Source organism: Homarus americanus, unplaced genomic scaffold, assembly GCF_018991925.1.
Source record: "Homarus americanus isolate GMGI-L3 unplaced genomic scaffold, GMGI_Hamer_2.0 scaffold50281, whole genome shotgun sequence".
NCBI lineage: Eukaryota > Metazoa > Arthropoda > Malacostraca > Decapoda > Nephropidae > Homarus > Homarus americanus.
This window is the reverse complement of record NW_024742338.1, coordinates 1,285,308-1,357,396: the sequence shown is the minus strand read 5'-3', so window position 1 is coordinate 1,357,396 and position 72,089 is coordinate 1,285,308. Positions and strand designations below refer to the sequence as shown.

At 38.7% G+C, this 72,089-nt stretch overlaps 2 protein-coding genes across 2 annotated transcripts; one reads left to right on the top strand and one right to left on the bottom strand.

The window, feature by feature from the left end:
* Window positions 1-12,990: 12,990 nt before the first annotated feature.
* On the top strand, window positions 12,991-18,257 carry LOC121876789 (cytochrome c oxidase assembly protein COX11, mitochondrial-like). The gene is made up of 4 exons (XM_042382183.1): window positions 12,991-13,507; window positions 15,586-15,741; window positions 16,248-16,415; window positions 17,560-18,257. The coding sequence occupies exons 1-4, from the start codon at window positions 13,112-13,114 to the stop codon at window positions 17,698-17,700; spliced, it is 861 nt and encodes a 286-aa protein (XP_042238117.1). The 5' UTR covers window positions 12,991-13,111; the 3' UTR covers window positions 17,701-18,257.
* Window positions 18,258-25,821: 7,564 nt separating this feature from the next.
* On the bottom strand, window positions 25,822-55,679 carry LOC121876788 (delta-1-pyrroline-5-carboxylate dehydrogenase, mitochondrial-like). Its single transcript, XM_042382182.1, has 12 exons — window positions 55,575-55,679; window positions 48,703-48,782; window positions 45,345-45,498; window positions 43,495-43,615; window positions 41,080-41,201; window positions 40,403-40,574; window positions 37,547-37,734; window positions 34,730-34,952; window positions 34,449-34,627; window positions 33,162-33,350; window positions 32,547-32,665; window positions 25,822-29,286 (listed from the first exon to the last, which is right to left on the bottom strand). Exons 1-12 carry the CDS (start codon window positions 55,616-55,618, stop codon window positions 29,174-29,176), a joined length of 1,704 nt encoding a protein of 567 aa, XP_042238116.1. The 5' UTR covers window positions 55,619-55,679; the 3' UTR covers window positions 25,822-29,173.
* Window positions 55,680-72,089: the final 16,410 nt, after the last annotated feature.

Sequence of the window (72,089 nt, the reverse complement as noted above, 5' to 3'; positions counted from 1 at the left end):
TGGGAGACCATATATTAATTGGCTGATTTGTGCGCTTCGGGAGGTGGGGGAGGGATGGAGTCATCTAATTTGCCGCTAAGGAATTTCAAGGCCTCAAGTCTGACTTCTAAATCTTACGTGGCTCTCATAGACCAAATAGGTAGAGGGAAGAGGAAGGGAATGAAAATATTGGAGACTTCAGACCATTTTAATGTGGGTTCATATATTCTCATCCTTGGAGTGAAACCAAACCCGAAATTCATGTCATAATGCTGGGTTGGGTTAGGTTAAGTTAGGCTAAGTGAGGTGAGGTGAGGTGAAGTTGGGTTATTTAGGGTTAGGTTAAGTTATTTAAGGCTGGGGTGGGTAGGTAAAGCTCGAGGTAAATTTGATATGGTTAGGGGTAGGTTAGGTTAGGTTTTGGATCAGTTTAAGTTAGGGATATGTTTGTGTATATTAATCCTGGGACAAATGTGTGTGTGATTTGATTTGATTTGATTTTGCCGCTTACAGCGGCTACTTTATTGTGCACCCCACACTCATCCTGTGAGGATTACAGAGTAGAGTTTGCAACTGGTCATAATAATTAACCCCCGTTGTCAGGATATTATGGCAGTGAATGTTACACAGTATTTCAATTGCATTGTTTGTTTAGTTCTATACATAAAGGGTAACTTATTCACAAATGCTTGAGAACAGGCGTGTGAGGCAGTATGTCTGGTCGCACACTTTGTTATTCACATTTGCGTGAGAAGTATTCAAGCACATTGTGTATTTGGTTCTGTACATGAGAACTGATATAGTTACTAAGTGCAAAAAAGTGGATACAATCTTAATATGTCGGCTATCTTGCCATTAGAGATGAAGTGTTGTGCCATTTCACACACAGTGTGCTTGGACAGTCGAGGACGTAGTGTTCAAGTGTGTGACTATATGTCTGGCCACACTTTACATTTAGTCTTGTTTACATCTGCTTGAGGAACATACTGCCAAAGGTACTTATATCCTAACCTTAATCTAGCGGTTACAACATCTTGTAATCTAGTGATCTTGTTACTTGCTCCATATACAGTACATGTTTCACTTGATACATCTCATCATGGTAAACTATGGATCGACTAGTGCCTGTTTGCACTAGTCTACGTGCGTCAAACTCATCAATAAGTTCTTTCCTAATTACAGTTTTAAGGGTTCATTTTGACAGACCCAAATTGTATTCAACGGTGTCTTTGTTAGACGCGAGTTTGGCGAGGGCATCAACTCTGTCATGTTTTATGAGGCCTATGTGAGAGGGGATCCGCAACAGTTTGACCCTGACACTCCGATCAACAAGGCACGCATATTTGTGTCTGGCTTCAGAGACAAGCGCGTGACAACTTGAGTCGAGGGTGCCAAGGGCCAGTAGTGAGGATAGAGAGTCAGTGATGAAGAGACTGTCAGTAACAGTGGTTTCAATGAATTTAATAGCTGTGAGTATGGCAACTAATTCAGTTTCTAGAGTGGATGCCCAGTTGTTAATTCTAACTCCTTTCTCAATTCGTTAATGTTCGAAATAAGGCAAACAGAGTATTGGGTTTTATATCTAGAAGTGTAAGTAGTAAGAGTGCGGAGGTCTTATTGCAACTATATCTTGCGCTAGTCAGGCCGCACCTCGATTATGCGGTTCAGTTCTGGTGCCCTTATTATAGAATGGATATCAATTCACTAGAGTCGGTGCAGCGAAGAATGACGAAAATGATTCCGGGACTTAGAAACCTTCAATATCAGGATAGGTTAAAGAAACTTAAATTGCATTCCCTAGAAAGACGAAGAGTGCGGGGAGATATGATAGAAGCATTTAAGTGGGTGAAAGGAATCGATAAAGGGGATATAGATAAAGTTCTTATAATATCCGAGCAGGATAGGACTCGGACCAACGGATTTAAGTTGGATAAGTTTAGGTTTAGGAGGGAGATAGGAAGGAACTGGTTCACAAATAGGGTGGTGGACGAGTGGAACAAGCTTAGCAACTTTGTAGTAAGTGCTGGAACTCTGGAAAGTTTCAAAGGGAGGCTAGATAGATTCATGGATGATAGAGAGTGGTAGTAACTCTCGACAGGAGCTGCCATGCACAGGCCAACCGGCCTATTGCAGACTCCTTATGTTCTTATATTACCGTCAGGTTGAGTCACAACAATAGCACTTCCAGCCCTCCCACTGGTGTGTGTGTGTGTGTGTGTGTGTGTGTGTGTGTGTGTTCTCATTGTACTGGTAACCTATACAGTAACGTACCACAAGTAACACAGTGGTGTACAGACAACATCATCACTAGTTACCCAGCTCTTCTCTATGTGTAGTAACAGTATAAAGACATATCCTATATTTTGTGTTCCAGAAGCAAATACCCACTAATAATTAACCAGTGCTAATCTGCAGTACACCCAGAAGCACTGTGGCTGGCACTCTATCACCACACCTCAGAATAAACAAGTACAGGTCACACAAACCCATACCTTGTTCCCCCTCTCTCCCTCTCCCCCTCTCCCTCTCCCTCCCCCTCCTCCCATTACCATTCATTTACTCGGCAACATTCTATTTCTGAAATTACTTTATCACTCTTTTTTATTCTGACCACCGCCATGTTGGAGGAACAAAGAGCCTGCCGAGAGTTGGGTGTTACACTCGAGATCATACAGTCATTCTCGTCGACTCCTCCCACGGCCTCTGTACCTGTGGCGAGGGAGAGTAAAAGAGGAAAGATATACAGAGAAACAAGAAACAAAAAAGACTAGAAAATAAAACCAGGACGCACACACACACACACACACACGCACGCACACACACGCACGCACACACACACACAAATGGGAAAACACTTACACCAATATGTAGCTACGTTACATGTGGATTTGACCACCAGGTAGTTATCGCTACACTTCTCGTTATTCGCCATCGTTATCGGGTCACCCACCAATTTTAGGCTCTTCATGTCCTGTTTATCCAACTCTTTCCTTGGTGGGTTGCACTGTAGACCCACAATCACGTTGTCTGGGAGCTCGGTGTTACAGAGTATGGCTGGGGGCGGGAAACAACAGGAGATAAGTGAAGTGTGATGGATGATTTAGGTGTACAGGGCATGGGGAGGGAGGCGGGGGGAGATGGTCGTAGTGGGTTTGTTTTAGTGGTTTAATAGGGGGATTGTGGGTCGTTTCAGTTGTTTAAGGGGGCGTTTTCAGTGGTTTAGAAGCGTCTTAATAAAGGTAAAACTTTCACCAACTCAACAAAAAATAATACGTTTTGTAAAATTGTCTGAGTGGGCGAGGCTTGTCGAAGTGGGTGGAGCTTGTCAGTGGGCGGGGCTTGGGGTGGGTGGAGCCCTACATTGTAACGTACCTTAAATTACAGTCGTGAACTTACTTGTTTTTGTGGTTGTTGAAGTTGTAGTTGTTGTAAGTGCAGTAGTTGTAGTTGTTGTAGTTGTTGTAAGTGCAGTAGGTGTAGGTGTAGGTGTTGTAGTAAGGGACGTAGTTACTGTGAGAACATTGGAATCTACGTAAAAGTTGAAGTTGGGTTCAGTGACACAGTTGGTGGCTGTGTTGGTCGTCCCACAAGCTCTCTGGGACGAACTCTGGGCCTCCAAACTGAACCCAACACATCCGGACTCTGAAACATTCCAACACATCAGTTAAGTAGTTATAGTAGAGTATTAGAGGTGTGCCAACATTTGCTCACAAGACAAATACTCAAAACATTAATGGAAAGGTCAGGTCAGGTCAGGTTAGGTCAGGTTAGATTAGGTATCTTAGTTTAGGTCAGGTTAGGTTTGGTAGCTTAGGTCAGATTAGATTAGGTCTGGTTAGGTTAGGTTTGTCTTGTGAGTATATGCCTTGTGAGCATTTGTCGTTTGAGCATATGTCATGGAACCAGCATTGGAGCTTTGGTTTTCAGCGTTGACTGAATTGTTTTAGTTTCAAGTGTGTCGGATTTCATAATATACAAGAACTTGAATAATACAAAGTCAATATGTAGCTCTACACTAATGTTAAAAACCTCCTGTAAAAATTGTCCTTACCTCCAAATAAACCGTGATTATAAACAGTCCCCATATATGAGTGAGGAGTGTTTCAGTGCCTAATAAACCAAGACTACGAAACACTTGAACACCGGAGCGAACCAATTTTTATTCCATAGTGTTTATTTAACCTTGACAAGCTAGATTACCTGTTTACGAAAATGATAACAGAACATTTATGAATCAGTTTATTTCACCGTAAGATTAACCACCCTAATATTAACCTAACCTTATCTAGGGGGTTAATCTTCATGTGATCCTCAAGAAAGTAAGAACTAAGGCATCAGGAACAGGAACTCAGGCATCAGGAACAGGAACTAAGGCATCATGAACAGGAACTAAGACATCAGGAACAGGAACTAAGGCATCATGAACAGGAACTCAGGCATCATGAACAGGAACTCAGGCATCATGAACAGGAACTCAGGCATCATGAACAGGAACTCAGGGAACAGGAACTAAGGCATCATGAACAGGAACTAAGGCATCATGAACAGGAACTAAGGCATCATGAACAGGAACTCAGGCATCATGAACAGGAACTAAGGCATCATGAACAGGAACTAAGGCAACAGGAACAGAACCTCAGAGATAAACAACCAGGACGGGTATAGGGTGTCACCTTGACTACAGATGGCGGCGCAGGAGACGAGGGAGGTGACGGTGGTGGTCCTGATGACATCCCCACAGCGCTTGTTGCTAAAGAGGCGTGTGTAGGAGGCGGGTGACGTCGCTGAGAGCACTGGGGGGAACACCTTCACCGCCAGCAGTAGCCATAACAGCAGCGCCGGCGGTACCCATGTCGTGGTGGGTCTTCTTAACCTGTACATGCTTCTATTCTGTGTCTTCAACGTCGTTCTAGGAGGAGGCGTGTCAGCAGCGTGCACCACACATATACAACGTAGCTGGGAAAGACAAGTATATTCTCTAGACGAATGTGAATGATACCAACAACACAAACACGTTATGTACAGCTGATGAGAACAACCATATAACGTTTAATACACTGAACATAGTAGGATACATTCACACACACACACACACACACACACACACACACACCCACTTCCTGTCCACTAATATCTGTTGACAATGTTTTGGGCCATAAAATTAATGGCGGCGGTGCTTCTGGGAATCAATAGGCTATTAACTGTAACGAGGAAGAAAATTAGATCGCGTCAGCTGCTTTGGGATTTCTCTTAGGTGTTGTACGACTGAAAAAACAAAAACAAAGAATACTTAAAACATCATGGCATCTTCAGTGTGTCATTTTATTTCATTTTAGAAGTTTGTAAATAATTTTTGATAACGGCAGAAAAAAAGCCGAAAGGTAATTTTTTATTTGTTTCATATTTGTTGCTGATTGACAGTTTGTACAGAAATAACCCGAACTCACAGTGGTAGATTACTTTGACCTCTACCAAAGGAAACAGAAGTCACTACTGAGCTTTACACCACAAATACTGCCCCGAGGTCTGGTGGCAGCAACCAATCATTTTTAAGATGTACATTAAATAATGATTAGAAATTCAGTAAAGTAATTTAAGTGACCGAGGATGGCATATGACTAGACGGAAAATTGCCAGGTGTTGCGACTCCACCTCACAGTACATGTTTAACCAGGGAGGTCTTTCAGTGGTCCTCTTGTCATCAGAGTACCAGGATTAGTAAGCTATGTCAGGTGCCGCCAATCTATACCTCTGGTCAGTCGGTGTCAGGTTATAGTTGAACGTTTAAATATTTAAGTTTTCACGTAGAAATTATATCCGGGCAAGCAAATTTAAAAAAAAAAAATTGTCCGGGTAAATAAGTTCGAAAGTCACTTGCCCAGGACAAGTCAGATATTCCACAGAATCTCAACAGCCTGCAGGAAAATTAATGTTGTCTGGTAGCTGGTGGAGGCGAACAGTCCAAGTTGTACTCCAGTTATGAGTTTTGCCATACGCTTAGTGGAGTAATTTACTTGTCCTCCACGTCATTGTCTTTTTACTCGCCAATTGGTAAAGGTATTGTTAGTTAAATGAGCTCACACTTGGCGCTGTTAAAACATTCTGTCAGATTATTCCAAAGAAGTTACTTTTGACAATTATATGAACTTTGTGACTTTTTATTATGTTGTGACCTCTCTTACCTCATCCGCTAGCTATTACCCCTGGTATAGTACCCTCCAGCAACAGTAACATATAAATCGTAATTAACAATCATTGTAACTTCAAGGGTTAGTTTCGACGCAAAATTCCCTGGCGCGATACACATTGAAGTCGGAACAAAAAAAAATATATTGCAAATTCCAAGTTTAAATAGTGGACACAGGCAGCTCGTTCAATAGCAAATCTCCATAGACATTCCAATTTGCTTCGATTTTTTAAGTCTCGAATTGAATTATTATTAATGCTTTTTCGTCGACTGTATTTGGGTTCCTTCAGGTGATTCATGTCTACTACAGTACAACGAAAGTGAAGCACGTGAGGAAATAGAAAACAACAGGAATTACCCTCAAACATTCCCTCCCTTATAATTTCCAGGAAGAACAAATACCCCATGACCAGCCCTTTGGAGTTTGATAAGGGGGGGAGAACTACTGACCTCGGGGTGACTTACGTGTGGTGGTGACGAGTGGCAGGGCGGGTGTGAGTGCTTCCTGGTGCTCTCCAACACCCTAGCTGGCCATCGACCGCCACTTGCTAGCAGTTCGGGCGGTCGTCTGTTCTTTGATGACCTTTCGTGAGAGACAGGTGTTTTACCACTGCACAGGACCATCAAAACTCCTAGCCCAATTGACTCACCCAGCTGATCCATTTTCAAATATTTGAAAAGTTCCGTAAATTCTATAATTTTCTAAGTATGACCGCCAACCACAACGTGTTTCGATGTAAACAAAAGGTTTCTTAACCATTTTGTCTTCGGGTTATGATAGTGTTTGTTAACCCCCAGGATGATTGTCTCGTGACTTCAAGACTTAAGTTTCATCTAATTAGAAGTGTTCGTCTGTTGTGCTACTTGACGGATAAAGGACACTTGTCTCAGCCATGGTCTATATAAGAACTTCTATAGACCATGGTCTCAACAAACACTGCCCGGCCTACACTAGTATCTTTGGTCTCAGGGTCCAGATTACCCCAGTTTCGTACTCTGAATACAGGTATTCCTCGTAACTAAAGGTGTGGGAAAGCTCCTGTTGGATTTATTAAGCTAAATTACAAAAAAATGCTTCATAAATGAGGTAAAAATTACACTGATAATCCACCTTATATTCATACGTCAACTTGGGACCAAATAACATTAAGGTAAATGATGTTTCCCAAAACAATCTCTACTTTTTTGTCTCAGGTTGTTAAGTGAACGTGTCTAGTTAAGTTAGTACTAATAAAATTCTGATGTTAACTTATTATCATTAGCTTAAGTGAACCCATTAACTGTATTCAACATGTGTCGAATGGCTCAACCGTTCTGTGATGTACTCGTCAAAACCCCGGGAAGATGCTTCGCCCGTATTATTAAACAACATCTTCCCTTGAAGAGGGTCGTCGTGTTTCAACCCGAGTTTTAAATAAAATGAGTCCTGAGGGACACCTTAGTACAGTACTTAACGGGGCGGTGTGGCGGTAAAATTAACTGGTTCCAATATTATAAATTAATTTTATTGAAATTAGTTAATTTTACCGCCACACCACCCCGTTAAGTACTGTACTAAGGTGTCCCTCAGGACTCATTTTATTTAAAACTCGGGTTGAAACACGACGACACCTCTTCAAGGGAAGATGTTTAATAATACGGGCGTTACTTCATTCTCTTACTGTACTGTACGTACTGTGTACTGTATATCCATATTGACCGGTATCAGTTATTTACTATCAATTACTCGTTCTGTGTAATTTTGGGTTATGTATTTATGTATAGACTTAACCGTGGTACATTATGACTTGATGAAGGCTGGGAGAAGCATTTTATTGATTAATCTGAGGTTATTAACTATACCCTGTAAATTCTCACCCATACCCACAGTTTTTGTGGGGCGAGATTGACGTTCACTTATATTGTAACCGGTGTGAAGGATTAAGGATTAGTCACAATTTTAAATATCTTCTTCCTTGATTTATGCCTCCATCGGTTGTTCACCAAGTAAACTAATCACAGTAACAGAACAAAAATGCATCACATGCCTGCAGTATATCTCGTATCTCAGAAAAAAATGAAAAATGCTGTAGTTGATGGTGGCAAAAACAAAATCATTGTTGCCTTGAACCAGAAAAGCTTTTATTGTGAGTAATGGCCGTGGGCTGGAGTGTTATATTGATGTATCACGAAGTGCTACTAATTGAATGAACAGTCATGAAAAAAATATATATACTGTATATACCGTATGCAGTATATTTTCACGTGGACGTCTTTGGAGTGTGAGGAACAACAGCCATTAATGGGAAGTATCCATCAGGGTGTGTTGACACAGCAGTCAACGGTGACGCTTATTATAGTTTATACACCCGCCACTTATGTAGTCACGATTCAAAGTTTCGACACCTGGCTGGGTGTCCGCCGAGGCCAGGGTTGAGGTAAGGCTGGGTGATCGGACGCAGACATTCCACCACCACAACACTGTAGTGGATTCCTCCCCTACAAGCACCGAACAACACTCCGAGACTCACAACACACGAGCGTGGAAGGAAATTCTTACGAATTTTGACATGGCATGCACTTGCATAACAAAATTTCATTCATAACATTGTTGGCACATATAACAATAACAAGTTAGGAGTGAGGCATGTATAGGCCTCACCTTGTCGATTGACCGCTCACTCCCTCTTGAAATTCGGCCGCTGGTCACCCTTTATATATGCCGATTCATGTGTAATACGATGACTCGCATCTAGTGGTTCCAAGTTAGTGTTTTGGGACCGGGCAGAGTTTTTCATGCTCCTATCTTAACATGATATTGTTATATATGGCAACAAAGTTATGAATGCATTTGTTATGCAAGTTAATGCCATGTCAAAGTTCGTAATAAGTTCCTTCCTGTGCTCGTGTACTATGGGTCTCGGAGTGTTGCGGTGGTGGAATCTGAACCTCACCATCGTAGTGCCTCGTTACCACATTGCTGAACTAGTCTGCGTCCGATCACCCAGCCTTACCTCAACCCTGGCCTCGGCGGACACCCAGCCAGGTGTCGAAACTTTGGATTGTGACTTTACATTACTGTATACTGGACACCAAACATGCATAGATTCTCCACAGTTATATAAATTTGTACAGTAATACCTTGGGTTACGTGACACTAAACATACGTAATTTGACTTTACGTATAAGTCCCATTGAAAATAATACAAATACTGTATTTAAGATGCGTGGAAATTTTACTTAGCGTTACGTCGACGGGCACCACCTACCGTCCCTTTAAATTAATGAGTCAACACTAAGAATTAAGATACTGTGCTATTTTTTATAGTACTGGTTAATGTTCAAATCACCATCTATAATCAATAAATACAGTAGTTTAGTTTATTTCAATGTATAGAGAATGATAATGTACTGTACTGTAGTTATTTAAGTCTTAAAGATTGCATTGCCTTACTTCGCCCTGGAGAAGTTTTACAAAAATGTTTTCTGGCTCTCCTCCTTTTGAGTCAAGCGATGTTTATTATAGATAAGTTATTGATGACTAACATGAGAGACTTTGAAATTAATTGTCCTAATTGCCGTATGTTTAGTACGATACACCAGGGGCGGATCCAGGAATACCAAAAGGGGGTTCCAAGAAGTTGTGGTTGGGGGGGGACATGGCGAGCACAGAGAGCCCACCCAGCTTCTTTTTTTTTTGAGGGGGGGGGTGTAAGCCCCCAGATTTTATTTATTTTTTTATCTGACAAATATCATGGACATTTTGAGGACATTTTGAAGTCGCTTATGATATAAGGAGATATTCTGAGGTCAATAGTAATTACTTTTTACTATACAAAAACTCCTGAGTACAATACTGCATTAAAGAAAAAATATTGGAATTTTCTGATGAAAAGGGGGGGGGGGTCCAGATCCCCAGGAACCTCCCCTGGATCGGCCACTGTACACGAGGTATGAGGATGATATATTTTGCTTAATTCCAGTAGTGTTATTTGAGATATTGTGAGCCAGGGATGGTTTTGTACCTAGACTTGGAGAATATTTGGATTGTGAAAATACTAACAAAACCAATTTTCAACTCAAATATGAACTTCAGTGTGTATTGGTAATAATGATTGTTATTATTTATACCTTTTTATTTCCTCTTGTGAAAAATTTAGGCTTAGAGCAAACACAGGTAAGAAATACGAATAATAATAATTTTATTTGAAATTCTACATGTTCGGTTTAGTTTAGTTTTGTATTTCAGGAAAACTAAGGCTTGGGTTCGGCTGGTAAGTTCACTTTGACACTATTGCCACTTCTAAACGTGTTAAAATAACTCTAGTATTGAATTCAAATAAAACTATCAACTTCCTGTGTTATAGTAGAGGTGAAACCTTTTATTTGCTATGTCATATGATTTGCCCGCCTTTGTGAAGAAAATTGGCCCTATTTTCACCCATTATTTTTGGTCATAAATATATCAAATGTATCAACACACAGAGTATAGTTTGTGCAACCTCGCGCACCAAGAGAGATTAGAAGGTCTTCAACTGCCTAGTTTATATAACAAAACGATCAAGAGTGATTGATCGCTTCACTACGGGGACACCGCTTAATATTTTATTTAGCTGAAGTCAGGCTATTCATTTAGCACAGAGGGGCTCCCATACAAAAGTGGTTAAAAAAAAAGGCTTTTAAGCACCTTGGAATAACTCGTCAGAAAAAGTTGTGACAAAACCGAGTGTATGCTCATTTAAGATCAGGCCTGACCAACATTGACGCATGTTCTGAGAACCCGTACGAGACATGCCCTGTGCTTGCTAACTGTGTGGAAATGACCGGCCAATTCAGTAACTTCTGCCCTTTCATTTTCTCCAGATTTATTTTCCGCCAGAACGCTTAAATCGGGAGTTGAATCACAAATACACTTACTGCATTTTGAAGTGAAAATATAAATAGAATACAATAATGAATATGGCAGTGACCATTTTGGAAAAAATGCAAATTAGTGCAGTATAGTCTACAAAACCGGTGATTTTTTTTCTAGATTTATGCCATTCAGCGGTCATTTCTAATACTCGAGATGAACACTATATAAATTATCTTTTTCGTTTTTAGTTTTCCATAATTACCTGGACTTCTACTTGTAACGTAATCGAACTACCTGTAAGTGTCTATAAATTGAATGTATTTGGACTACATTTAATATAATTGAACATGAGAGCCAAACGTAACCGGACTGGGAAGGAGCAACTGGGTCTTGAGTAGTATTTTGGTGGGAGATGAGGTCATGTTTGTAATAAATTTCACGAAAAACAGAGATTCGATAATTGGTGACCCAGCAATACAGTAACTACACACAGTCTAGGGTCTACGGGACAATGTGTTTTGTCATACATACAGTCCATATATAACAGTGTATAAGATAATGTATCTGTAGAAATCATATTTATGACTTCACTAAGATATTCTCTCTTTTTTTTTCGTTTTATTACATAGAACACTTGCATAGTGGAAATAATTTTTTTTTGTGTGTAATGAGTGTTCAAGAAATTAAATTACTTGAATTTCCAACATAATGTTTATTGCTATCGATACTTACAAATAATTACAATTTGCAAATGATGTTTATTATTTTTGTTACCTTTATCTCAGACATTGTATCATATATGTTTATATTATAACCTTTACTGACACTGAAGCAATAAATCCAAATTAATCGTGCCGGTTTTTCAAATATTTTAGAAGTATTGTGGTTTTTTTTATATAATTCCTTCTATAATTTAAGTAAAATTATGTATACTAGGTATTTTGTTTTTATGGATTTTCTTAATTTATGTTGATTTTTGTACAAATATAGTATAAGTGTTTTAAGAAAATCTGGATCTTGTGTTGCTGGACGGTACAGGAACCAGAGTTGCCAACTTAGCGACTTTGTAGCTAGATCTAGAGCTTTTAGTTTTTTTCTAGCGACATTTTAGAGCGATTTGCGACTTGTCTCAAACCTAGAGATATCCACAGAAATCTAGCGACTTTCTGGATACTTTTGGACTGTCCATGAAAACTCAGTTTTCCTAATTTCGAGCCATAATATATAGCAACGGGGTTACAGGGACAATAAATAATAAGAAAAGTTTAATACATTTGAACGGGTCGTGGTACAGAAGGAGGGACACGTCTATTTCCTGATCACTTGATGTCAGCCCGTGTCGTTGCCGTGTCGTCATTTATTTGTCTATTACCTTCGCCTTAGTAGCACCTGGGTAACTTACCTCTTTGTCAGATATGCAATATGAATTTCATTAATACGCTAAATTTTAAAGAATATTAGCAAAACATCTTATAAAATTAATTCTATCAAGCCTGCGTGGTTCCAAACTTGTCATCCGCGTCCACCATGGGTGACCCATAGACTCCATACAGTTGCCCCGACACTGTTCACCCGCTTTGCCAAAAACCATCAAGGAAAGTTTCCGCTTGTTTGCATGCTGTTTATTAATTTGAACCCTTCATAGTCCCAATAGAAAATGGGTAAGCCACAGTATTCGCAGCGATTTAGGAAGGAATGGCTCAGAGATGACAGATACAAAAATTGGCTTCTGGAGGTGCCAGGAGATAATAAAAAATGATTTTGTAAATTTTGCAAGTGTACTTTGTCTGCTAAGTTGTGCGACATTGAAAAACACAAAATACAATAAAAAACACAAGAAAGCAGAAGAGCCGTTTAGTGCAGAAAGACAGACAATTTTACCATTCAAGAAACTTGGGAATAATAGCTAGCGACTTTCCATGGAAGATTTAGCGACATTTAGCTACTTTTAGGTACCAGCCTAGCGACATTTGAAAATCCGAGTTGGCAACACTGACAGGAACACCTCCAAGTGTAAATAAAAGAGTAACACCGTGATGTAATACAGTGGCTGTGTTCTATAGTTGTGTTTTAGTAGCCACTTGCTATATTATCAGCACAAACTGTTCATCATGTATAGGTCATTAAGAACTGTCACTGTAGTGTGTTGTGATACAGGAGCCAGGACGCCTAGAGAGTACTGGCGTCTCTTACAAACTCCATTACTTTGTGTGTCAAACAGAAGATACGCCTACAGTACGTTCTTCCCCAAACAGAATGTGTCGACATTTAATCTCGTGAACAAATTTTTATCAGGCAAACCTGTAAATATAGTGCCATTGATGCGTCACTTGAGCATTGGTGTCCAACGACAGCAGAAATCTGAGGAGAAAGAGCCTAGTGGTGGTACAAAAGCCAGCTTCATCAGTCGAGGAACAAGATCAACACTTTACTATATAGCTGCTGTATGGGTACTTGCTTTTGGGCTAAGCTATGCAGCAGTGCCCCTTTACAGAATATTTTGTCAGGTATTATATCTTGGTTATAGTTCTTTTGCACATTGGTACTGTAATTTTAGTAAAGGTGGAGGAAACGGTTCTCACCTAAAAGAACTTATGGAATTGCACCATAATTTTAGAGATGTTATTTGCATGGTACTAAATAAATAGGAAAATCGATACAGCAATGTACAGAATGTAACAGAACCTGACCTAACCAACCTAACCTTACCCAAACAGAGTATTAGGTTTTATATCTAGAAGTGGAAGTAATAAGAGTGCGGAGGTCATGTTGCAACTATATCTTGCGCTAGTCAGGCCGCACCTCGATTATGCTGTTCAGTTCTGGTGCCCTTATTATAGAATGGACATCAATTCACTGGAGTCGGTGCAGCGAAGAATGACAAAAATGATTCCGGGACTTAGAAACCTTCCATATCAAGATAGATTAAAGAAACTAAACTTGCATTCCCTAGAAAGACGAAGAGTGCGGGGAGATATGATAGAAGTATTTAAATGGGTGAAAGGAATCAATAGAGGAGATATAAAGTTCTTGTAATATCCGAGCAGGATAGGACTCGTAGCAATGGATTTAAGTTGGATAAGTTTAGGTTTAGGAGGGAGATAGGATGGGACTGGTTCACAAATAGGGTGGTGGACGAGTGGAACAAGCTTAGCAACTTAGTAGTAAGTGCTAGGATGCTGGAAAGTTTTAAGAGGAGGCTAGATAGATTCATGGACGATAGAGAGTGGTTGTAACTCTCGACAGGAGCTGCCATGTACAGGCCAACCGACTTATTGCAGACTCCTTGTGTTCCTATGTTGCTAACACCCTCTGGACCCCCAAGCAGAGGTAGAAAATAGCCTTAATCGTGAGATCCAGTGTTACACTGAAACAATTTCAGTAATGTCGGTTGAATGTCACTTCCCTGCCGCATTTTTGACAATTGCACGTCCTTCCTAGCGGTCTTTAACATGGTCTTGATCCTCAGGAAACATAGACGGCTTGTGATAACTTAGGTGTTTTCCTGTAGATGATGCCATAAGTGTGTGCATAAGGCAATGTATCTCCGACTGTCCTTGTAGATTATGCTTGTGACTTGTAATGGTTTGCTTTTTTATAGATTTTGATAAAATATTTCATTTTAGTTAGCTATAGGGAAGGCAGCCACCATTAGTGGAAGTTCATGTTCATTACATTCTATTTTTGTGCATATGGGGAATGCAGGAACCCTTAGCCATTGATTAGATTAACTCCTAGACTTCGGTTCATGTCATATGCCATGTGCTTACAGGGTTTTGGTTCATGGCATATGACGTTCAGTAATTTCGTGGTACTGTTTGAATCAGCACACAGACTTGGCTAGATTATGTTGCCAAGTAGGCAGTTATCTTTCACTCGCTCCCTTCTCGGTAGCTTTTCAGTTTTGATGGAGGGATCTCTCCCTTCGACTTTGTGCCTCACCACATGTTTCTGCTCCTAACCCCCAAGTGCAAGTATAGTAGGGGTGTTCTTAACCATTCAGCAGATTAATGATCAATTACTGAAAGCAATAAATACATAAGTTCATGTAATAACATAATACTGCCCACAAATCAGTGTTTTTTTTACTTCGTACTGCCAACCTTACCCCACTGCTTTACACACACACTCATGGCTTCACACACATTCTAGACTCTTCTTAGTCCTGGTTATGCCAACCTGTAGAAAGGATATATTTTGTTATATCATGCATGACTAGTGTGTAAGGTTAGATTTGTTTAAATTTTCCCTTATGTACAAGCATGGGGGTGGGGGACACATGCCTACTGTAGCCTGATGCCAGGGGGGTTAAGGAATAAATAGCTTTGTTTTATACATATACTATACCTGCTTCACATTGGAACAGGCATCCATGTGTCCAACCACACTAAGGCAATGTAATACCAATTAAATATTCAGTTCTTTTATTGTTAGGCAACCTTGGTTATTAGATAGGGTAGTTTTCTGTAGCTTGAACCTTTTAAAACCTTGTTTGTAGTTAATAACTACATGTTTGTCATTTACACAAACATGTGCAAACACACACACACACACATGCTCATGGGTACTCTTGAACAATCAACAGGCCTACAGCTATGGAGGAACTCCCCAAGAAGGACATGATGCTGAAAAAGTTGAGTCGATGCAAACGGTTGAGAGTCGAAAAATCAGAGTCCGTTTTAATGCAGACACAGCAGCTTCCATGACCTGGAACTTCAAGCCTCAGCAGAGTGAAATTAAGGTAAGTTAAGATAATCCAGTGTTATTTTTTTATAGGTCATCAGACATGATAAAAAAATTATAATTAATTGGAGTAAATTTTACTCCAATTAATAAATTGATGCTCGTGTAGCATGGCAAATGGCCATAAAACTTTGATGATGATAGCCATCTTACTCCAGTACAATAGTGTGATGGGAGAGTGTTGATTCATACATTTTCCATTTTTAAACACTTCATGCTTAGTTTCTAAAAATGCATTACCTGTTCGTATATTATGTTTTTACATCTGAAGATTTGTATGTTGGAATACAAAAGTTGGGTATCTTGGCACCTTGTTGTGGGAGGAGACACAACTGGTAAGGCAGCTAGCACACGAATGTTAGCTAATTAGTGTGTGTGTTGCTCTTAATTGTGGTCATCCTGCACTATAGTGGTAAAGGTTGTGCAAAAGTAAGAAAAATAATATGTATTCAAACAACTAACTTCCTCAATATATAGAGTCTTCTGTTATTTTTATTCAAACAGGTTCATCCAGGTGAGACTGCTTTAGCATTCTACACTGCCAAGAATCCTACAAACCGTCCTGTGATTGGTGTGTCAACCTATAATGTTGTTCCATTTGATGCTGGTCAGTACTTCAACAAAATCCAATGCTTTTGCTTTGAGGAACAGCTTCTAAATCCCCATGAGGAGGTTAGTAGTGAAACACAATTATCACTGTAAATACTTTCACATTTTCAATAATTATTTTTATTCTTCTGCCATGCTATCAAAGATAAACAATAGGATGTACATTCCACCACGATTATCACTACCTCAGCCCCAAGGTGTTGTAACTCTACATTTTGAAAGAAAAATTGTGTACAGTACTACCAAAAAAGGACTACAGTATCTTACATGATCTGATTGATAATTTTTTTGAAAAACCACATCGCGATGTTAAGAGAATACTATATTGTACTGAAATACTGTATTGTACTGAAATACTGTACTTCATGTACCATAATTTAATGTCAGCTTACTAAAGAGAACGTTTTAAATTTATCTTTTACAAACATACTAATGAAGGAGTTATTACACTTGCCCTGAGTCTGTATTATTTCACATCAAATTTGATCATGTCTACTTCCTGCTACACTTGTCTGTGGTGTCTTATCTTACCTTCATAGCATTGTTTCGTTTGGTGAAAACACAAATTAAATACTTGGCTTATTCTGTATAGAAACTAGACATTAAGATCTCCAGCTGGCTGATGTTTCACCTGTGAAATGAATCTTGATAAAATCACACAGGAAAATGGAAACAACGGAGTACCTTAGCTTTCGTCTTTATTCAAGACATCTTCAGAGGCAACTGGATTACATGGACAAATAAAACAGTTATTCAGTATTAAGTAGTACAGTACAGTTTTCTTAATCTTCAATAATTCATTGGTAATTCTGAGTATTTCTTAATGACTGTCATCCTCCATATACTACTGTACTACACATTGTGAACCCTCTGAAAAATTAGCAGAGCTACCCTTGACATCTACTACATCTACTAGAAATACAGTACATGTACTGTACTCATCAAAGAATTATATATATGTTATTTTCACTCCTCTTCCACTTTTGTATGGGATGGCTTAAGGGTACAGCACTCTTAAAGAAAGGGGGAGATGATAGGGGAGTGCAGTGTGAGGCAAGTGTAGAAAGCAACAAGAAAGGGATAAGACAACAGGTAGAAATATGTTTGCATATCCACAACTTATAAATACAGTACGTATACAAATTGAAGCCTCAGCCTTAAGAAAGTGAACTTCAGTTCTAGTAATCCTTCTGTGTTCATTTTCCAGGTACACATGCCTGTCTTCTTCTACATAGACCCAGAATTTGCTGATGACCCAAAAATGCAGAATGTGGACATCTTGACGTTGTCTTACACATTCTTTGAGGCACGAGAGGGGCTCCAACTTCCAATGCCTAAATTTGCATAGTAGAATGTAAGTGAATTTAAAGAACTGTAGTAGAGTAACATGGGTATGGTTGTAGAACAGGGCTTTCATTATAAACTGGTTACTGGTCAAAATCTCGTATTCAACCAGACCACTTCTAATTGTTTCTGCATCAGAATTTAAATTTATCTACTGATTGAAAAATTAAACCCACCATAGGTCATCTCATCACACACTACAGTAAATTCATGTTATCACTCAATCTCTGTAATTTTTTTACAATTTTCTTAAGTTATATAGCAGGTGGGCCAGGGGCTCCATGATCCCCCTGCCTCTAAATGTACTCTTTGGACCTTCTAACTAAACATCTAGTGAAAAACCTGATATTATGTGATGAAGATGTAGTTGACGAGTCATAATTTTGATTACAGTATTTATATACTGCACTCTATTGTACTCTGATTAATTTTTCTGGTTCAAAATTAGACTTAAAAGGTCAGTGCAGGTTAGATTGTGGAAGAAATGTTTGTATTCAATGAAACTGTAAATATGTACGTATATATAATTGTTAATTAAATTAAAAGAATTATATATCCAAACCCCCTTTTTTTTAATAATCAAATTGTATTTTTCTTATGTAAGTTTAAATGCAATTCTCAATTATCCAGAGTTTCTTATAGGGAATGGGGATACAGTCTGGTGGCTTTGGGATCATTAACAGACCAACCATCCAACGGTTGGTTAGCTGATAAGTGGTGACATGATAAATTAGGCGGGCAGTTCCAGAAATTTTCCATGGGGTGGCATACATACACAAAGGGTACCTGGCATACAGGCGAGAAATTGCTTTTGGTATACTATATGTGTATCAACACTGTTGTAAAATACATACAGTACTGTACTACTACTGCCCAGACAGATTTAATTCCAACAAGAAAAATATATAAATAAGAAGTGAAATATCATATACTAAACGTATCATTCTGTTAAGTTACACATACAGTCAACCATAGACAATAATAACAGTTTATAGATTCACTGGTTAAGTCAAGCGAATACTCAAGACAGTTGTAAGGTTGGAGAGATGTCAAAGATTGGCAAGTACCGAAGAAGGTAGGGTGTAGTGGGGGTTATTCCTCCCGTGGATTTTTTGTTTTTTGTTTTATGTGGTGCATTTTGAGTAAGGTCCTGTGAATTTTTGTATTTATTTAATTTCTTAATTTTTTAGTAATACAGTAATTTATTTGTTTGCACAAACCTTTGAGAATTCACACTCAATATGATAAAGGAGTTGGACAGAGTAGAGGGTTGACAGTGGGGTGTAGAGAGCAGGTATTATGTGGGCAGGGCAGTAGGGGAGATGTGGGAAGTGAAGGAGTGGTGGGCAGGGTAGTGAAGGATGATAAACAGTCCTTCTTTATTACTCTTATTGAAGGAGTATAGGGTTGTTCTCCATCTATATGTCTGTCTATCCATTTAGCAATCTATCATTCACCAGTTTTATGCTGCCTTTCATTGTACTTCCACTCATTATCATCAGACTTGGCAAAAATTTTGAAAATATTTTGATGACACATTAATTGGTTTATGAATCGAATCACAAAGGCCCAGTTGATGACCATTATGTTTTCCTCTCATTACTCTTTACACAGAAGCACCATTGAGGAATTTTTCCTATGACTTGACAGAAGAGTAGAAAAGAGTAAAATGATCCTTTTCATATTAAATGGTTTTTGGATAGGATAAAAATTGAGTGTACTGTACTATGTAGATGGTGGGGAATATATATTTTATGGTAATATAGTATACAGTGTAAGTAGCTTTTGTGTAAGTTTTCTTAATTCTCACTCACTCTGACGTTGTGTGTTTATCTCCTGAGGTAGGTGTTATGGTTTAGTGCTACAGATATCTAACAGTGACTGGCAGTACAGTTTTTGTTTAGTTTGTGTACTCGTGATCTCAATTCAGATAGCTGATTGTTATGCCAGTTGATACAAATGTTTTATGTACAGTACTGTACTTGTTTTTTTTTTATACCTTTTGTTAATGTAATATTATTTCCTCTACTGCACATTCATTTAAAATTCAATCTACATCATGTTTACTTTTTAAGAGTAAGTTTTGAAGCAGTTACCCTCTCAGCCTTTCATTAATTTTTCCTGTTTTATTTATTTTATACTTTTGCATACAGATAAAGCTCTATTTACGATTTCGCAATCTACGATAATTTCTATTAACGATGCTGTTATATTAAGACCACTTCCCTATTTGCGATGTAAACAAAGTCGCATTAACGATATTCATCGTCCCACCAACTCGGCATATGGAACACATCACTTACTTCATTTGTCAGCTGAGGCATCATCTACCTGAATGACACCTTGTGGCCATCAGGTGAACTACAGTCCAGCCTTTGTTTCTCCTTGGTTACATGTGTGTAAGAATGGAGCTCAATGTTTAGCGGTCATCATCGGTGTTGTTATTTAGCATCGACTTTTTTCTTTTTACCTTACAGTGAGGAGACATCACTAAACTTCACATTGTACTTTGTTTTGGTGACAAGTGATTTTTGCTAGGTTTTTTGTGACTGAAAAGTGTTTTGCCTCTGTTGTTGTGAACACGAGGTGAGCAGAGGTAGTCCGTATCATTATTTTTTTTATTGTTTTTCCTTAAAGTTAAAAAGTTTCACAGTGTACTGTACTATACAGGTACAGTACAGTATGTGTACTCAGTTATAGTGACTGTGAGGTGATTTTGCTCTGTGAAGTGCTTCCCCTGCTTTAGTGACTGAAGTGTTTTTGCAGTGCCTGTGAAGTGCTTTTCTCTGCTTTAGTGATGCCAGGAACCTATCCTATTGAACCCCATGTTGTAATGATCCTGGTTACGATATTTTGACCTGTGACAGGGTTTTCAGAAACCCAACCCCATCGCAAATAGAGGTTTACTTGTACTTACCATTTTTGTCACTTGTAAACTTACTAGTTGTTCAAGTGACTGATCCCCTTCAAACTTTAACCATCACCAGTCTCTTGAATTTACTGTACCTTGGTGTGCACCAATGCTGGTCTAGCCTAGACTTGATAGAATTCACAATTAGGTGCTGTCACAATTTACACAAGTAGCATGTTTCTTAAATTCACTACTTGTCTCCAAAGAAGTTAGGCCTGATAGCTTCCTTAGCTGTTATTGTATCTCTCCTCACCTTTCAGTACAGTATCATATTTGTGGCATTTACCTTCATTCAGTTTGTTTAATATACCACCACCGAAAAGGATATATTGATACTAATGATATATTGTGTTGTTGGTTCATTTTATTCACAACATATGTACAGTAGTTCTCTGCCTTAACAGAAATGCTACAGGAATACAATGATTTTATCTGTGGCCTACACACACACACAATGCCATTTACATGTTAACATATTACTCACATTGGCACTGATCATAAGTCAACATCAATCTCTGCATGAAGGTTTGATTATATGAAATTTTAGTGCTGTACGTATTGTGTCATCTACTGGATTAATTTTTTCATCCAAATGATCATGGCCATATTACATACACATAAGAGCACCAATTATTCGACTCCCTCCTCATTGTACACAAATGCTGAATAAGCATTTAACAAATTAGCTCTCCTGCAAATACTGTACAGTACAGTATTTGCACTCTTTTTCACCCCCCCCCCAACGAACTCCCATTGTTGTTGCCTTAGAATAAGCATAAAGTTGCAGCTTACCTTTATAATTGTATTTTGTTAGGAAGTTATACCCAGAATGGAGAGATTTTTCCCAGAATTTATCAGAAATGCCAAAAAAAAAAAAAAGAGAATAAAAGAAGCTATTGTTCTGGGGATTGAAGATTCCAAGTACAGTACAATAATGGAGAGATTACTATATATACAGACACATTACAAATCCTGGAGTTAATTCAAGCCCAGCCAAAGCCTTTTAGATTCGTTTTACCACAGCCACTTTCTCAACTCGTGGAAATTTACCGACATACCATACTGTATAACTTATCCGTAACGAGGTACAGGTCGTTCCTTCTCAGGATTTTAGTAAAAAAACTGTCCATCGGCTAAATGAAGAAAATCTGATCTGTAATGCACAACTCACAACCTTCTGCTCCTAACTCCCAAACGTCCTTTCGGTGACTTGAGCAGAGCATCAGTTAAGTTTGTCATGGGAAATTTCATTTAGTATCTATTTTTTTCCTCCTCCCTCTCTACTCTCAACTTTCCTCTCTGTCTACCCCCACCTTTCTTCTCCTCTCTGTCTACCCCCAACTTTCCTGTCCTCTCTGTCTTCCCTCCTCTAACAGCAAGGGGGAATATACACCAGCACTACTTAGCTCTCCTTGATGCCAGCCCATACTGTTGACCATCATTAACATAGCTTGTGACTGGCTTCCTCGTATATGTCTGGTCTTCAACATTGTCCTTTTTACCTATTCTACTGTCAGGAAGGTGGTCAGGGTTCATATGATACACAATCACGTCTCGTTTGGATTACTCAGACTTATTCTACATCCTCTTCTTTTTCATGTGTTTGGTGGGTTTTCAGGAAAGTATATTTTAGAAATCCTTCCCCCACACACTTAGAAGCTTGTTCCAATATGAGGCTTTCCATGTAAATGCAGTTGACAAATTTTCATGTGTGAATTATGCGTACACTTCTCAGTACAGTATATTATTTATTTATACCCAACAGAGTGAAAATTTAGTTATAAAGTAGTATTGTATGAGCTTTGTTAGCAATGTACTGTACGTCACTGGTACAACAGTCTCGTATATCTCGTACCACTAAGAAAAGCCTAAGGATATATGTTTAATACAGATTTCCATTGTACAGTACATGTACTGTATATACTTTTCTACTTTAACTTAGGGTCTTAAGCCAGGATTTTGAGACAGATACTTTTTAGTGTTTAACTTCTGTGATTTTTATACTACTAGTATTTTGTTCTTTTATTACTTAGTCAGATAGCTTATCTTTATAACTGAATAAAAAAAAAAAAAAGAAGAAATTTGTAGTTTTACCCATCGGCCGGTCTATGGGCGAGATTTGGACCAGACCACCAGCCAACGAAAGGGTTAAAAGTAAAAAGCATAATACAGTACTGTGCTGTAGTTCTATTGACATTATTTTGGTTACCGGGAATTAAGGGGCGACTCATACGTATTTTGGTCATCAGTGTCACTGGGTTGTTTACCAGTGAAGACAGTGTCAACCAGTGCCTAAATAATGTTAGTAAAATCTATATTTTTCAGTTTTAGAGCTTAATATCTATGATGGAAGACTTGATGTGTGTACAGTGTACTGTATACTGTTTTTACCCGTATTATTCTAAAAAATCTCTCTTGTTTTAAACTCAGCTTGAACTGAACTGTATTATGAAACATTATAAATACTGTATCATATTCAACAGAAAATATTGACAATATGTTGTCTAGTATAAAGGAAGAGAATTTGAAACAAAAAATGTTGATAACAGAAATGTGTCACACTTAGAAGGTTTCTTGGTTCAGTGCTTCTAAAGATGGAACTTGAAACTAATTATTAAAAACTTTTTCATCTTATTGTGAAAAGTATACAGTATAATTATTGTTCTTATTTCTTTTAAGAGGAGCAGAACTTAAGTAGGGTATCAGTAAATTGAATTCTAACATACAGGGTATTTAAGAGTTATGAAGTACAGAAAAAGTATATTTACAATATTTCTTATTGTTCACTTTGGATTGGGTCTTGAATATGCCAAAGAAATCTACTAATGCTATAAGAGACTAAACTTTGACTGAGAACATTGTACTGTACTCTCAAAACTTTAGTGTTTCTGTGTGAAATAGCCCCTAAATGACTGCCTAGTGTCGGTGCTAGTGGAGTGAAATGTAAAAGGCAGAAGTCAGTGATGACCCTGACAAAGAAAGTTTTATTATTAGACAAGTTAAAAGATGGGACGAGTGCTGCCGCGACTGGTCAGTTGTTTGGGGAAGGTGTACCTACAGTAGTGCACTAAGGTAGTATAAGTTGCTATTTGCAATTTTGCCAATTCGCTCCATTTCTTGGAACCTATCCCTCGTGAATGGCAAGAGGGATTCCTTATTTAAGTCATCCAGGAAAATAGTTTACCATTGCATTTTCTTTTCTTATATAAATCATGTTTCACGTCTCTAAATTCTGATTACACAATCACGTCATGTAAAAAGTCTTTTATGAGAGTAAATTCTATTAACAGATTGTACAGATGAAATGTAGCAGTTGTGTTGGGTAGAGGAAGATAGTCCACATCATGGGAGGGGGAGATGGAGCAATACATTAAGAAGAGAATAGAGGATGGGGTAGGGGGAATAGAGAGGGCAAAATAAAATTACAGTACCTATAGTATAGTGAGAGACAGGGTTGGGTCAGTTAATTAATTTTTTGCCAATTAATCTATTAGTTAATTAACTTCAATTTAACTAGTTAAATTATTTAAAAGGGGCTAACTTGAAATATTGTATCTCCAAATTAATTAACTTCAATTAATTTTCTTTGCTTTCAGTTCTCATATTGATAAACAATAATTTTAACTTGGAGTGAGAGAAGGAGTTTGAAGGTGTGTCTGTATCTAGTTAAGTGGTTGGAGCTATTTTTAGATTTAATCTGTTAATTGCCATGTCTGGGAGGTCAGCCTTCACCACTTTAACTCTAGCAGGCACCCAAGGAAATTGAAGTATAGCTGTCACCCATGCATTAGTCAATCAGAACTCGGCTTAAGCATGGCAGACGCTGTACCCCAGGTCACTAGAGTTGGTGGTTAACTATGAGAATAGTTGTACATTTGTCAAAAAGCAGCCAGTTATGGTGCATTATTATTGTTTCATCTTATAGTATTAAAATATAAGAGCATATTTCCTTTATCAGAGGAGTTGATAAAATAACACACGGGGTATTAGCATGTCTTTGCTGTGAAGTTGTGAGGCACAACAATATTTACTCTCTTTCCTCTATGGTTCAGCCAGCCTTAGAATTACAAGAGAATTACATAAATTTTATCAGACATTAATACATACACACAAGCAGCTAAACATATATAACTACTGTATAGGTATATCAGTGCCCTTATTATTTATATCAAATAGTAATTCATTGGATTACTTACAAGAAAGGAATAGTTACTTGATTAACTTAATCAATTAACTTTTGGAATTAACAAATTAATTTTTAAAAATTAGATTAACTTTGTTGAAAATTTCCAAATTAACCGAGAGGCCAACCTAGAGGTACTTGTGTCATGGGTGTTCTCCCCTCAGTGAGCGTGAGGTGCTTTGGGTAAGATAAATTCACCAGATAACAATATTGAGATGGGAATAGATGATCCAGTGAGTAATTAGGAGTGGCAGTCTATGTCTGCCTAAATTTGGACCACAGCCTCCACCAAAAACTTCAACTATATAGGAGGGAAAACTTACAATCCTTGATTACTTATATTAATTAGGTCTTTCTGGATGAATGGATTTGGTCTTGCATATCCAAATCTTCATCTCTTTCAGCTTGATTTGGATACATGGACTCTTTTTTCCCTTCTCCCCTGAATGCTGCAGTTTGTTTATTGAATTGAACCTTTCCAGGATTTGTCATTTTCTTTTTTATTTGGTTTAACCTAAGCTTATTCAGGATCCTCTTTTAGCTGTATATTAGACTGTAGGAAGGATTTGATTTCATGTCCATATCCTCACTTGTATATTGTTTCACTGCAAGGTGAGGTCATTCAGTAAATCTTCTTGCTTATTTAGCTTTTTTTATTGAAGAATGTTGGTAAATCTTTTAGAGAAGAGGTTTAATATCAGACTATTTCATGGAGGTTCTTTAATATTTTGTGGTATTGGCTTGATAGTGTTTTTATTTAGGAGTTTTAATTTAAATTTCAGCCTTAGGAAGAACGTCTTTGGTGTCATTCTTCTTGAATGCTTCAGCAATTTTTTTTTTTATCCCGCCCCCCTCCCCTCCCCTCTGAGATGGGGAACATTTTGGTCATGTTCTCACATTATCACAGGGATGGCCTCAGAGTTTTACAGCTGTTTATTCTATTTTTACAATCTGTTGTTGAAGTTTTGGGACAATAATTAGACTGAACAATGGCATAAAGGAAATAAAAAAGGAAGAAACACAGTCCTTAATTCATTTAACTCGGTTTTTATAGAAAATACAGTTTGTGTTATTATGACATTATATACGAAAGAAATTAATCAATTTTCGACAATGTTGATTATCTTTAGGTAGACAGCAAGGCCCTGGCCACCATTAACAAGAAATATAGACATTGGTGAGGAGGACACACATTATAGACAGTAACAAGGCCATCCATCCCCACAAATACCCAAAGGTTAAAGCAGCCTGGACACATTGGCCATTTATAGTGATTTAGTGCACAATCTCATTCTAATCGCTATGGATCCTTAAAAACAAGTTGTTAGTTAAGGTTGCTTTAATTAGTTAATCTTATTCTTGGTAACAATTATTCCTTTTAAACTTGACAAGATTGCCTGTTGACTCCCCATGATGACCCTCAAACCACCTTTCATGGCTATTGTGGTATCTCTTTGTTTTGGCCATTATGAGCTTTTTGTGAATTTTCAGGCTAATTATCAAGGCAATGGAATAATTTTGGACAAACTCTTCTAAAGTAATTTATCCCCCATGACTTTCCAGTTATAAATATACATTAAATAGTTATGGAACTGAAAATGATAGGGTATCTTGTCACTAAAACATTATCAGTCAACAACATCTAATCTTTATTGATATCTTTTTCACACGGTGGGAAATTAAATATTCTAAATTAATATCCAATGTATGGCTATACATTAGTTATACAGCCGCTATATATCACATATCATCATCCATGCTTGTTACACCATAAATGTGTAGAGAAAATAAAATCTTATGAACATTTAGGTAACTGCACTCAACAATTTCCAAAGATTTTGGTTTAAATAAGGAAATATTTATTTAAAATAAGAAATCTCACTAATTTATCTAAAGGAAATTTTTTTTTATTTACATAATCAAACTGTAAACTAGAACTGAGCAGACTTGCAGCAAAAGCACACTGGATATTTTCCCCCAGACAATGTTTAAAATATAAAGATTTAACAGGAATGATGATTGCTAAAGAAGTACACTTGTACAGGATATACCAGAACTCCATGAAGTTTATACTTTTCAAGTCTTTTAATATACTATTAAACTTTCATGATTCTCATACACTACTAATATAGATATAACTATCTGATAATCCTCTCTACATAACCCTGGACACGATTTATATGTGAGGCAATGAGTTACTAAAAATAACAGGCATCCATAACTAAAGACAAATAAGTAGCCACAATTTCATAACTGTTTTGTGGATTCTATAGATTCCTCAACATTATATACAGTAAAGGGTCTACGAGTTTATCGAGGGTAAATTTTGATCCAGCATAAATCTGAATTTTTGCACATCTTTTTTGTTTCACTTGGGTGGGGTCCAGCATGAAAAAGTGCAAGACTGACAACAAAATTCCTTTCTAAAAAATGTAACTATTCTTTAAATGTGCTTTTCAGGTGTGGAATACAGGAGTCCACCTTGTATTCTAAATAAATCACAAAATAAAATAAGACTTCAACATTAGTCTACCATCAAACTGAGAAATAAATTCATTATCTTAACAAGCTCACTTGATCATCATAAAGCGACAACAAATATATATATTGATTAAAGTTTCCCATATCATTGGAAATTGTGTTTGTGTGCTATCACATTAAGGCATAATGACATGGAAGATCGGAGAATGGTCTTTCAAGTTGTGTCAGACAGCTCAGGTGATCACACACTACTTTAAATTAATAGTTTCATTCAGTAAAGAACAGTAATTTTGCTCTGGGTGAAGGAGAAATATCTACATTTACACTTAACTCTACCCTTCCCTCTGTAAAGTTGTTGGAAGGTCATGATCCTTTATCCCATCTGTGTGTACAGCTCATGGAAATGTTTACTCTACCTACAGAAGCATGAGGTGTCCACAACCAGTCAAAAATAATATTTGTAAATTTAAGGAGCATAAACCTGGAATTGTAAAACCAAGAATCCTCAACAGTGAACAATCATGACCTGTATTTTCCATTAAGTAATATTTTCCAATTAAAAAAATTCGGCAAAGAAACTAAAGTGAATATAAATTTTAAAAAGTCCCAACAAACACTTACACCATTTAACAACCACAATTTCATGGGTTGTATAAAAGCTAAACGAATGGAAGGTTTTCTCACGTGAAACTTTTCATTTTTTTATTTTTTTTATTATTAATTAGTGGCATCATCTAGTAGTAATTACTCTTACAACACAAACCATAAAAAGGATCCTCCGCTATTATGGTTCCTGCATTCTAAGCAGTCCGTGTATAAATGCTTGTATTAATCTGCATATTTACAAGCATGACAGCAATTCATAATAATATAAATAAATCAGGAAAATTTTCACAAAGATGTGCCTACTATATACTGTACATCCATAATAACTGACTCAACATAATTCAATAGAGGAAAGAAAGTGACTAGTCTTATGTGACTTGTTTGGGGTTGTTGCTACTTCTGTGTTCCTTACTACTACTGTAATGCTCTATGTGGCTACCCTGTATTTTCTTTTGTGTACCGTACCTGGGCAGAAAGTACCAGTGGCGCAATATGGAAAATTTTACTTAATTTTATTTATTTTTTACTAAACTCATTGATACCCTGACTACTACTTCAATTACACCAAATTTATTATCCAGTATATTCTAAGTCTTCACGTGTAATTTCAGTTACAAATACTGTATCAATCTTAGTACCACTATGAAACTGGACAGGCTCCTAAAATACTCAATGTGTGTCATAATTATACTTACTCCAACCAATGCAGTATTGCTACATAAACAAATTCTAGATTATATCGAACTGGGATTTTGTTTCTGTGTTCCATTTATTTTCAAATTATATTTACCTGGCATTCTGTTAACTGCCATTCCATAATAATGTATATATAATTATGGAAAAAAAATTTTCCACTGAGCACAAACCTTTTTCTAGAGGGAGAAAACAATTAACTACTGTATTCATATACCATTCAGTAGTATACCAATTAACTAAACTCATAGAAAATGGAGTTCTGCTTGTGAAGTTATGATGCAAATTACCAAGAATGAATATTCCTGACAGTATATAAACAAGATGGATATCTTTCAAGAATTAATTCGTAGCAACTTACAACCAAGATGGAACTGAAAATCCAAGTCTACACTGATGATCATTCTGGGATTCTTGTCACAGCTACAATTTATGTGAGCGCAACATATGGCAGAAGCACCAAATCATACACTGATGTTTTAAATATTTGATCAGAAGATGTTCTACTGAATGCAATATGAAACAAAGGTGCACAAAATGTGGAGGGACAAGATAGACTGTGATCAACCTCACACCATCCATAACTGTTGATATGCAGAACATTTATTCCATATATGGATACTTAACATCAGTAAGTGGCACCATAGTCTGCTTGATGGCTTGGGGTGAAGTCCACTTGAGGGCGTACTGCAAACCTCCGGCTTTGTCGTTGGTTCCTAAGGAAGATTTATGTGCAGTACAGTATTAGTCAACCACATGACCAAGTTATACCAATAATAAGCCACGATACTATAACAAAGAATTGTATTAAGACAATAAAGTTTGCATTTGTTTCATCTGGTGCTTGGTTTCAGTGAGGTGGCTAGTTGTCATTAGCTGATCCCTCATGTGCTTTGGTGAGAGTGGTGTATTGCATTACTGTACTGTAGAACCAGACCTGTGACCTATTATACCCCAAAATAGGTCACAGTGATTTAGGTTTCTGGGAGGTGTCTTGGTGCTACTATGTGATCACAACCAGAAAATTTGGGGGTAGTGTATTTCATTAATGAAATATATCCTACAATTTAATAAGATGATAACTGCATTTCATGCAAGTGAGGTAAAAAATCTCTCTCTCTCTGCCTATCAACACTTGCTATAGCACAGATCCATAAAGGGTTAAAAAAAAATTTGAAATCATCTGTCAGAGGTTGTAAATTCGTTAATGTAAAAATAAATACTGTACAGTAATTTCTCTGTTAGCCGGAATCCCTCAAACCCGGAACTCTCCGGTAGCCGAAATTGAAATTTTCTTGGAAAATCGTTCCCAACGCTGGAATCTTCCGGAAAATTGTGGCTTTGGGAACGATTTTCCGAGGAGCACATTTTCTGGAAAATTCTGATAAAATTTTCCCGATACCTGGAAAATTCCGGGGATGGGGGAGTTTTTCCAGGTTTGAGAGATGATGTAATGGGCAATTTTTGGAACTTCCAAGAAAATTTTACCATTACCCGGAGAATTCCGGGCATGGGTGTTTTTTCCGGCTTTGAGAGTCGTCCCATTACCCGGTAATCTCTCATTACCGGAAGTGCTCTGCACCAATTGTTCCGGCTATCGGGGATATCACTCGGCCATCACCACGAAACAACTCACGACACATGTCTAGCAAAGTGCCTCAAAAGAACACAAGACAAAAATTTTGAATGACTCATTCTGACTACAAATAGTGGAGTCTAAACAATGCTTTACCACACTCAAGACATCAAGTAACTCCACATCACATAAATATTAGAAAAAATATTTAAAAATCTGCCATCATTAACTTGAACCCCAGATTTTGTAGGAGCTGTTGTCCCACACCAATACGGCACTGACCATTTATATGAGCTAACTAAGCTTCATCACACATGTCAGTAATGTCTAAAATCTGCTTTTATCTGCTAATTTTGTTGACCTAACCTTGCATCATTTATGATTATGTTCTGATGGATGTGTGACAAAATATCAAACTGTCAGAGACCTGATCATCATGGTCCCCAGAGAAACAAGAACATTTATATGTATAGTACAGTACGTACTGCTATATTTACATAAAACAAAACACATTGGTCACTGAACAAAACATATATTTTTATATACAATATAAATAATAGTTCAAAATACATTGACGGTATAATAACTTTTACCTCATCATTGGTTGTAATATACATTGGTCCCTCGGTTAACCAACAGAATTCGTTCTACAGTCATTCGTTAACCGGATCTATTATTTCAATGGGATATTGGGTAATTGGTTCCAACTCACAGAAAAAGTATACTTGTACATACAAAGTACTGTACAGTATACTGTTAATAGAATTAACAAAACATTAAATATAAACTAAATACAGTACTGTTCAATAATAAATAAAAAACAATAGAATACTATATTTTAGCTTGCTTTGAGGTGTGTATGCCGTATTCCCGGCAGCTTTGTTTACATATCAAACAGCTGATTGTAGTGGCAGTCGATGATGACATGCCATACAGTAGTACCCCGATTTACGCGGTCAATTGAACCCACAGGGTACCGCGGAAAGTGAACAACAGACATATGGGATTAATTCCAATAGAGACTGGCCCGACCCCCAAACTCCACTTTTTCCGACACAATACCTATGTTGTAGTAAAAATAACATCTAAATTTTATGATGGTATGCTCACACAATTAATATTTAAGAGAAATACAGTCGCCAGGTTAATGTCCATTCAAATAATGGACTCAAATCCCCCCCCCTCTTCCCAGCTCACTAGCTCCTACCTCTCTGATTAATGTTTGGGTGAAAACTCTAGATTTTAACGTTTAGTAATAAATAATACCTCAGACTAAAGTTAGGATAATATAATTGACATTTCTGGATTCCTTGCAGGTCAGGGAATATTTTGAATGTAAACTTCATATATTTTGCACAAAGGATAAAATATTTGCTTTGTGTAAACCAAATTATTACATTTAGATCTAAAATTTGTATGTCTAATGCAAAATCCATGATGTTTATATTCAAAATGATCATCATATTGTAAGAATTCCAGCAATGTAAATTATATTTTGGCCGGGTAATTTGTATGAATTTTATGAGCTAAATAAATAAAAAAAAAAATTATATGAGTAGATGCACCGAGGAAAGTGAAAGTCTGGTTCTGGCAAGGTACCGAGTAAATGAGAATCGCGGAAAACGAAACCGTGTAAAGCGGGGTAATACTGTATTCTTTACAGAGTGCATTGGTTCTAATACCTTCTTTGTGTTTCATAATAATTTCTGCACTGTATATATTATCAATATGTTAACTAAATTTCAGAATGACCAATAATTTTAATGTAAAAATGCAAAAATATTAAAGAGACCAACAAACTGGATGTTCACTCCACTGTAAAATGCAGAAATATTCAAGAGCACAACTTTCTTGACATTTACTCCACTGGAAACGAATGTAAACATAGAACTGATTATTGTATTGGAGGACTGGCCGATCAGCTGATGCGCACAATAAAATGTGTTTGTCATAAGGATTTCGTTAATCAAAGTTTTGTTTGTTAATCAAATTGAAAATCCTTATGGGAGCTAATTCGTTAATCGAACCGTTCGTTAACCGAGGGGACCACTGTATATATATATATATTCTTCCAACATATTTAACACAAGTACTGTATACCTTTTATTCTTAGATATAGTATACAGACTGACCCATAACTCCCAAACAAGGAAGATAAAATATTTGAAAAATTCAGCCAAGATTATTACAGTATATTAAAGAAGAAATTTTGCCGAGGTGCTTGTATTTTGTACTATGAATAATAAATGAATGTATAATTCTAAAACCATGACGATTCCCCCTTAATTATAACCAGTTGGGACTTAAGGGCCAATCTGTACAATGTCCATCAAGTACACACAACCTCAACATCAGTTCAATACCATCTTGACATCATTGCCAAAACACTCCAGTACTTACCTGACATACGAGCTCCTCCGAAGGGTTGTTGTGCTACTACAGATCCAGTTGATTTATCATTTATGTAGAAGTTACCTGCAGAATCCTTCAGTTCATCTGCTGCTTTTTCCAACCATGATCTGTTAGTGAGGAAGATAATACAGTAGTAGTTTATTTCTATCTACATAAAATATAGTTCAAGGAAATACAAATACAGTAGAGTACAGTACATGATTTACATAGACAATTAAATGTATTTTTTACATTAAATTTGAAAAGTATTCAACACATTTTTATTTTGCCAAAGACAACTTTATAAATGTATCATTTCAAGACCTAATTTTGATTTGCATATCAATTAAACAAAAAATCCTACTGATCTAATTGCATTTCTTTGTCTACAACCAGATGCACAGTAGTTGTCACCACACTTGTACAAACTGCAAGATGAACTTATGGTGTTTTCTTAGTGTCTATCATCATTACTGGTGATGGCAACATTAAGTTTTATTCGTATGCGAGTTTCATTGTCTTTGAGCTCTTTGTTTTGTTTGGTAATATCCACCTCATACTAGACTACCCACCTAATACCTCTCACTACACTACAAATATTACCACAATTTAGACAGTACTTACTGATCTTGTCCAAATATAGCTCCAGTTAGGGCGTAGGGGGTAGACGTGTTGGCAAGCTTTACCATGTCATCAACTTGATTATCGGGATAAACATAAACAGAAAGGACAGGGCCAAAGATCTCTTCAGTCATGATGCGGTCAAGGGGGTCCTTTGTCTGTACAATTGTCGGCTCTATGAAGTAACCATAACTGAAAAAAATCAAATAAATAAAATAAAAAATAAACTGGCGTTGGATATCAATAAAGTTCAAGTAGTTAAATCACATTGTATTACTTAGGTGATGTTAGAGAATACTGACATACAGTACAGGTATCCCTCGTTTAACGGTGAGGTTGCGTTCCTGAAAATTATCCCTAAATGAGGGATAACGGAAAAAAGCACGGAGGGCAAACAATAGGTTCAAACTGCAAGGCGGTAAACACTGAGAGCAGGGCTGTACTCCCTAATAATAATAGACAAGTTTGTTATAAACCATTTTGAAGTTGAACGACTGATTTATTAACACAAAACTTCTATATTAATGATGTGTTTCAGAGTTGAAAGGTTTATTGAGCACAAGGTAAGCCTAAGCTTGGCGGTTAAATGGTCTGGTACCTTTAGTACATAACTAAAAATGACCATAAGAGAAAGGAATTAAAATTATAAATGCTTTATCAGGGTGGTTTTAGCAGTTAAATTATAATTAGTGGATAAGTTGATAATTAATTCATGCTTATTATATTGTGAAGAATACATGCATTAAACGTTATAAGAAATACCCCAGTATGTGTCTTATACATGCACTACAATGAATGAGGGTTTATTTCCTCAACTCTTGACAGGTCTTTCCACTATGGTGTAGGGTGGCCATAACTGAAACCAGCACAGGCTCGGTCTTCACTTGCTGTCATTAATTAATTTTTTTTATCCATTTGTGATTTACTCCTGTTAATTTCATAAATCACTGAAGCTCACTTCTATCCCCCCAAAAAATCACCTGATGCCATCCATACTTCATGTTCATGCCCACCCACTGTTGCTTCCTGGATCCCTCACCCCTTCCTCCTCATCTAGTGCCTCTTACACCTCATCTTTTCACCTCCCTGTTTGTTTTTCCTCTCCTACCATCTACTTGATTTTTTTTTATATCAATCTTTTACATCCTGTTCTCTCACTGTGTCCATCCATCACAAAAAATTGAATGGCTCTTGGTGCACAATTCCTCTTACTTCGACAAAGTCTACAAAATCTTAAAAATACCGATAAAAATACTTGTAATAAACACATGAACTTAAGCATCAACTCACCTGTCATCACATTTTCCACCAGTAATAATGGAAAGGTTTGGAGAGGACTTGGCATGTTCTATGTAACTACTGATGCGTTGAAAGGCTTTTGCATCAATCACAGCTGACATGAAGGAGTCAAATTCTCTAACATCACCAACCTTCAGCTCTTTGTGGACTGCCAAAATTTTTTCTTTAATCTGGAAAAAAATAAATAAATAAATAAGTAAACATTAATTTTAATAAAGAACTCACTAGTTTTACATTAAAAAGCACATAATTTAGAAGTAATATAGCCTTACCTCTGGCCACAACGATTCAGGAATGTAGGCACGTGAACAAGCCGAGCACTTCTGTCCACAATATTCAAAGGCTGAGCGTATAGTGCCATTAACAACTGAGGTAACATCAGCAGTTGGATGCACCAAGTGGTAATTCTTACCACCACATTCTCCCACTAGGCGAGGGAAGCTCTTGTATTTTGACAAGTTCTGTCCCACTTGACTCCACAGTCGCTGGAAGGTTCTGTATGAACAAGTTACAATAGTGACCTATCACTTACACTGGAATTACAGCAATTTCTCATATTATTCAAACTTTATTTCCATTATATATATATACCTGTAGTTAATAATGAATGAATGAGACCATACAGTCAGGGCTATGGACACTGCAAAAAGTATTTTCATCTACCGGTACACATTACCAGCCAGGACATCCATCTTTACATACAAACAACCACAGAGAATTTAACACACAATGTCTACTCAGATTTAAAACATAATGCAATCTTTCACTTCTTTACTTGTCCTGGCACACGATGAGCTTTCTCTACTGACACCTCTCACTGCATGAAACAACTTCCTTACTTCATACATTGTTAACACCTGGAAACTATGCTTCTACAACCGATATATTTTTTTCAAAGGCCCCAAAAATGGCACATACAATACTGTACAGTATATATGCAACCCACAGTACAGTACTTCAAGTTTCACAGCACTTGCCCACTGTCTGCACAAAGATTAGTCGACACATGCATTCACTTCATAATTGTAATCAGATACTTTAAGTTACTACAGTACTCATATTTTGTCCCCATATTTCAAAACTTTACATTCCCTTTAAATCCATAATCAATTCTATTCCCACTCCATGCAGGTGGATACAGTATAGTAATTGGCGTGTGTGTGTGTCTGTCTGTAACCATGATTTGTCAGGTATCAAAAGTAGCCAGCCTGTAATCATTATTGTGTGAAATCAACTTCTCCAGAAATTTTCAGTGGACTATCACACCACTTGAATATTATTATGGATAGGTGATGGTTCCACTCTAATGATTTTTTGTGGTGTTACAGCACTTTGTTGTCTAATAATCCACAATCGGGGGGATATGTTCCTACTACTTATTCTCATTAATACTTTATTCTTTGCATAAAAGGTATTAACAATGCAATCATTGGATCTATTTACTGTAGTTGTCTACCATCATTCCAAGCTCTTACATACACTACAGAAGAGTTTTGTCTTACCAAACTCTCTCCCTCATTATCTATCCAATTACTTGGTCCACATCTGAAATAATATATACCAACAGCCAAAACACAATTTCTCCCCCTCTCAATACACCACAGATATCTTAGTTTCAATGTCACGAGAAACATTTCAGGAATGTCAACTACATCTGTAATATTATTTATACAGTATCTTTAAAATGTTGTTCCATCTCCCAACACAAGTTTTCTTGCTCAAATAACAACTGAACACTCACAGCTTACATTTATCCTTATGGACTACAGTATTTTTATTTTAGAATTGATCAAATGCAGCAGCTAAATTGAACTTGGGCAACAGTACAAACTCCCACCAGATGCTGCCTTTGTCAGAGTTGTGACCCTCGCCTTGACCCCAAACACAATGCAATTTGAGATTTGTTATGGTAAATATACTACAGTATAGTCTGGATTTACGCGGATTTTGTTTACGCGTTTGGTCATTTACGCGGTGCCTTGCCAGAATTAAATGTTTTAATTACGCAGTAAATTTCATAATTTATGCGGGAAGCAGCGCGGGCAGGGTGCGCACAAGGTCGCCCAGTCATCGAAACATTACCGAGTTCTTCACCCGCCATCCACCACAGCCGGCTCAAGTCAGTGATAGAGAGGATATGGACTTTGAGGGGTTTGACAAAGAGGTCCTGCAAGCCTCTGTGGTGGATAGTGATACAGGTGAGGGCCAATAATCTGCCCTCTGCCTCGGAACCAACCCCCCCCCCCATCCCCGTGTGCCCAGCCATCTTTTCTACTAACGTAAGTGTTAAAAAACCTAATGTTATTGATATTTCTCTTAAATATTAATTGTGTGTGCAAACCATCATAAAATTAAGATGTTATTTTTACTACAACGTACGTATTGTGTCGGAAAAAGTGTAGTTTGGGGGTCGGCCCAGTCTCTATTTCAATTAATCCCATATGTTCTGTTATTTTGTTTATGCGTTTCTCGTTTTACGCGGACCTCCACAGGTTCAATTGACCGCGTAAATGCAGACTATACTGTATATCCCAATTCCCAACTATGAACATTTACTATTTCTGTTTTTGAGTTATGTAGCTGAAATAAGATAAACAAAGAAAAAGGTAGCAATAATTCCCCTATTCATATATCCCTAGTAGCATAAATACTGTAGTATTACTTAAACAATAATAAACTTGTACTGTTAATGCAACACAGGTAATACAATTATTTTCCTCACAAAGAAAAGATATGTTGTTAGAGAAACTAATGATATTAGATTCATTATATTGTATGCAAGGTTTAATGTTACAGAGCAGCATCACAAGTCATATTTCTATCCATCTTTACTAATCTCATACATAAGAGGTGGGTGGATGAAGGGTTGCAGACACCTGAGAGAGGAAAAATGACTGGGGAAGTGGTGCAAGACAAATGTAGAAAGTGACGGAAAAGAGCTGACACAAGAAATTCAAATGCTAACATCATACTTCCACATATTCTTCACTTGCATACATGTTATATAGAGTGCATCATTGGTCTCTAAACTGATTCACAACACTTCATACTACATTCCCACATAATGATAAAGTCAAGGACACACTTACGGGACAGATCCAGTGAAGTTAAGGGCTGCCAAGTTAGGAGATTTTGTAATTGTGTCTCCAAAGACTGGACCATCGGCAGGGACAAAGCTCACAGCACCGCCTGGAACACCGGCCTCCCGCATGATCTTGTACACTGTGTAGTTGCTCAGTATAGCAGTGTCAGAAGGCTTCCAAAGAACAACATTACCCTGGATGATAGGAACAGTGAAGCCAACTGTTTTATCCATTTCTGACAATTATCAAAACATTCCTCCACTTATAATTGTTCAACACATTACTGTTTCTTTGACCAAAACATTAAAATAAGTAAATAAAGACTGTACGGTATAATAAATCAAATTTAATAATTATCATATGGTCAAAAACAAAAAGGAATAAAATTTCATGCTGAGGAGGGGAGGGGGGGGGGGGATCTCAGCTGTTCTGAGCTGTCTCCCATGTGTAGTGAAACTATTGACAAATTTTGTCGTCTAGCAGCCAAATGGGAATAGAGTCTATTTTATTTATTAGTACCTGTACAGTACAGTAAATATTTTTATTTATTCCTTTCATTTACTATCTATTATTTTCTTATTCGTAATAGGAAATGGTAACTGACGGAAATTCAGTTTCAGAGTTGGTAACACTGTTCATAACTTCAGCTGTTGTGGTGATGGTCACAGCCAAGACATGTTGGTTTGAATTTGATGTCTTGCTACAAATTATGTCGGATAATGCCAAGTATTTCTCTAAAGCTAGGGTCGAAGTATAGAAGAGATACTGTATATGAAAAACTGAATTTTTTTGTATTAAAAAAAAAAATCGTAGGTCGAACAATGTACACTACAATATAATTATGACATCAGTTTATACAGAAGTGTACAGTACATACTTCTCTTTAACAAGGTTCACATTAACGATTCAACACAATAACGACAGTAATGAAATGCGACACCTCAACACATTAACGATACATTTTAACACAATAACAATCAGTAGCCCAAGTTGATAGTAACTCTGGGCGGCCATCTTGACGATGCCAAAGAGCGGGGTTGTTTGTTTTGATCAGAGCGTGTGAACAGGTGTGGCGTAACCTACTCGCTTATCTGTGACCGTGTTGTATAACCTCTCTACCTGTGGTAGCAGTTCAACAAGTGTCTAAGGGTTAGTTATTATTAGTTATTAACTCTACATGCAGTATTAATGTGTGTGAATAAGTGGTTGTAATTTTTGCGGTGTTTATCGGGGGTGGAAGTGTCTGAGGGCTGGTGCCAACTGATCCATTCAGCATGTCAACTATACTCACCACATTAACGATTTTCACTTTAACGACCGTTTTCGTGGTACCAATTAGTTTTTAAAGTGAAGTATGGACTGTATACTGTACAGTGAACATAATTTTTTTTCTGTACTGTACTTTGTTACATGCACACACAATCCTACATACAGAATTTGAAAAAAAATTAATAATAATAATAATTAACATAAAGTATAAAGTTTTAAGTATAAACAGGTTTCAACCGTGAAGCCATGTGGCGACCTTGTGGATGTTGGAGGGTGTGAGGTGCAAAGCATCATTACTAGGGAAGCCACTGTGTTGCTAAGGTGAGTGTCGAGGCAGTTAGTGTCCCAGAGAACTGAGACTCAGTGTGTACACTGACTTAAAATTTTGAAATACTACCTGGTATTTCAGTTCCACTTTAGTTCAAAATAATTATTGACAATTGGTTTTAACGGATTTTCGGCTATAGCAACAATGGTCTTCCCCCCAATTAGTCCGTTACCCCAGGGGTTTACTGTACAGATCCCCGACTTACGAACACCCTCCAATACGAACGTGGTTAAACTTGAAATTTACAGTATTACCAGATGACTTACTTTTTACTTTCGTTTACTGTATTTTGTCGTTCTATTTCTTATTTTATCTTAAATTAAGTGATTTTAGATTTATATAAGGACTTAGGCTATGATAGTGGGATTTTAAACATTGTTCTGTAAGTTCGGTATGCACATAACATGTGTTCCGACTTGCGTACAATCCCACTTAAGAAAGTCCTCAGGAACGGAACCCGTTCATAACCCGGGAACCAGGGGCATCATTTGAAAGGGGGGGGGGGGGCCACTCGCCCCCCACATGACCTGGTTTGCCTCTCCCAAGGACTGTCTTGCTCTCCAAGCAAAAATTGTAATTACAGTACAGTATATTCCTTTTTCATATAGACGAATTTAGATTTTGTGAGAACATCTCGATGATCGTATTTTTACTATGTATAATTAAACAAAATAATAAGTATTCATCTATTTTCATCGTTCCCATTGCCTATCATTTATATACTGAATAGCAGCAAGGAAATAAGTCATATTGCTAGCAGCCACACGGTCCACACCGGGTGGATGCAAATTAAAAACTAAAATGTGTTGGAACGTGTTCCGTCTGTTACAGCACCACCCGGCGGCACAATGGACAATGGTGTTCCCCAGCAAAATCTGAAATGACGCCCCTACCGGGGACACCCTTCATATTGATACTGTATTAATGATTTAGGTTGTCATATAATATTTAAATCCAGATAAAAGTACAGTATGCATATTTATTCAATGTGGTGTGTAATGGTATAAGAGGGACCATATGTCAGAAACAGTTAGTAAAAAGGGTCATTTCTGAACAAATATGAAAGGGAAGGAAAAATTTGTGTATCATATTTGTATTAAAAAATTGTAGGTAAATACTGTATGAGGAGTGCATATACAGTACTGTAAAAGCTTGTGGGTAAGTTGAAAAGAAAGGTGTGTGGGTAAACATAGCAAGTACTGTACATATTAAAGCAACATGAAGTATGTGGGCAGAGATGAAAAGTACAAATAGAAGTAAATTACCATCATTGCAGGAGTGTAGGCTAAGTTACCTCCAATGGCAGTGAAATTAAAGGGTGACACTGCTGCTATAAAGCCTTCCATGCCACGCAGTCTCAGCTTGTTGACTGTTACATTAGGTGCTGGGCTTATTGGCTGCCATTTGGTTCCTTCTTTGGCATATAGAGCATTAAATCTGAAAAAAACAAAACAATTACAACATTGAAAAATAATAATCTAGTGATAAAATTTTCATTCTGTAATGTGTTCTTTGTAATAATACATAATTAATCTACTAATTTTCACTATCAATTTAAAACAATTTTATTCTATATCTACCAATCTACCAATTTATTTAGAGTTTTAATAAAATACAGGTATATCTAATGGAAGTAATCTGTTGTAAGTATTTTGTTTTGTAAAGGATACTGTACATTTTAGCGACCCTTCACCTACAAATCTAGGCCAAGGTCACTCAAAAGCAAACTCAAGATTTGGAACAATCACAATTCAACTTAACAAATATACATCATCATTTGTCAACCTTCTCAATCTCACATATTCTAGTTGACAGTTTGCCGTCTATAGTTTGTATTAAAAAAATAATACAAACTGTTAGATGTAATAGTACATCACAGATCCTATGTGCCTGGGAGACAATAATACTTCTTATATCTCACTTACAATGGTACTGTACTCACCTTAGGAAGTCAATAAGTTCAGCTGCAGCATCAATCTCAGCTTGAATAATGGTCTTACTCTGACCCAACATGGTGGTTGCATTAAGGTCTTGTCGATATTTGCCTGCCATCAGATCTGCTGCCTGACATTAAACAATACTTTGGTTAAAACACAAAATTGCACCACAAGAGGAACTATAGAACAAAGTAATTAAATTGTTACCTAATTTACAATATATATCCAATACGTTCTGGCTAAAAAGATAATGGTCAATAAAAAAACCTCTCCTCATTGCTATAGTAACTGCAAATTAGGCCAAACTGTCCATACTCCCAACCACCCCTCTTGCACCTGCTAAAATTTTGCCTCGTGCATGAAGCTCTTAACACAGTACTTCTAGTTTTTACAGTCTTTATGTACAGGGATGATGGTAAAGCTTTATGGTACAGAGTTGGCAGCTGAAAGGTCTTACACATGTATATAAATATTATCTTTTCCACTTTGAAGGGACAGTGTTGGGCTGCAGGCATTAGAAATATCCATTATAGCAAGATTGTCACCCTTCAAGTGGCATCCCCTCTATGTAAGAAAGGCTGCCTTGATACAGCTTTCCCCCATGTAAGAAAGGCTGCCTTGATGCAATATCCCCCATGTAAGAAAGGCTGCCTTGATACAGCTTTCCCCCATGTAAGAAAGGCTGCTTTGATGCAATATCCCCCATGTAAGAAAGGCTGCCTTGATACAACATCCCCCTATGTAAGAACGGCTGCCTTGATACAGGACCTTTATGTAACAAGAATGACTACCGGTAACTCTGTGCTTAACAGTATATATTGCCCCTCCAGCCCTGCATGGTAGCAAAATAGTGTATTCTATAATATTCTATACAATAACATCCTCAAAGGGAGGTGTCTGAAGTCTTTAAAAATAAAATAAAAATAAATAAAATAAAAATAATAATAATAATAATAATAATAATAATAATAATAATAATAATAATAATCGTTGCAATATATACACACATCAACACCATGCATCGTATAGGGGTCTCACTCATTGAATGCTGTGTTACACTAAAGTGAAGCCTTTCCCCACTTACTGCTGGGCGGCCAGAATTAAGCGCAAACACATCTTTTCCTTCATAAATTGTCATTTGTTCACTCTTACCAATGTAACAGATGTGTTTTCCACAATAAATTAAAAAATCTGGCTTACCCCTGTCACTTCATGTAAGCCAAGTAGTGTACCACCCATCAGCAGCATCTTCCCCAAAATCACTCGCCACCATACTTCCTGTTCATTCATGTAAACTTCTGCATCCTTCACCCCATCCATCCCTCTCCCCCCTTCACCCCATCTCCCCTCTTGCTCTTCCCTCCTACAATCCACCCTTGAATTATGCAATCTTTTTACCAAAGTTATATATATATTTTTTCGATTAGTCCATATAAACAATAAATCCTGGCTTGTTTGCTGCCCAACACTCCTTTCACTCCTCCATCTCTGTATTTCATATCTGCATCCTGTTTTATGCTACAAATTGCTCTGATGTATGTAATCTCTTGTTACTTTTAATGTGCTCCTTCCTCTTACAGACAGAGTTCATACTACACAACCATGTAAAGACATTCATTCATCAAGATTCAACTTGTACATCCCCACCTTTCATTCTTTTAGCATGGCTCTCTCTCTCTCTCTCTCCTTATTTTTGCAATCCACTTATTACGTTCTTTCATCTGTGGTTCACTTCATCACTACAGGTATATGGTTCCACTTGCTAACATATCCACTTCCAGATATCTGACATGCTCCCTTATCTACATATTTCCATCACTACTCTTGTTCACATTCAAGATCAATTGTCTCCTAGTTCAGTATACAATCTTCCAAACTCATTTTCTAATGTTTGTAATTTTTCATTTCAACATTTATTTATTCATCAAACTTGCACCTCTCACCTATCTTACTACATCATCCAAGGAAATATTAAATAACCATGAAGAAAATACACTATAGAAATGCTTAACTGTTTCAGGGGAGAAAAATGACCTTGTTCAGAAAATTGGAAATTCATAATTCCAGAATTGCTCTTGGTCCAACAGTGATGAATTTATAATATTGGTTTACCGTATATGAAATTGATGGGCAGTGGCAATATGAGAAGTATTTTATTTAATGTATAATTAGCATCCTACGTATACTGTAATGAGGTAATTAGGAACTGCCTGCAAACTAAATTCTAAATGTGGGATATAAATGAATATAACTTCTACAGAATATCTAAAAGATCAAAACAGGACTAACTCTTTAATTTATATGGACTTAATAATAGTGTCTGACTACAGTACTATACAGTATTCTGAAAACTACAGTACTGTACAGATGGGAACTAATAAATACCAGTCCCTAATAAATAAATAGCCATGCAATTTCACCTTAAGCCACATGTCAAACTTTTCACGGAGGGGAACTTTCTCCCAGCTGACACGGGCAGCCATTGCTGTGTCAATAGCTTTTTGTACGAGTTCTGAATTGGCGTAGTAGAACTTGGCCAACCTGAGGAATAACAGGTCAATTAGAATACTGTACTGTATATGCGCAAGTGCAATACAGTACTCGATTTCAATATTCTCTGCAAATATCTTGCATTCAAATCCATTGACCTCTTTTCTTGATATTAAACAAAAATTTTAATTGAATAAAGCTCTTGGAGAATGTTAATCTCGAATAAAACAGTCTATATCTCATCTATCTGTATCTATAAACTTGTCAGAATGTACTTACTAATACAGTACTGTGCATTATGTAGGTCATACTTTGAATATTTATATGTTGTTTTGAAAAGTAAACTTTGGTCTAAAATTACCAATAGATGGCTCTGGGAGCAATATAGCCTTCATTGTTGAAGACCTTTCCCAAATTCAGTGAATACAACAAACTTCTCCTGCATCTTAAGCTTTTCCCAAACAAGACAATGAAAAATAACAGTTTTCTCCTAACTTATGTTATCATTAAGGTTTAAATACAATTAGTTCTGCTGTGGCTTCATCATTAAGATGACTTTAATTTACAATACTGTATGTTTACTTTAATGCTTCTTGTTGGGTATAATCCAGGCACGATAGTTCAGCTGGCAATAGTATCGAGTCCCAACCATTAAGACTGAAGTTTAAATCCCAGAACCAAGTCAAAATGGGAGAATAAGTATGCATCAATACCATAGGAAAGAAGTTGCGACATTTTGGTATATTCCAGGCATAATAAAATGAGTACTGGAAGACTATTCGCCTAATTGTGAGCACTGTGCATTATGTCCTCTAACTCAAAGGTGCTGACATGTTACAAGTCCACTAATGCAGTTTATGCTTACATCATTAAGAAAATTAACAATCTACGTTGCTTTCATTCTTATCCTGATATTGTCTTTTTTAGCAGTAACTTTATACAGGTGTACCCTGAAAACCAACGTCCTGTAACCGCCGCTTTGCATAACTGACAATTGCATATAGGGGAAATACCCAAAAGTTTCGTTGACACCCCAGATATCCAACGATTGGGAGAGGAGTAGCAGAGTTGTTTTGAATTTGGCAGGCGGTGGCGTGGTGTGAGTTCTTGCCACCACAGGGCTCTGCGCACTGCCCTGACTCATTTCCGCCATCTTTGCTCTTGTTTACACTTTCTGTACTACCTGTATGTGTTTCTGACTTCATGTTTTCTCGTTATTTCCGACTTATTGTGTTACTCAATCATGTCTAAATGCCCCAGTGATAGTTCCTCTTGTGCTGGGCAGCTTGATGTGATGTGATTAGGCGTAATAAGGCATAATAAGAGTGGCGATTGTCCAGCAATGAGTGGTAGAGACTTGAACTTGCCACCGTATACCATCTCTACCATCCTCAACACAGGTAAATAACAGTCTCAATTTATGCTTTACATTGCTTATTCAATGCTTATTATGCTTGCTTTATATTCTTGCTTGACAGTTTGCATGACAGATACTGTATATCAAGGGTAGATGGGAGTTTTTGGAGGTAGCCAGTCTGTAACCCCCTGAATGTGTTATGTTCTTATGGGATTATATTTGCTTCGATAACCACCGAATCACTATCCAACGACTTTTCCCAGTCCCTATATGCATCGGTTATCGGGGTACACCTGTATACTGACATTACTGAAATCATGCATAATTAAATTCTTATTAGAGGACATTACTGCTTCTATAAAAATCAGATTATTAAAAACAACGACTGTACCATCTACCAGTACTGTACAGTATTATACTTACTTGTGAGAGTGCTTGTGGGGCATCACCTGGTGCTGGACAAGGTCTGTACGGTACTCTTTGTCCCCAATCATGATAGGCACATCTACTACCTGTGACTCATGTTTAGCAATGGCAGCCTCCAGTTCAGCTCGTTCTGGGCTGCCTGGCAGGTAATCTAGACAATGAGAGAGATGGAAATGAATACAGTATTCAAAATACAGGTGTCATGACAGATCATCTATAAAAATAAAGTGTTTTTCAACCTGCCATTACTATTATAATCCATGGATATGGTAAACCAGGATTATTAAAGCACCCCTTATTGTATTCCTAGGTGACTACTCAAGATACCATCATTGGCTGTTATTGCTACACTAGAATTTAAACATACAGGTTATGTGTTTGAACAGTAGCGGAGTGCTTCAAGCCAGTAACTACTGTATATCTTTAGTAATTGTCCAGGGATATGATAGGTGGTGCTTAAGTGTCACTGGTTTATCTGTGAGATATACAGGTAGGATTAAGGTTGGGGAACCTAGCGGGTCTTAAGCTTTAAAAGGACGGTGCCGTATCCAGGATCTTTTATTGGCGGGGATAAATAAGGTCTTCTCAGTTTGGTTAAATGTTTTATGCACTGACTTAAAGATTTTTTTTTCTTTGAAGAAATGATAGGAAAGTATAGTAGACCCTTGGCATCCGCAGGTTTGCGATTTGCAATTTTGATGATTCGCGGAAAATAGATGGTGGCTAGCTTGCGAGCCTTTTCCCGCAGCACATTGAGTCACCCAACGCAGCAACTCGTGTTGTACTCTCAAAACTTTAGTGTTTCTGTGTAATAATGCCCCCCTAAAAGACTGCCTAGTGTCTGTGCTAGTGGAGTGAAATGTAAAATGCAGAAGTCAGTGATGACCCTGACAAACAAAGTTGAATTACTAGATAAGTTAAAAGTTGTTGCCTATGGCTATATGCCGACATATTTTTATTGCATAATTTGTAATATTTATGTAGCTATGCATGATTGTTCTACCCCCCCCCCCTTCATTTAGAGGGCTCTTCTGTTTATATAGGAAAAGCTGTAAAAAGGTATTTATAATAATATTTTGGTGTAAAGTAATACCAATTACAGTACTTGGTAAAAATCAGTGTCTGGTACCTTTCTCAGCTAGCTAACCATGGGAGACCGTTGTCACGAGAGTCGGTGACCATCAAACATGTGAGAGTGAAGTACGATTGCGAGTTGCTCTCGCGTCACCTTTATCGGCCAGTATCTCGGAACGAGTTTTTCTAACCGTCAAATCCCCAAGGCTCTGCCACTTATGGGCCGATTCTAATAAAACAAAAACTAATTACTGTAGTAGAATAACGTACTATGCATGGCGTAATATATATAGATTTTCTTTATAATTGACTTGGTTTATTATTTGCTGATTTAACTTTATAAATATTGAGAGGAATAAATGGAAAGTTAGGGAAAAATTCATTTACCCAATATCGAAAGCGATAATCAGAAATATCTATGTTACGCTTAAGAAGAGTAGATTACCTACAATATATTCCACATGAAATTCAACATAATTTAGCAAAAAGTTAAGGAGAAGTAGGATTTTGAAAATTGATAAGAATATAAGGGAAAAATCAGATATTAGGTAGAACTGATTCATGAGTAAAGTAACAATGTATCTGGTGTCCTTAATTGCTGACAGGAAATTGATATCGATTGATCAATTATTAACGTATTTCGTGCTTCAGCCGGACGCTACCCTTAAGGAATTTATAAGATACAAGATAAAATGGTTTTCTGGTCAGTAACAGTGTGTGTCTCAGTAAAATACACTACTGTTCAATGTTTCATTACATACAGTGTTTCACCTGCATACATAAAAACTATCTACATATTATCTAAATTGGGTGAACATTTCCGTAAAACTTAAGAAGGAAGACAAAGATTAAATTAGTAGTTCAAACAGATATTTTCTTTGGTATATGTATACTTATACTATGTAACCAAAAAAAAAAAAAGCACACAAGAAAGCAAACACTTGAATAAAAACCTGTTAAGACGTTCTCAAGTCATAAGGACTGCCAAGGTCAAACTACTGTACTGTATTTGTGCCTCACTGCTGCCACCATAGCAACAATATAAAACAAAATTCTAAGAGAAAACACCTAAGTTAGATATACACCATAGAAGGGGTTAATTCCTACATCAAGGGATAATTTCAGCACCTGTTCAGCATTTTTATTCACTCGAGAGTAAAAAAAAATTAAATACCTGTATAAAAAAAAAAATGATTTGAAAACAAATACATCCCTGTACTGTACTGGCTGAAAGGTTGGCTTCTAGTTATAATTAAGACACTGGTATGGAAAATGTATTGTGTAATAAATAAAAAAAATATATACCCTGTACAGGCATATACGAGTATAATATACGGTACTCGTGTACGTATACTGTACTACTTTTTTATTCCTTGTGTTACTCCTGCTGGAGCACCTACACAAACAACTATTAACCCAATAAGTGATATGGGCTTCTCTCGGCAGAATAAAACTGTTATGAGTTAGCCAGAATAAGTGCGACACTACTTCTTAACTCCTTCACTATGGGGGACACCAGTTTTAGTACCGGTATTTAATTTAGCTAATGCCAGACGGTTCTCTTCAGCTCAGAGGCGACACTGTACACAAGGGGTTAAACTGTTAAAAGGTTAATGGGACTTTTAAATATCCAATACAGTAGTTCATTGAAAAATAGTGACCCATTTCTGAGTGTGGGGGAAAAGTTCAACACCTTGCATGGGGTACCTAATTACAACACGTTTTTTTTTTATATTCAATCCATTTCTATTGTTTTCCCGTCTAATTTAGGTTTTTCTGCTAGGATACTTAAGTGAAATCATGCATAAAACATTCCAAAATTATATAAGTTATGTTTTATACTGTATTGTTTTTGTATAAACTGTACTGTACTTTACTAAGCATTTTGCATATATTAAACAGTCCTCCAATTATAGCATGCTGAAACTACCCCACCTATGGGGTAAACTAAGCAAGATCTCGGTAAAAAAAACTACATTAAATGAAATGTCTAAAAACAAATTCAACTGTGCTATCAAACAGAGTGATGTAATACCATGTAATGACAGAAATAAAAAAAACTAATTTAGTTTACTTGGGGGGGCGGGGGGGGAACTGAAATTATTGTAATGTAAATAAAAGGTGGCAGTTTATTTTTGATTAATACAACATGAAACTTTTATGTACAGTAATTTGAAGTTCTCAGAACAAATAAGGAGTACAGTACAGTAGACAGTATTTCATCCTTACAGATGTTATACTTTTACTTTAAAATTCAGTAAAGATTTCTACATTTACTTACCCAAAAGTGGCTCATTCTCCACGGAGAAGTCTGGAATCTGGGTATCCTTGACAACTGTTGATGATGCCCTGGCATGAAGCCTGGAACACATACATACACACTATTATTATGAATTACTGCACACCAATGGAGAATATACTGTGCTGTATATGCTTCAATAACTGGTGTTATCATAAGGAGAGTAAAGGAAGGATAATGTAGAGAAAGAAAACAATACTTGACGATGAAAGTGACATTGTAAGAATGATGTTTAGTGGAGAATACTGGAATACATAGAGCATGAACAAAATATAATTCATGATATTAAAGCTTAGTTTATGTTGGTTCCTAACTGCCTTGCTTGCTTCCAGTGCATTAATAGCAGCAGATGCATGATGTTTTAAGGGTGATCCTTCATAGTGCACCACCTATGGTTTATAATCATTATCTTTGCAAATGTACAATTATCCTGTGGTCCTTTACATGTGATTAACAAATGGTCACAGATAATTTTGTTTTTCTTCATCTCCTGAACTCATAGTGGCTTAGTGGGTTTTTTATCCGTTTTTATCCCATGGTTCCTTGGACCTCATTAACACACAATCATGGTTAACCACCTTTTGTCTTTCTAAACTGGGAAGTTTAAACAGAAAAGGCACAATCTGACTATATATTATCAATGACTAACCATCCAAGCTAATTATAATGTACAGTATCTTTAAACCACACCAGCAGCTACTGATAAATGATCTCTCCCAATCGATAACCAGTACTCTTAACGAGCTGTTGTGCGAGGTTGGGTCAATGGATGCAGGAAACTCAAAGAAAGAGGGGAAAAGCTATGGTGAAGATAGCAAGAGCAGCAAGTTGAAACAACATTTAAAAATAAGGGAGACAGACAGAAAAAGAAAAAAATATATACAGTATATGGTCTGTAGTTCAGTTGTTGACATTAATACAATGTAATTACAGTAAATGACGCCATAACCCCCAATAGCTAAATTGTATATGATATATTAAATAAAAACAATGGAAATTTTAAACTTTTGGATAAATGTTTATCCCAAATATCGGTAGATACTGTACAACTTGTGATGCAACACTCACCACTTTATTCCACGTGCAAGTGGAATACTGGTGGAAGTTAAAGGGGGGGGAGGGGGTGGCGGTGTACACGGTTAGGGAGGGGGGGTGGTAACGTACACTTCTGTTGGGACACCTGTGCGTTTCCAGCTGCTGCTCATCTGAAAACTCGCCACACCTTCACACGTATACAATCTTGATAATCGTAGAGCCATAGGTACTTGTGAACTTGCCCCTAAATATACACCTATTTTCTGCATATGTAATTACTGTACAATGTGTACATAATGTAGTGTAGTGTTGGTAAGTAGAGGAGCACCTGTACTACGTAATTATGTAATATTTATCCTCCAATCTATTCTTTGTAATTCTGTAAATTAACTAAACCTAACAATATATTCTCCAAATTTTCTCAGTCAACAAATGTTTGATAATGACTCACAGTCCAGTCCAGTAAAACAGTTTCTTCAGATACTTTTTCTATAACCAGCTATTCCTCTCCCCCATTCTTGTCAAACGGTAATCTTGTAAAATGATCATTCGTCATTTTCTTTAACATTACAGGCGTATTCCCTGAGTGCCGTCGTACTAGCACGTCGACCCCTATCAAGCCGCAGAGATTGCTCATTTGTTGTGGCTAGGGCTGTGGAGCAAGGTGAGGGGGTTACCAGCCAGCAGCGTGAAGGACATAGAAAGCCCACCGACCAGCCTCGCTAGCTCTTAATACGACAGGAAGTAATGACTATCGTAGTTAAGTGCATATCTGATGAGTTTCAACACCCTCCACTTGTATTACTAGCCTTAACCCTCCTTCCCCCTATTCGACTATCTTTACCCTCCCACCTTCTCCCTGTTCTACTAATTTTAACCCACCCTTCCCCTGTTCTACTAGCCTTAACCCTCCTGTTCTACTAACCTTTACCCCTCGCATAAAATCTTCCCTATACATGCCTCCTCTCCAATTTCCACACCCGAGCTTAACCTTCATAATTATCAAGTCGTTACTTTAGCAATAGCCCCCGTTCCGCTCAGTTGATCCAGACATCCTCCTCCACTCCCTGCGTCCTTATCCTGTTGTTGAAACCTTCGCTATATATCGGAATCTCTAAACCGTTTGCGCATCCAACTTAACTTGCGCAGCCACGTCCGTCCAGTGCCTGGGGGCATTGTGTAGACATCACCCCAGTCTTCATTGTCAGGCTCAGCTTAGCAACCTCCTGCTCAAGTGCACATACAAACAGTTCGGCCACTTGAAAAGTAAAATTTGTCATTACTCATGCGTCTTCATTCGTACGATCATATATTCCTACCGTTTTGTAGAGTGCGTTTCCATCTGGACATTTTCATAACTTCTGTAACTGTACTAGCTGACGCAAGGTCAATTGACCTTGGCCTGACGCTACATGTATATGAAATCATGTGTACACCAAACCTTTCACCTGGTGTCAGCGACGTGAGCGAGTTTTCTACCCGAATATCTATTTGTAGCAAAAAGGATGATACGTTTCCGTCTTAACATAATTTATCCTTCGTAACCTTGGCAGTCCAGCCCTCTAAGTAATAATACAGTACAGTAGTGGAAATGACATCGCCCGCCAAAACCCAAGCCTCAAGAGATGTGGTGCGTCATAGGTCTCAACCTATTAACAAAACCACGCAGTACAATGCTTCACACTATAATAAGGACTTCAGTGTACGTGTATTTGTGTTTTAACTCATTTTCGGGTGGACAGTCACGAGGTTCTATGCTTTACTTTCAACAATTTAACATCAAGTCGTATTATAAAAATGCTAGTTGCACCACTGGTATAAGCTATTAAAAGCATTAAGTAGTCTAAATTTTAACAGTAGATACCGATAAACATTATATAAAAATACGTTGAAATGTTGTTTTGCTTCATGTCAAAATATATCTTCGTCTTTGTACGTCTGTCATTCATTGTTTTTCTGACAATGTTTGTGACACTACGGGTTCTCAGAATATTCCTGGTTGTCTTTATCTGTTGACACATTTACTATTACTTATCACAAGGTTCATCACTTACTATCAATAACATGTGACTCATCACGTGGTTCATCATCACTCACTATTAATGGCATGTTACTCATCACGTGGTTCATCATCACTCACTATTAATGGCATGTTACTCATCATGTGGTTCATCACTATCAGTGTCATGTTACTCATCACTATCAATGACATGTTAACCGGCACTTGGCTCATCACTAACTATAGCTATTACTGGCATGTTACTCATCACGTGGTTCATCATCACTCACTAATAGCGGATAAGTTATTCTTCTTATTAACGCCAGTACTGTAGCTCTTGGGGAGGGGAGGATGCTGTCAAGGCTGGTATCAATTTTCCTAAGACGAATTTTCCAGCCCTCTTACCCTGCAGGTTCAATGACAAAACCCCAACGGGGTTGTCATTTATCAACACTAACCTAACCTAAACATAAGTGTTTTATTTTATATATGAGACTGGGGTTTTGTCCGTTGGGGTTTTATCCGGTCACCTACCCTGCAGCAGCTGTGGTAAAGCGTCAGCTGACGTACGAGTTTAGTTAAACTGTCACGGCTGCTGGTGGCTTTTTCACGGAATTTGCGAGTCTCGCCCCATCTTATTTTTCACCCTTTTGAACACTGTTGTATAAGGCGACAATGGCTTTTTTCCCTGCCTTGATAACTTCCCCCTCCCCTGTTAAGTTATTGTCCATGGACACCTGTGATTACAAACTCGGTTTCCTATACCAAACATTTGGGATGTGTTGCTCTCAAGAATGTCCAAACAAAATGTCATAAGCTCAGAACATGGGAACAACCACAATAGTGTCTCCGGGGGCATGGTGCACCTCGCCCCTATACATCACTAATAGGTACTCAGCATGTTGTTGAACATTTATTACGTTTGTTAAAAGTTGAAAGTCTGAAACATTAATATTACCAGTACAGTATACTAAACTTTAGGTGCGTATATTCTAATGTCCTTTGAATAAGCAATATTACTCGGGCATATCCCTTCCTTCAATCTACAATTGAATAGAAATTTAGCATGTTATATGGGAAATGTTACCGTACAATTATTTGTAGTCGCCCAACTACATTGAAAACCTTTTTATATTTCTTTGTATTTTTGGTGGTGGAACATCCCCTTAAATTCATGTTCTGATAAGTAGATTTTCTCGAACTTTGTGTTACATTGACATACTTAAGGAATAAAACCACAAATGTTGAAATACGAATAAGTGGCCTAGAAGCGCTCACATGTGATTACCGGTAAGTGACCCTCTAAAGTTGAAATATTAGTAAGTGGCATCTATGCATCAACCCGCAGAACATCCATAGCCTGCTAGCCAAACAAAAGCTCATCTAAGCTGATATTTCCGCAACCGAAACTCAGTCACCTCGCAATCGATGGAAGACCCGTTATTTGAGAGTGGGACACGATCGATTACCGCAAATACAAGGTTTCGCCCGTGGCTGAGAAAAAGCGTGTTTGGTAACTAACCAGACTGGAGAAAAAAAAGAAAAAGAGGGGGGGTAGTTTATTCTATTTGGATATTTACAGGCGGGGAAAATTTACCAGAGACGGTGTGGTGAAGTCGCCACCAAAATAACTCATAAGAAACGTGATTCTTGCCCGGTATGGTCTCGTAGGACTCTTCTTAGCAACTTCATGGCAACTGGATATAATCTGACAAAGCGGAAAGTAAGGCATACTTGTAACATAAATTTAATTAATTAAATTATTCTCCCTCCCTGTGTTCGGGTGGGATAATCCCCATAAAAAAAAAAAGTGTACAAGGAAACTAGAATCAGAGAAACATTATAATGGTTACTGGCTTGCTGCCCACAGATTTCAACTTCAAAACAATAATCATTACTTTAAAATAGACTACGAAGACACCGTAATATTAACGATTCATTTTCATTAACTCTCAGCACTTTCTACCCTTCGTGGTTTCGTTCTGTAAGGTGTAGTCAAGCTGGTGTCTGGTCCAGGTAGACACGGTACTGTCTCACACGGGTGAAATCCGGCCACCACATTGTAGATATTTGCGTCTCTGACTACCAAAATTCTTCCTATGCATTAGTATTCCGTTTTCCTCTTCCTACAGGTGGGTGAGCGGAAATATGTTTTTACTGCATGTTGTGACATTCAAAATAGGTGTGGCCTACTTTTAAAACGATTCACTGTTAATCGCATGGTCTGGTTCACCTTACATAAAGAGCACTTGAACTCCAGATCTGATTAACAAATAAGTACATTTATAATGTACACCAGGACTCATATTATCAAAGATTCATACGTTGAATTCTTCCCGTACTCAACGATGTAAAAAAAAAAAAAAAACACAATAACGTTTAAAATAAAACAAAATTACACAGTCCTTTACAGCTGAGAGACACACACTTTATGTCTCAAAGAAACATGTTATATTTCCCACAACGATAACACGTTCCAATTCTCACCACACATGATAGCACAACAATCGACCCGGCAACTGTACTATATACCTTTATCCAGTTGAGGTAAAGGGGATATAATGAACATAATCTTGCCCAAATAATCTAACCTTAACTTACCAATTAACTTAATCTCGCCAAAATAACTTTTGTGAATCGAGCCAATTGACCTAGACCGAATTATTTAACAAACGCAATTAACCCAACCAAACAATAACTGAAGCCAATTAATCCTAAACTAACTTAAATAATCTAACCCAAATCACGGGGAATTCCACAAACACCTCACCACGCTACACCCTCTCTTATTCCGTCAATACTTTTCGGGTTCCACCTCATACCACCACAAACCATCCCCTAAAAAGCCACCAGTGTAAGCCTTTATGGAAACCCTCACGCATTATATCAATTTAATAAATAAATCCGATGTTCAGGTATATAAGCAATGTTAATGAGCAAAATTATACCCCGGGAGTATAGTTCTTATACTATAGTACTATGGGTGGTTAAATTAGGATGTACGTAGAGTTGGTTACGTTTGATTGGATTAGTAATAAATCATGTTAGGATACGTTACGTTTGAAATTATATTACTTTGGGTTTTATTATGTTAAGAATACGGTATTTTTGGTTTCGTTAGGTTGAGTAAGAGAATTTTGCGAGTGCCCTCAATATTTAAGGCCCATAAACTGCCAGCGTTACACCACGAGACGAGTCAATGTGTCTCTTTGAATACTGATGCCCACTGCGCGCCATGTTGCATCCTAATCAATAATATTTTAATATAATCCATAAAATATAATTACCGTACAGTTAGAAAGCAGTGTTGATATACAGTGTAAGTGCAGGCCTATAATAAACCATGCCACTATCTGAGGCTTTCTTTTACGTTATTTTGTTTTGTACTTCGTAAAGACGTCTCTTTCTTGCGACATCTGAAGACAAGAAATGTTAGAATTAAGTCATGCTGTGATGTCACTAAACCACACTCAGTTGTTACGGTAACCGTTATACAGTAATACCTATTTAGTGTAGCATTAACGTTTTTAATCGTGTGGCATTATGTTAACACTCTTAATCAGTCATGGTTATCAGCATTGTAATTCTTCTGGTTTAAGTGGTGTTAAGCGTTACCCACTTGTTAACGCTGCTGGTAACATCCTCAGCGTCCCCGGCAACTGGCAACTCGTCCGTGACACCAAAGTCTGCGACCCTCACCAAACCCCTCATTTTCCCCTCGTGCCATCACCGCCCGAGGCCTCAAACTGAGGATCACCCATAACTAATGCCTCAAAACATTCCCAAGAATTTAATCCTAAGGCATTGATGTCAGTCTTACCTCTGAATTGTACAACGGAGAGAAATTCTGGCGGACGATAACATGGTGTAGTCACAGCTGAGGACTAACTGTGTCGTCTGCTGGTGCGTAGCTGTGGTGCGCACCGCTTGGCCAGGGAGGTGCCAAGTGTGGGGAAACTACACCTACTTTTACTAACATTTTCTACCTTTATCTCGCATTTCTCATTATATTCCATCTAGTTACTATTATTTCAGTGTTATTAATTTATTATTAATCGCACCTAAAATGTATGGATGGTTATATTTATATCACATATTGTTTACTGAACGGAAAGTTCCTACGATGCCATGCGCTGCAATAATTTTTAAGTAATTTTAGTCACTTTCTCTTTTGGTATTGTACAGTTTCCTCCTTAGTTTGAAGTTCTGTTGTAATTTATGCTTTCACTACATCAGTGTTTGCTTCCAATTCATTTTATTGGAATGTTTTCGATATCTAACGTATTACATTTTTTTATTGCAAGAAGAATGGTAGCTATATGACCACGATGTTCAAATTAGTTAGAAGTGACAGTACAGATTACAGATTGCCTACGAGGGGGCTAGTTTATTGGGCACCCCCTTACATCCTGTGCAAGGTGAAGCGCAGAAGCGTTTACAGTGCCTAACTGGGAAGCATACGGAGTTCATGCTTGCCTTTATGACTCATGCATTAAGGGCGTGAAAGCCTGAAGGGTCATGGGTTTTGTCAGCAAGTTACATAAAGTGACAGAATGATGTGTGTGTGTGTGGGGGGGGGGGGATTCCCGGTACAATTTATCTGTTTATGGCAAAGTGTGGCAGGTCCCTAATAATGTCAAGTGCCAGGCCAGTGACTAGGAGAAGGGATATCTGGTCAGGGAGGGAAGAGGTGCCACCCCTGTAGGAGAGAGGGTGTGAGAATCGGTTGACCACAAAGTTTACAAACAGTGCGGCCAGGCTCAGGGATGCCAATGAACTAGGCGTGGCGAAGTACAGTGGGGGTGGTGGAGGTGATATGTTGTGGTGGGGCAGGTACAGTAGGGGTGGAGGGAGGCACATAGGCATTGACAACATTGAGGGACACACCTTTTAGTGTAATTGTGATGGTGTGTGCGTCGACATGTCGGTGGGGTACAGGTAGCCGGGGATGGATGCCCACCCACTCTTACCCCCACTGTATGCAGAAGCCTATCATCCTGAGCTTGCATTTTGTGTTTTCTGAAGTGAGTCAAAAGACGACAGAGACTCTTTTGACCTCTGCGGTGATGCATTTTATGTGATATTAGGAAAATGAAATATTATCTCTGGTGAGTTTACCTGTTTGGTAACCCGGGCATGAATTAATGTAAAATTTATAAATTTAATGCTATTTTCAGACAATTGTTTTTAGGTTTAACTCAAGCAGATATATGTACACTCTTACAGCTATTATAAGGAGTTTTAATTATGCGAAACTTGACAATTTAGACATTTATTCATTGTTCGACATTTAGTTGCGCAATGTGATCAAATAAACACGTTGATGCGACACTTTTCATTCTAGGATGGACAGTGTCTGCCTTTCAAGCAAGTCTGGAATATAAGTATATTAAAGTGATTTGTATTGAGCCTCAAAGTCGTGTGAAGGGGGGGGGGAGAGTCGGTGCGTTTGGGATGAAGTCAGTGCCTCTTGTAGGGTGTCAGTGGTCGTGGGAGGGTGTCAGTGCTTATGGGAGGGTGTCAGTGCCTGTGGGAGGGTGTAAGTGCTTGTGGGAGGGTGTTAGTGCCTGTGGAAAGGTGTCATTAATTTAATTTTTAAAATTTTTGTCTACAGCGACTAGTTTATTGTGCACCACGTACTCATCTAATGAGCGGTAGCGCAAAAGGATTACAGAATAGAGTTCACAAAGGGCCTGTATAACTAACCCCCGTGGTCTGGATATTATTGCGTTGAATGTTACAGAGTATTTCAAATAACTTATTTGTTTAGTTCTGTGACTCATTCGCTGCTTCGTGAGTACAGCAGTCTGAGGCAACATGTCTGGCCATACACTTTGTTATTCACATTTGCGTGAGAGGTATTCAGGAACATTGTTTGGTTCTATACATGAGAAATAAAGTAGCTGCTGAGTGCAAAAAAGTGGATACAATCTTAAAATGTCGGCTATTTCACACACAGTGTGCTTGAACCTGTCCCTAAAGGGCTTTGTTTTCACACAGTCAAGGACGTAGTGTTGGAGTGTGTGACCATATGTTTCACCACACACTTTACATTCAGTCTTGTTCTCATCTGCTTGAGGGATATACTTATATCATAACCTTAGTCTAGCGGTTACAACATCTTGTAATCTAGTGATCTTGTTACTTGCTCCATATACATGTTTCACTTGATACATTTCATCATGGTAAACAATGGATTGACTAGTGTCTGTTTGCACTTGTCTGCTTGCGTCAGACTCATCAACCAGTTCTTTCCTGCTTACAGTTTTTAGGGTTCTTTTTGATACTCAGATTGTATTCAACAGTGTCTTTGTTAGACGTGATTTTGGCTAGGGCATCGACTCGCATGTTCTTTGAGGCCAATGTGAGAGGGGATCCACAACGGCTTGATCATGACACCTTGGGCATCAAGGTACGCACGCATATTTGTGCCTGGCTTCAGTGACGCGCGTGACAACTTGAGTTGAGGGTATCAAGAGAGTCAGTGATGATGAGACTGTCAGTGGCAGTGGTTTCCATAAATTTGATAGCCGTGAGTATGGCAACTAATTCAGTTTGTTGAGTGGATGCCCAGTTGTTAATTCTAACTCCTTTTTCAACTGTATTGCCGTTAGGTTGAGCCACAACGATAGCGCTTCCAGTCCTCCCATAGGCAGTTAAGAGATCCATCAGTGTACAGTATATGGTCTGTGTGATATTATCATCAGTCTGTAGAGTGTGTATGTGTTCAAGAGCTCTCACTTCGGCAGTGTGTTGGAGATAAATACTTGTATAAATAATCGTTTAGGCGGATATGTCGGTATTGTGTTATCGAAGGGAACTGTCCGCCAGGGTGGTAGGAAGTGAAGTTGTGTCTCAACTTTGTACAGATGGTCTAGTCCAGACATCTTCGTAGGTGTAGCTGTAGTTTGGATCCATTTTGATTCACCAGTCTCATGATTCATATATATTACACATGATGCCATTTCTTGCGTCGGTTTACAGCTCAATTAAAGATGATTTGATAGGAAAGACTACAATCAAGGAAATGAGAGCTTTCTTTTGATACTGATATAGATGTGGTGAACAGGCAGAAGCAGACATAAAGACGCCTTATATTATATTGCTTAGTTAATTGGTCGATGAGGTTGACCTTGGCGAGAGTCGCTGGGAGATTGCTTACAGGGCGGCCACTCTTTTACCCCATACTGTTTTTTTCCTTACTGAGACATATAAATCGCTGATAATGGTGAGGTTTTATTCATATATCTAATATTTGTTTTTAATGAAAAATTAAACTGCGAGTGAATACATTTTTAAAAAATCTGATCTATTTTTATCCGTGACCCCTCAAGTGGATACCAGATATCGCCAGAAACATCCAAGGAATATTATGTGCGAACATTAATAGTTGTTACTAGGTGGTGAGCTGTGGGCAGGCTTAAAATAAACTAAGCTAATCATTTGACATTAGTTGTGTTTAAATGAGTAAAGCAGTTTACCCCTAGTGCCGTGTGTGTGTGTGTGCTTCATTGAATATTTCGGGTATTGAAAATATGTCATATGAATAAAATAATTTGTGGCATTTTTATCCATATAACATCTTTTGACAAATTATCGTACTTTCAATAAGTGTTATCTTGTTTAATATATATTGCTTCATCAGGAACCCTCACCACAGGCACTGAAACCCTCCAACAGGCACTGACACCCTCCAACAGGCACTGACACCCTCCAACAGGTACTGACACCTTCCCACAGGCACTGACACCCTCCAACAGGTACTGACACCCTCCAACAGGTACTGACACCCTCCAACAGGTACTGACACCTTCCCACAGGCACTGACACCCTCCTACAGGCACAGGCACTGACACCCTCCAACAAGCACTGACACCTTCCCAAAGCACTGACACCCTCCAACAAGTACTAACACCTTCCCATAAGCACTGACACCCTCCTACAGGCACTGACACCCTCCCACAGGCACTGACACCCTCCAATAAATACTAACACCTTCCCATAAGCACTGACACCCTCCTACAGGCCTGACCAGGGGCCTCAGGGGACTACCAAGGGGCCCCAGAGGCCCTACCAGGGCCAAGGGTTCCATGGGACCATCAGCGGGCACCCAGGGGGACCAACCAGGGCCAGGGGCTCCATTGGACTAGCATAAGGTGGCCCAATTGGACTACTAAATATCCACCAGGGACCCCATGGGACAACCAAAGGTTCTCTAGGGGCCCCCAGGGGACCTGCCAGTGGCACCATGGGACTACCAGGAAGCCTACCAGGGCACCATGAGACTACCAGGGGGCTCCCAGGATCCCATTGGAGTACCATGAGGCACCAGGGGCCGGTGCCCCATGGGTATACAAGGGATCCCCCAGGGGACCCATGGGGCTACCAGGGGTCCCCCAGGGGCAATATCAGGACCAAGGGCTCATGGAACTACTGCACATAAGGGCCCGACCAGGGCCAGGGGCCTCTTGGTACTACCAAGAAGCCTACCTCATCCAGGTGCCCCATGGTACCCCGCAGAGGCCCTCCAAGGCCTGGACAGGGGCCTCGTGGGACTAACAGAGGGCCCCAGAGGCCCTACCAGGGTCCTATAGGACTACCAGGGTCAGGGGCTCCATGGTGTTACCAGTAGCCTACCAGGGACTCATGGGCCTACCAGGTGACCCCCAGGGGACCTATCAGAATCACGGGCCCCATGGCACTATCAGGGGTGGCACTATCAGGGGTCCCCCAGGAGGCCCATGGGACTATCAGGTGGCCCCCATGGGCTTACCAGGGCTAGGGGCCCTATGAGATTACCAGGGGTCCTTAGGGGCCTACCAGGGTAACCCTTCCTATCTGGGAGGGGGCTGCCACTTCACAAATATTTGGATGCAGTTTGAAAAGATGTTTAGCTTAATTACTTGTATTTTAAAATTTTTGTGTCCTTTGCCTGACTTATATTATGAAAATGTTAAGTAAGTTAATACATGCGTTTTGTAAAGTAAGGTACAACTTAGTAAATTAGTAATTATGCATAAGAATTCACGATTATCATCCTGTTTTCAACTTAATGGGAGTGAGGAAAGCCCAAAGAGCTTTGAGCTTCACATCTGTGTGAAGGACTATTTCTTTGCCCGTGATGACCGGCTCGTTGGTGTGGCCGTGCTTCAGCTAAGAGATATTGTTGACAAGGTATCATTTTTCTCTTTGTTTTATCAGAACACTCAAATATTACACAAATAAGTAATTTAGTATATAATTGTGTTAGTACAGTAATTTATTGTCTTAGTCTTGATGAAGTTGGTCCCATGCTGAGCTCTTCATTGTCAGTGGCAGATACTCTTATGTGTCATGTGATTTGACATTTTCTTATAGTGTTTGGTGTTTCTTCAGGGCTTTCCCTGGTTAAACGATGCCACATGGATGAGACTGGATGGACAGTGTTGAGAATTCTGAGTCAGCGCACTAACGACGAGGTAGCAAAGGGGTTCGTCAAGCTGAAGTGAGAGGCGAACCACCCATCACCCAGTAGACAGATTGAAGAGGGAGCATTATGCTCTAGTGCAAAGTTTGCCTCCATTATCCAGTGATGGATGACAATAGTCAGGTTGTGTCAGCTGTCAGTAAAAAAGGAGGAAACTCTGGTTGTTCTAGTGAGGGGCGCCCGGTAAAAGAAGACACACGAACACTTGAAGACCCATCACAGGATCATTGGAGGGCCCTTCATCCCCAAGTGGCCAAGTCCAGAGGTGAACACTAACGTCCATGGAGGCTCATTCCTTGTGAAGTTTGCATGCATGGCTGCTGGTGGATGAAAAATAAGCACAAACACTAATTGAGTGGACAGTTGGGTAATTAATGGTTGAATTAATTTAGGGATTAAATCAAACTTTAGACCAAAAGATTTTTTATGGACGAATGCAGCGGCGCCCGTTATCCAAAAGAAAGACGCGCCGAACGACCCCGGTATGACGCAGCCATGGACGACTACGAGAGGGAATGTCTGTGATAGAGTATTGTGAATCATTACCCTGGACTACACGTGTGGACCGTCAAGAAGCTGTGTGTTCTCATGTCAATGGAAGACAAGTTCTCTGCTCTTCCAAAACCTTGTTTAAAAGTTTGTAAAATAGTATTTAGAGTCATTTAAAGATGGTGTTCATTCTGTATAATACAATACTGGTAAGATTACAATATATACACCAGTTGCAATAATATAGTATTACGAAGGAAGTGTCCCAGTAGCTTCGAGTCTCAACACGGCTATGTCGTGTTACTGTCCCATTTTTTGTGGCGGTGTGAAAGAAAACAACTGAACCGTAAGGGTTACTTTCCCATTTGCTGTTAAATGGTCACAGGGTAAGTCTACTGTTTTGTGCTGCATTACTCTTTTACTTCTCCTTAAGCGAGAAAATAGTGGATATTTGAATTAATCACGTGATTTAAGTTGTGAGCACAAACTCGTATTTTCTATGTGATCTTGGCACTTATCAAAAGGTGCACATTCATATTTCGCTTTTGACCTCAGATTCAATAAGCGATCCATTGTACACGTCATTTTACCATTAGGTCAGTCCTCGTCTGTAATTATGAATAATTGGGTGGTTGTTATGTATTTTCCTAACTTTTACTTTAACCGGTTCAGGTCCACCACGTCGGTCAGGGGAAGCACGAGGACACGGTCTATGACGTTGATTGCTCTACTAGTCCATTAGCGGTGCATTTATTTGTCTCGAAAGTGGTAAGCCTAAGTGGTTTAGTAATTAAAGTCCATTTTCCTACTCACAACACAGAGAAAATGTCTTTTAGTTGCGGGCTTTCTCAGGCTTACTGTGGCTAGTTGGTGTTTACTGTCAGTATGTTTTCTTAACAAACGGGTACATATTGTTGCAGTGACAGGTAACCATTGTACTGATGACTGGGTAGCTGTAGGTATCTATGGATATTTTTTACAAGGTGTGGAGTGTAGCAGAGCAACAGAGCTTACTGAACCCAGGTCAAAATGATGTCCAGATGTTTTATAAAATGACAAGTGTAAGCATTACTAGTTAAATGGTTATAATAGGGATTGGTCACTTGTTTTATTGATAATTACTCTGTATAAGAAAACAATCATTTATACACTAAACTGTAATGAAAACTTTATAAATGGAAGAAAATATATTAATGTGAAACAGTAGCTTAAATTTAGGGGATGACACATTTGGATATTGGTAAACGGCTAATATAACAAGGTATGAATTAAATAGAAATCATATGAAATATATTCATTATTTTTAAATATTGGGACTGAAAACCAGGTCCCAATCACATGGTATTGACACTACTGAGGTGACACACATACACTCGTGCTGTCACTGAGATGATGACAGTATATATTAGCCATATATGATGTTTGAAACACTGTACTTCGTCTGTTGATGACCACACAAACGGTATAACATAGGCTTTAATGTGAATATAGTCACGCTTTCTCTTAACCTCCCGCATCTTCATATATAACTTGGTATACAGTACAGTACTTTTTTTCCGAGCGTCGTACCGCTGCACTGCCAGATGCACCATCACTCCACTGCTGTCGGCGCCAAGGCCAAATCAGATGTTTTATAGTCCCACACTACAGATGCTGTCCTCAGAAGAATCTCGTCAGATTTTCTTGTTAATGTGAGCGGGATCGAAGACGAAAATTTTGGGTTTCTGTTGGTAGATGTTTATGGAACGTCGTTTTGTTTTCCCTTTTGGTACAGCTCACAGATTCGTCTTCTATCCCAGTGGTGAATGGTTATTGGCATTCATATAATTATATTATTAATTCCCAAGTGAATCTTAGTCCTGTAGTCGGTTTTGTTGAAATTATTCCTCTGTGATAATAAAGGCCCTTTGAATATATCCCGTTTCTTCCTTAACCTAACAAACATATTAACAATTCAGAGGCAAGTACACAAGAAATGGTAGATGCATGTAAACAGCTGTGGGTGTAGTGGTACTTCTTGGGAGACCTCACACCAGTTACACCCAGAGAATTTTAAAACCCCGTCCACACGATCGAGCAGTGCCCGGCGGGCTTTGCCGTTTACCGGGCAAAGCCTGTGTGTTGTTGTACACACAGGGTGGTTGGCGGCAGTCATAGTCAGGTGCCGATAGCTAGTAGGTGGTCGGCAGTGGCGGGTGAGGTACGATGACCATGGTGTGTCGTAGGAATAATAGCCGGACAGTTAAAGCGAAGAGCATAGCGTTGTGTACTATAATAGTTGCTGCTATGTGCAAAAAGAAGAACCAAATGCAGAATAGGGAATGATGCAGAGTGGTTAGGTCGAATAAAAGTATTGGGAAGTCATGCCACGATTTTGTGAACTGCAAGATGGACATAAGCAAGACTTCACCAATTACATGAGAATGGACCCCCCCCCTAACACCTTTTACAAACTTCTAGCGAAAGTGGAACCATATATAAAAGAACAGGATACCAATAGGAGGGAGAGTAGATCTGCAGAGGCTCGTCTAGAGGCAACGCTCATACATCTTTCAACTGGGTGCACCACACGTCACTTCAGTATAGAACGAGGATATTGTGGGGTATGAGATGTTTGGTTCACACTCAGGATTGGATGGAGAAAGGAAACTCACAATGTGCTCTCTATATACATGTTGTATTGGATGTACAATGCAGCTTGGTGCTGGGAAGGCAGCATGGTTACAAGCGTGATGTAGAGAGAGCTGGTTGGTGAGGACGCTCAGAGAAGGACAGCTTGTGGGTCGCCATGCTCGCCAGCGGGAGGGAGGACCGCCAGGCAGGCGGAGGAGCGAGGACCGCCAGGCAGGCGGAGGAGCGAGGACCGCCAGGCAGCGGCGGAGGTGTTGCTGGCTGGTTGGTGTAGGTAGAAAGAGACAGATCACCACGAGGTCAGGTCTTAAATAGCGGGGGTAGGCGTGGCTTAGCAGTTGACCCCCGCTCCGTGGTGTATGGCGGCGCTGGTTGACCTAGACCACGAGGCATACACTGGGGAATTGGTGGGGTCGGCTAGGCAGCGACAAACAGCGTTTGTAGGGGAGAATTCCACTACAATATCAAGACAAAGTTTGTCTCCCATAATCCCTGCAACTTGTCAAGTCATGTATGAAGTACTCAAGGAAGATTACTTGCAGGTGAGATTTGTAGTACATAAAAATTCATTGAATAATGTTAGAATTATGATATGCATAGACAGGAAGCTATGGGACTAGAGTGAGGAGAGCGGCAGGAACGAAGAACGCACGAATGTCCTCAAGTCGTCTCTCCATATCAGGCAGCAAACCACCAGGCAGGCTGACCATGATTTTGCTGAACGACGGGCACGGGAACTCCACTGGTTTGCCCGCCAATTTTGCCGGAAACGGGCATTTAGCGCGTGCCCGCCGGGCACTGCTCAATCGTGTGGACGGGACTTAAGTCTTGGGTGCACTCGAAGATGGAGAGAAAACGGACGCCTTAGACAGAGGACTCGATAAAGAAGGCATAGCTACACGTTTTGAGCAATCTGAATCGTCTGATTTTACATTAACTAACATGCACGACCGTGGTCATTACATTTTGAACCCGATTTTTAATGTAAATTTATTTTCAATTTCAAAGGCCTTCCCATGTTAAACAAGTAAAATGCAATTTTGTTTAAATACTCTAAAAATATACATTGTGGCTGAAATGCAATAGAGGAAAAGGGTTTTGGAATTGTCCAACTACAGATTGCAACTCTTTAAATTCACTACGTGACCAGACCTATAATTTTACCCTAATTTCGACTGAACATTGGTCGTGTTAAATTAAGACTCCGGGTCAATATCTAGTACTGTAGTTGTCTTGTGGGGTACGTTATATTTGGCTCACACTCAGGATGGAATGGAGAAAGGAAACTCACAATGTGCTTTGTATACATGTACAATGCAGCTTGGTGCTGGGAAGGCAGCATGGTTACAAGCGTGATGTAGAGAGCAGATTGGCGAGGATGACAGCTTGTGGGTCGCCATGCTCGACGGCGGGAGCGAGGACTGCCAGGCAGGCGGAGGTGGTGTTGCTGGCTGGTTGGTGTAGGTAGAAAGAGACAGGTCACCACGAGGTCAGGTCTTAAATAGCGGGGGTAGGCGTGGCTTAGTAGTGGACATCCGTCATGTAAGGCGGCGCTGGTTGACCTAGACCACGAGGCATACACTGGAGAATTCGTGGGGTCGGCTACTCAGCGACAAACAGCGTTTGTAGGGGAGAAATCCACTACAATACTCCCTCCTTCCCTCCAGGCGGTGTAGGAGACTTGTTGTCTACAGGGGCGCTTGGCAAATGTGAGGTAGAACGGGCAGTGCATGCCACATGCGAGCCATAATGGCGATGGCGTGGATGAGCCGGCTGCTAGAGGTGACAACCGTCTAGACACACGATCTGTGGGAGAAGAGAGGGTTGTGGAGGCGATGAATGTTGTGCTTCACTCGCGACAGGTACAGAGTCGTCAGATGCCCCTGCTGGGGCGCGTGGGCCTGGGTCAGGAGCTGCGTCAGCAGAAGCGGAGGAGGGCTCGTGACAGCAGCTGGGTCCACGACAGCAGCAAGGTGCAGGACATTAGCAGGGAGTACCTGAGGGATGAAAGAGGGGTGTGTGGGTCCGCACTCAGGAGCAGGGGCCGCGTCAGGAGAAGCGGCAGGGGGTACTGCTGGGCCGGGGCGGCGTCTGAGGCAGGACGGGTGTGTTGGGGTCGGTAGAACGTGGTGCTTGGGGCAGGAAGATGAGCGGCTGTCTGCTTAGAGTAGCAGAGCTGCTCTAGGGTGTCTAACCTGCGGTTTAGAGACAGTAGCTGTAGAGCCGATGAGAGCTGCTTCTGGGTGGAGAAGCCAGTCTTCCATGAAGACTGGGAGAGTGATCGGTTTCTCCTCCATCCTGTGTGGGTGCGAATCTCCGGGGATCACCATTTGTGGGGAACAGGTGGTTTGGTTCACACTCAGGATGGGACGGAGAAAGGAAACTCACAATGTGCTCTCTGTATACATGTTGTATTGGATGTACAATGCAGCTTGGTGCTGGGAAGGCAGCATGGTTACAAGCGTGATGTAGAGAGAGCTGGTTGGTGAGGGTGCTCCGAGTACAGCTTGTGGGTCGCCATGCTCGCCGGCGGGAGCGAGGACCGCCAGGCAGCGGCGGAGGAATAGGTGGTGTTGCTGACTGGTTGGTGTAGGTAGAAAGAGACAGGTCACCACGAGGTCAGGTCTTAAATAGCGGAGGCAGGCGTGGCTTAGTAGTTGACATCCGTCATGTAAGGCGGCGCTGGTTGACCTAGACCACGAGGTATACACTGGAGAATTCGTGGGGTTGGCTACTCAGCGACAAATAGCGTTTGTAGGGGAGAAATCCATTAGTCTATTATGTCGAAGATGGAAGTTCACATTTTTATTTATAGGTTAGATATTGAAATATCTTGTTTGGAATTTATCGTTTTACCACTTCTAGTGTTGAGACAATACCAAGATCAGTTTAAACCAGTGAAGATCAGGACATTAATTTCATCATTTGTCCATTGGGTTATGTTGTGAAAATGTATTCATATTTTAAGATGAATAGAGCGGTAATTCACAAGATCTAAGCGTTTAATACCATTAAGTACAGTATTTTTATAGTTTTATTAGGACAAACTTTCCAGATAGCAGACGTAGTTCAGATTGTATTATACTCGAGGTTTTGATTCAGTAAAATCAAGGATTTAGATTACTCAATAAAATACAAATGGTATATAGAAGTAATAATTTTATTGGTTACATAAACTGTATATTCAATATGTACTCAACCCGTACACATTTGACTTTACTTGCACAGAATATAATACAACACAGCTCTTTATGGATAATAGCTCACGACCCACAAATGGGGTCTGGGAGGGGGTTGAATTAACAAAGATGCTGGAAACCAACTTTTTGAAATAACAAATTGCGTGAAGTTTAACACTTACTTACTAGGAAACAATAATCTCGCTCAAGCTGTGATGGATTCACTAACCGCGGTAGAACGCGAGTAGGCAAGCAATTCTTGCGACGGTGTTCTCCAGGAACAGTTAAAAACCAAGACAACTTCCGTAGAATCTCCCGATTGTTGCGATGGGGTAGAGATCACACTGCAGCTTGCTCGGTCAACTCGTATAGGTCTCACGTTCGTTTAAGGAGCGTGTTCTAGAGATCAAAAAGAAAAGCCAAGAAGATTAATGTAGTTTTATCCTGGCGGAATAATCTGACAAGACAAAATTAAAAGGTTCAGTTTAGTTAATATCCAAAGACTAATTAAATACACCATTTTAGTCAAGTGAAAGATTAAATTGTGGTTTCATAATCACAAAAAAGCAAATAATTTATAAGCAAAATATTTCAGGATATACTTACCATAAATAGCAAAGTTTAACACTACAATACCTACAGCAGATGTTGTATCGTCGTCGTGCACCAGTGTTCTGTATTCATGGCCAGCTACCAAGCCTTATATACAGGCGGCCCACATTCCCTGACCAATCACAACCTGTTTGTTATACATTAGGTTAAGTTTTAGCCAATGGGAACATTACCGTGTTATGACGTCACGGTCGCACCATGCCTTAGCGAATCGTTTTAACGGCGGCAGGTTGGTGAAACCGGATGTGAGCAATGGTTGTTTGATGACGAGTAAATGACTTAAAGTTTGTTGTGACCTAAAAGAAGTGTATAACGTGAAAAAATATATTATGAAAGCGTATTTACAGGAGGTCTGAAAATGTATTCACTGCCTTACTTATCTTGGTAGAAATTGTGAATGTATTAAATGTTTTACAACAGCAATATTGGCCTCACTTGAAGTGTCAGACCATTGTTAAGAGACATATACATGAAATTAGTATTATTTTAATATAAAAAAGTCCTAAAATTAAATACAATAATATAAAAAGTTAATATGACGAATAAAGTAAGATAAAAAGATCACAAAGTACATTGATAAAGAGAGAAACATTGAGTTATCATTAACCCTTACTTGAAATTAACTATACAGCAGAAACACTAAAACTAGCAAAAGCTTTTAAATCGAACAGGTGAGTATACAAAGATACACATATGTTACAAGAATCAAGAACAAAACATACACATTAAAACAAAGTAGAGTAATGAAGTCGAGTGTTGAGTGGTAAGTGCTGCCTGTACTCGGAGGATGAATATAATATACTCGTAAGCTTACCCCGAGGAGAGTCAATTACATCGGGTATAGTTTATGGCCATACTGTTAGCTCTATCACTTACATACACCAGTGTCTGGTTAGAGAGATAATTACTATAACTGATAAAGGTGAAACACGTACAATTTGATAATGATTTATTTGGTCAGGTCTCACCCACTACCTCACACGTACAGTAGTACCTTGGAGAGTAAATGTGGTACCTGATAATATACTGTACATTTATCTCAAGGAATTATTATATAACATTTAGTATCATCTGGATGAGTACACGTAACATGGTGTACTTAATATTGGAAGAACAAATACTTATAATGTATACAGCCTTAACAACATCAACCTAGAGAAGTCGACTTGTGAAAGAGATCTAGGGGTACTTGTAAGCCCGGACCTACGGCCTAGAAAACAGTGCGTTAATGTTCGAAATAAGGCAAACAGAGTATTGGGTTTTATATCTAGAAGTGTAAGTAATAAGAGTGCAGAGGTCTTATTGCAGCTATATCTTGCGCTAGTTAGGCCGCACCTCGATTATGCGGTTCAGTTCTGGTGCCCCTATTATAGAATGGATATAAATTCACTAGAGTCGGTGCAGCGAAGAATGACAAAAATGATTCCGGGACTTAGAAACCTTCCATATCAGGATAGGTTAAAGAAACTTAACTTGCATTCCCTAGAAAGACGAAGAGTGCGGGGAGATATGATAGAAGTATTTAAGTGGGTGAAAGGAATCAACAAAGGGGATATAGATAAAGTTCTTATAATATCCGAGCAGGATAGGACTCGGAGCAACGGATTCAAGTTGGATAAGTTTAGGTTTAGGAAGGAACTGGTTCACAAATAGGGTGGTGGACGAGTGGAACAAGCTTAGCAACTTTGTAGTAAGTGCGGGAATTCTGGAAAGTTTCAAAAGGAGGCTAGATAGATTCATGGATGATAGAGAGTGGTAGTAACTCTCGACAGGAGCTGCCATGCACAGGCCAACCGGCCTATTGCAGACTCCTTATTTTCTTATGTTCTTATGTTAGTAAATACACATGAGAATGTTACCACGATTTTAAATGCTTTTTTGTTGCATTGTTATAATTAAGTTATAAATATATATTGTACGTAGGGTATGTTAGGATAATGTGTAAACATTACTCGGGTCGTGACTTTAGTAAAATCACTGCTCCTAGTTCTCACCAAGTAATGTAGATGTGAGTGATTGTAGGGTATCTTGTTATTACCATCTTGGAAAGTAACTTTATTGACTACGATACTGCCACTGTAGGCTGTGGGTTGCTATCATAACTTTTTCGTTCCTTTGATTATCACAAATTCTCTGGTCTACTTATGTCTATGGTGTTGTTCATTGTAAACACCTAATAGCAGTTTATGTCGCAGTGTTGCAGAGGGGGATAATCCCCTCGTTTGGTTGTGACGGTGTTTACTAGAGAAGTTCGTGGTCTCGGAGATTCAGAAACCACGAATGTGGCGGTTTTGAGCTCGAGAAATTTTGACTATATTTCATGAAATGGACTTTGTTGGAGTTTGTTTGAATAATGTTGAAGATGACACCAGAGTTTTTTTAATGTATCCTTGTACTTTGATGCCAAGGTGAAGAATAAAATGCTGAAAATTTGAAGTTATTCGAATGAGCGGGTTCGGTGAGCAGAGAGCAAATAATTTGACGGTTCGGCAGCGAGTCGGCGGGAAGGTTGGGGTATTTAAAGGTCGAACCGGCAAGGATGCATCAGTTACAATCCGATCCTTGTGTCTGGTGTAAGAACTCCTTTAGTTTGTGAAGAAGAAAAGAAAAGTGAAGTGAAGTGTTTAGACATTTGTTCGTTTGGCTGTTAGTGTTTTGCATTGGAAATGTTTTCTTCAACATTTTTCTGTGAAACATATTTAAGATTTCTGTCTGTGGTTAACTAGGGAGCTTTTGAAGTTGTTTATAATTGAAGTTCTTGGAGTACAGAATATTTAAATTGAACACGGTAGTTTAATTGAAATTAAATCCGTTAAGTGTTAAACGTGTTAAGTGGTTTAAAAAGTTGAAGTGTTAATAGTGTAGTTTCTGAAATTGGCCGAATATGTTGTGTTTTTGCAAGAAATCGTGTCATTTCGTTGAGGAGTGATGGAAAGTGAATTCATGAGCATGAAGATTGTGTAGCAAGTTCATTATTGAAATATTCTCTCGATCTAAAGTTGTTTGGATGCGAATTTCAATGCAGTTTTAAGTGATGGTGGTGGAATCTTGAAAATGAGTGAGAAGAAAAGAAAGATGCAGTATTTATGTGTGCCTTGAGGTTGAATTGTTCATAGTGATAAGTGATCGTGGTGGATCTTGAAAATGAGTGAGAAGAAAAATAAAAGACGCAGCATATATATGTACATTGAGCTTGGAGAGTTCATAGTGATAATTGATGTGGTGGATCTTGAAAAAGAGTGAGAAGAAAAATAAAAGATGCCGCATATGTGTACATTGAGCTTGGACTGTTCATAGTGATAATTGATCGTGGTGGATTTTGAAAATGAGTGAGAGGAGAAATAAAAGATGCAGCATATACTGTATGTGTATATGGAGCTTCGACAGTTCATAGTGATCGTGGTGGAATCGTGAAAATGAGTGAGAAGGAAAAAAGATGCAGCATTTGTGTGTGCCAAGTAGTAAACCCTACGTGTGTGTTTTGATGCGTATAGTAGGAGATTGGAGGTGTTGTGCATATCGTGATCCCATGAACCGGAGAAGTGGAAAAGAAAATAAATCTCCCGACAGCGACGTTTTGGTTAACGAGGGGTGAGGGCAGGTAAGTGATTATTGATGTTGAGTTTCTTTAGTGAGGTAAAGATAGGGATTTGACATGAATAACAATATTGATATGGGTGAGCCAATTGGTAGCCTGCTTTGAGGGTATGAAAAATAAGCGGCATAAAGTCGAACGTTTTGAATGTAGTCAGCTAAAGATGCATCGACCCGACCCTGGGTCTCGTGCTCGCAATTTTACCTGTGAGTACTTAGGCTGTATGTAAAGGTGATTGTGATTGGTGGATCTGTTTTGTGTTGTATGACTTTTAGGAAAATGATTAAAGAAAGGAAAGGGAGAATTTTTTTTTGTAATAAAATAATCATTGTTATTTAGAGTCATGGGAAGTAAAGATATGTT

Coding starts and splice junctions, on each gene's coding strand:
- LOC121876789 (XM_042382183.1), top strand. CDS start 13,112: ATGTATAGGTCATTAAGAACTGTCACTGTAGTGTGTTGTGATACAGGA. Junction 13,508..15,585: donor TTTACAGAATATTTTGTCAG/GTATTATATCTT, acceptor AACAATCAACAG/GCCTACAGCTATGGAGGAAC. Junction 15,742..16,247: donor CTCAGCAGAGTGAAATTAAG/GTAAGTTAAGAT, acceptor TTATTCAAACAG/GTTCATCCAGGTGAGACTGC.
- LOC121876788 (XM_042382182.1), bottom strand. CDS start 55,618: ATGTTATCGTCCGCCAGAATTTCTCTCCGTTGTACAATTCAGAG. Junction 45,499..48,702: donor GGAGAATGAGCCACTTTTGG/GTAAGTAAATGT, acceptor CTCATTGTCTAG/ATTACCTGCCAGGCAGCCCA. Junction 40,575..41,079: donor GAACTTATTGACTTCCTAAG/GTGAGTACAGTA, acceptor TGTTTTTTTCAG/ATTTAATGCTCTATATGCCA.